Genomic DNA, 72,089 nt, shown 5'->3' with positions numbered 1-72,089 from the left:
TTCCCTCCAGCAACCCTCAGTTTGTTCCTTAGAGTTAAGAGTGTCTTATGGTTTGCTTCCTCTCTGTTTTTACCTTATTTTATTTTTCCTTCCCTTCCCCTATGTTCATTAGCTTTGTTTCTTAAATTCCACATATAAGTAAAATCATAAGCACTCATTTAGATTTTGTTTTTAATTTAATAATGAAAGATTTACTGAATTTAAGCCAAATTTCTTATTTCTTGGAGTGTGAAGGTTCCTAAAACATCTCTTTCCCGGTTGGGTAGGTTAGACTTTGGTTAGGGACACAGCTCCAGATTTCCCAGTGGCCCTCCCAGGTGGCGCTTCCTGCAGCAGCGCCCAGCCTCTGTCCCCTGGGCACAGGCCATGTGGGTGAGCAGAGGATGAGGATTTGGGAGCAGCTGTAGTCTCATTCGATTCCTGTAAAATTTAGGGAAAACTGGGATACAGATTTGCTTCTACCTAGTGTTTAGAGTTGGTATCAGGTAGCTCCCTTCTGCTTTGAAAGAGGAGGAAATCACATGGCCACATTACCTTCAGACACTTCCCCTCCCCCACTGGTCTTCCCTTGTTAGAATCCCTTACAACACCAAGACACACACACACCATGTGCCCTCTCTTAGTTAACCTCAGTTTGCACAGTTACTTGGTCTTCATGAAATATTTACATGGATTCTAGGATCACGCAGTTATCAATGCTTTTATTAGGAATTCTAGAGGAATTCTCAAGGGCTTTCTTGCAATTCCTCTTTCAATGATCTGAAGTTCATTATAAAGTTCGTTTAGGTCCCTTATTCCCATCCCACATGACGCTTGACACCCACTTGCAGAATAATTGCAAGTTTCAAAGTATATCCTGAAAACTAAAAAAAAAAAAAAAAAAAAAAAAAGATTAATTCTCTTAAAATTTATGTGAACAGAAAATTCTCAAGTCACACTAATCCTTTAAAACTATATAGAAATATTTCTGCTGTCTTTCAGCACTGAGCATGACTGTGGAGAAATTTGAACTCCTCCTGTTTTCAGCCTCGTTGTTTGCATGGTTGTGTCGGTTCAGTCATTTCATGGGGCTATTTCTGGATGCTGATCTTTCTGTGTCGCTTTCCTTTAAAGAAGCAAAATATACCCTTTCAATTTATGCACACAAGACACTTTATTTCAGGAGTTTTATTTTATTCTATCATTGACCTTTTTCTGTTAATAATTCACAAATGTTAATTATGTAAGTACTGTTTCTTCTGTGTCCTCTCTGTCATCTCTTTAATCAACTTGATATTTCATGTCCTTTCACGTCTCATTTGCTTGTCTCTTTGGTTGATTGTTTTCATTCTGTTATTTAATTGTTTCTAGTGTGGTTTTCCTCCATAGCCCATTTATTTTATTTTTTATTTCTCCATTTCTTTCCTAAGCTCTTCTTCTCTTTCTGTTGGTTTATATTATCGTCTTCAATTTCTTAAATCTTTTTAGGAGAGTAGGATAGGCAGGATAATGGTCCCTTAAAAATGTCACTATCCTCTGGATCCCCAGAACTCCTAAATATGCTACTTTGCATAGAAGAGGAGAATTGGAATTGAAGAAAAATAAATTTCGTTATGGAATTCATGTTGCTAATCAGCAGACCTTAAAATACAGAGCTTATCCTGGATTACTGGGAGGGCCCAATGTAATCAGAAGGGTCCTTAAACATGGAAGAGGGAGAGCCAGAGATGTGTCAGTGTGAGAAGGACTTGTCCTGATGTTGTTTTAGACCTGGACCATGAGCCAAAGCATGTGGACGGCCTCTAGATGTTGGAAAAGGCAAGGAAAAAGGTCCTTATGTGGTAGGCAGAATAGTGACCCCCAAAGTTGTCCATTTACTAGTCCCCAGGACCTGTGAGTGTGTGGTTTTATATGGCAGAGGGGACTTTGCCAGTGTGATTTAGAGTCTTGAGATGGGGGATATTGTGCTGAATTATCTAGGTGGACCTGTTGTAATTCCAAGGGAGGCAGGAGGGTCAGAGTCAGAGAGGGAGAGGTAAGGACAGAAACAGAGGTTGGGTGATGTGGTTCCTGGAAGAAGACCACAGGCTAAGGAATAGGGGTGGCCTATAGAAAGCATAAAAATGGGGAGCACATTCTCTCCTGGAACATTCCAAAGGAATACAGCCTTGCAATACCTTGCTTTTAGCCCAGTGAGACCCATTACAGACTTCTTTTTTTTTTTTTTTTCTTAGCGTTTTTTTTTTTTTTTTTTAAGATTTATTCATTTATTTGACAGACAGAGAACACAAGTAGGCAGAGAGGCAGGCAGAGAGAGAGACAGGAGAAAGCAGGCTCCCCACTGAGCAGAGAGCCCGATGTGGGGCTCGATCCCAGGACTCTGGGATCATGACCTGAGCCAAAGGCAGAGGCTTTAACCCACTGAACCACCCAGGTGCCCCCTCATTACAGACTTCTGACCTCCAGAGTGTCCATAGGACCTTTCTGTTGTTTTAAGTCACCAAACTTCCCATAATTTTATTATAGCAGTAATAGGAAACGAACAGAGACTGGGGGAGATTTTTACTAAAAAGGCTCTTCAGCTATTTCCTTATGAGCATTTCTTCACAATCTCCATCTGCCCTCCTTCTCCATCCCCATTTCTGTGTCTCAGCCCTTTGCTGGTTACTCTGTGGTGTTAGTCATGCTTTAGTATGGGCAGATCTTTGTTGAAGAATGGAGCTGGGGCTGACACTGGGGCAGGTGCACACTCGATTCAAGTTAGTGGTCTGGAATATACTCTGCCAGATGGGTTTTCTTTTCCTGGTTAAGTTGGATGTGGCTCTGAGCAGACCTTTTGTCTTAAATTTGCTGCCTTCTTTTTTTCTCTCTATGAGGCCAAGTCCACAGGTGGAGGTTTATGCAGCGGCTCTGTCTCCGCATCTGCAAGATCTTTCATGACTAGTCATCTCAGTGCCAAGCCAGTTCTCCCAGCAGGGTCTGACCCCCCACCAACGGATCAGCAGGTGTGCCCTGGCTTGCTGTGTGCCTTCCTGACGACGTGGGTTCTGGTACACTCAGTGGTTTGTGCTTTATGCTTGTGTCTGTCTCTCTGATTCATTGAAGACAGAATATAACTTCATAGCGCTTTCTCTCCCTTTTCATTGTTTTGGGGGCTTTCAAAGAAAGTGTGGGGAAGTAAACCATTCAGGAGAAGCTGCTGTCTCACCACACCATGGTTCTGTGGATGATGAGGGATTTTGCTTATAATTTGGGGCGACTCCTTGTCCTTTGAGTTAGAGAAACAGGTCACAGTTTCTCACGAGAGCTGAACATTGTTTAGTGTCTGGAATTTTGGAGCTCCTTTTCTAAGAAGAGGTTTTATTTGACTCCAGAACACTTCTGCACAAAAGCCTCACTGTTAGAGGAGAGAAGCTATCATATTAGAGGGTTAGCATCCTAGGCCCTCCCCTGCATAGCAGTCTGGAGAAAGGATGTAGACAGGTACTGTGCTGGACATCTGGCCCAGGCCTCCTCTGCCTCTGTGGCCTCATCCCACACCTGCTGTGTCTCAGTGGCCTTGGACTGACCAACGGCCTACATCTCGGAAATCTGCATGGTCTTTTGGACATTAATCGATAAAGACTTGAATGAATACTTCCTGCTTTAATCAGTAATGAATATTAAAGTGAGGCTGTACTCCCTAAGCAGCAAGAGTGGTTGTCACTGACTGTCATGGGCTTTATTGACTTTATTTCGTTAAAATTTCACAGCCACTCTGGGATGCAAGTGTCCCTGTTCAGGTGAGCCAAGTAGGAGAGCACACAATTTGCTAGCCACACGTCTCGGGAAGCACAAACTGTCTTTACAAACTCCCCGATTAGTTCTTCACACCCGGGAGGTGGGCCCTTGCTTTGCTGGGTTGACTGAAGCTTGTGAACATTTTGTATTCTCTTACAAACTCTTTGTGCATACAAATCTATTGACCTAAGTGTATTCTGGAACAGCTTACCTGCAGTAATCTAAGATAGAGTTGCTTGTTGTACACATTCCATTTTAATTGTTAAGCTAAATTTTGCAGAGTTTTACAGAGTTTCTCCATCTTGGTAAGGTCATGTACACTTAAAATCGGGCAGTCCGAAATCCTAAGGAATGTGAGTCGGTGAGGATTTTGCCCCAGCCAGGCCCACTACAGGCTGTCCTATGTGCAGCTCCTGCAGCCCCTCGTTCCTGTGGTACCTGCTAGGCATGTGGTGTAGAGCAAGGAGAGCACACACACTCCCTATCTTCACTTGCTTAGCGGGGACGTCCACCATGCACGAAATGACAGTAGGGTGAATCTCTAGATATTTTTCTTCTTTGTCTGCCACTAGTTTATAGAGTACACAGAGGTTGTCAGTCATGAGGATGAGTAACCCGTGGACCATGGCTTCAGAGAAGCCAGCAGGGCTGAGCCCCACATCCCTATAGAGACAAGAAGTCAGCAGCACCCAAGAATCCGTTGAAATGATCAACACCATCACTGTGCTATTGCAACTGTGGAGAAAGAGAAAAATATATTTGGCGTTTGGGAAGGACGACATCCCGGGCTCAGCTATGCAATCAGAATGTGTGAGATCTTAAAGAATGTAGCCCTCCGGAAGCTTCCTTGGATACCTGGGAGGATAAGAGAATGAGCTGTCCCATCTAGCGACTTCTGTGAGCCCACCCCCCACCCCCCACCCCCGTGGATGATTCACGGCTGGCATCAATTCTAGGACATTATTAGCTACAAGCTCTTCAAAGATGGCCTGTTACTACTTCCCTTCTTTCTTTTCTTTCCCAGTTACTCATTTATGGGTCTTTTTTGTTCCATTCTTGTTTTTTAAGCCTTCTCTCACATTATCTTTCTTCTGGCTTTCTACACTTCATTCTGAATAGTCTTCATGAATCTGCCCTTCACGTGATGCATGTCAATTCACTAGAAAACCTCGCCAGTTGGTTTTTTTGTTTCTGTATTACTCATTTCCGTGAATTCCCTTAATTTCCCACATCCTTGGTCTTTTTTAAAGTGTCATACTGGTTACTGATGGTTTTGATCATTTTGAAAAATGCCTGACTCCATCACTTAAAATAGTATGTTACAGTTTGTGAGTAATAGCGTGTTACCTGAACATCGTGGTGGCCAAGGGGGTGTCTGGTCCTACTGTTTGCTGGGTCTGCTGGTCCCTGCTTTGGGGAGCTGCTGCTTATTGTGTTTTCTCACTTGTTCACAGCCTCATCTTTGGCTTGGGTTTGGGGTGGGTACACCTGCCAGGGAGGTTATATTTGATTATTTACAGTGCCCAGGGCTGCTGTGAACCTAGGGCCATCTCGCATGTTAACTCCTTGGGTGGATGGTTTTGGCATTGTCTGAGCTGAGGCTCCTCTGAGCCCCTCCCCTTTGTTTGTAGTCATGCAGCCTGTGGTGAGAGCTGTGGAAATGCTTTCTATGAGACAGGGATGTTGTCAGTGTGGAGGTCAGGACAGAGCTAGCCACACGCCACAGACACTGTGTGTGTGTTGAATGGATGGTTGTCCTGAAGTTGGGAACAGCTTGGAAAGTAAACCCACCAAAGGACAGGCCTAGGAATGTCCAGGGAGCACTTTTCTTGACTGAGTGCTCAGTCATGGCTGAAACAATATTGGTTGCATTGGGGAACTCTGTCAGCTGCTCAAAGGCCAAGTATTGGCTGACTCTTTGCAACGGACTATGTTATATTTTCTGGAAGTTTACTTGTTTCCTTCTTTTTATCATAACAACAAGATTGAAAATGCAAAGCTTGGGTATAGAAGAGCACATAGTGCTTCAGGAGATGAGGGCTGGGTCAGTGCAGAGAAAGGAGAAGGGCAATCCATACCTTGATGCTGGGATATTCTTGAACCTGTTGTGCAGAAGATATGCAACTGAGGTTTCTTTTGCAAGCTTGATTGTAGAAAACTTAAAAAAAAAATGCACAGAACATTTGGGAGTATTCCCTACCATTAGGAAACTTATATGAAGTTCAAGGTTAGACACTGCCCCCAGGCAGATTGTCTACCCCAGCTGCCCTCATTGCAGCTACACCACAGTATATGGCTGCCTTGCTCTGATCTTGGCTGCCAGTTTCCCTGCCCCTTCCTAGGTACCTGTAGAGCCTGCCTTTCAGGCACCCCACTTCTCCCATGACACTTTTTATGGTTTTCCTTCTGAAGGCATTTCCCAGCTTGCCCCCATCCCTGAACCTTTAAACTATGCCCTCACATCACAGAGTGTGTGTCTTTCTGGGAACTTTACACTTAGGGTCCTGGCTCCCAAAGAGCAGGTTGCAGATCTTCATGTGTTTATAAATCTCACTCATGGGGTGCCTCCCTTATTGTGGATGGTGCTTTTCATGGTCATGGCGTAGGAAAAACTCTGAGATTTCCAAAAGCAAGTAATTATTTGTTTTGCACTCCCTTGCAGCATTAGTGCCCCCAAAAGTCTTGCAGTATCTTATCCCCCCCCACAAAAACAAATCAAAAAACCCAAAAAAACATGCACATAGTAGATTAGGGGTCTGAAGTCACTCTGTTACTTCTTTGGAGTGTAGAATTCTTACCAAGTCACTATGACCTGGAGTCTTTACAACTAGCCTCCTTCTCCTGGTAGTTGAGGGGGGACACTAATAGTTGTACATAGCACTAGAAAGCACTCGTCTTGCCCTTTGTCCTTACTGTACCCCTTTGTTCATTTCTGTCTGCACTCCCATCAGGCAGGTGTTTGCCTGGTCCTGCTCTGGCTGCTGTTCTTCTGCATGTTGGGAATGAGGTGGGATAGTGGGAGCACAGACCACCCATTACCTCTTTTGACCCATGGAAGGTTGACATGGTCATGAGTTTATGTGACATGTTTCCAAGTGTCCCCTGTTATGTCTTGAGCTTTAGTCTGAGCACACCCTGACATTTAGCACTCTTTCCATGCTGCCTGATCCACCCAAAAGATGACAGAGGCGCCAGACCCACTGGGCATCCAGCTTCCTCGATGGAGCTTGCGGGAGGGTGAAGGGGAGTCTCCACTGTCCCCTCTGCACAACGAACCGGCAGGGCAACTCTCAGCATCTTACTGACTCTCTTCTTGCGTTTCATCTTGGCGAAAATGAGCTGCCCTTGGCTTCCTGTCACCTCATTCATTCAACAGACACTTTGTCTCGACATATTCTCCCTCATCAAAGTAGAAAATACTCTTTGGAAAATACCCATTGGAAAAGAGGTAACCATGTGTGCCAAGGAGGTTTCATCCAGTTTTGTTTCCCTTTTCACCTGGAGTGATTTCTTGAGGCTTTTCCACAGTATTAAATATTCCTCTTAAGCTGAGGTTTCTGTGGCCACATGGCCCTGCCTCAGCTGAATGTGCTGTGGGTGGTGGAGGGACTATTGATCGAGGGTTCCCTGAGGACGGGGCTCCGTGGCCGCGCAGTGGACGTGCTCCAGGTCAAGTGGCTGCATTGCTCCGGCGTGGCATATCATGTGTGGGGCAGCGTGGGCACGCCGTGGACATGTTCCAGGTCAAGAGGGTGCATAGCTCCAGCGCGGCATGTCGAGGGTGGGGCTCCATGACCGCTCTGTGGACGTGTTCCAGGTCAAGTGGACGCATCGCTCCAGTGCAGCATATCAAGGGCGGGGCTCTGTGGCTGTGCTATGGACGTGTTCCAAGTTAAGCGGGCACATCACTCCAGTGCGGCATGTTGTGGGTGGGGCTCCATGGACACGCCGTGGACGTGTTCCAAGTCAAGTGGGTGCATCGCTCCATCACAGCATGTCGAGGGCAGGGCTCCGTGGCCGTGGATATGTTCCAGGTCAAGTGGCTGCATTGCTCCAGCGCGGCATGTCATGGTTGGGGCTCTGTGGCCACACCATGGACATGCTCCAGGTCAAGGGGATGCATCGCTCCACTACAGTGTTTCGAGGGTAGGGCTCTGTGGCCGCGCCGTGGATGTGTTCCAGGTCAAGCAGGCACATCGTTCCAGCGTGGCAGTTCAGATCGCCATGACCGGGAGAGCCGTACTCCCTCCCGTTTCTGCTCCTGAGTGCCATTGCCAGAGCTCTCCCTTTATTCCTGTTCTCTTGGTTTTCAGTCGGCCCCCTCAGCAGTTGCACCCCGGTCTCTGCCATACCCACTCCTTCCATCTTTCCAGACTTCATCAGCGGCAGTGTGCTCAGACTTTGTGATACCGCAACCTCTCTCCAAACCTCCAGCAAAGAAAGCTAAACGATGATCTGCACCCCAGAGAGAACAGTGACTGCTTTTGGCCTCATAGGAATTGCTCAGCTGACCAGGAAGGAGTTGTGTGGATCAGATTCCTGAGATCAGGACTTCTAGGGGGTCCGAGCCAGTCTGAGGCAGAGAGGGGAGCAGCTAGAAGCAGGAGGAAACAACCTTCCGAACAGCTGAATACCTGAGATCTTGCGCTCTGGGGGCCACGGTGCTGAGAACTGCCTCAGATGTAGCCCTAGGGCCCGGGACCCACTTGTGCTCTGGAGCCCCCAGGACAGTATCTCCTCTTCCTCCTCCTCCTCCCCATCCTGCTCCCACTCCTCTTCCTCTTCCTCCGCGGGGTCGGCGGACCCTCTGTTGCTGCACTCAGAGTTCTTTGCCTCTCTAGACCTGTGTGGGTCTTTCCTCATCTCTCTGTAGGGCCAGGTTAGAATGTGTGGTCCTGGAAGATCTTGGGGGAGGTGTAGGAGGTGCGGGAAGGGCAGGGGTATCTCCAGAGGCACAAGATGGGTCCTGGTAGGGAGAACACTGGGCAGTCAAAGATGCCCCAGGGTGGCCACATCGTGGGCCTTCTACATGCTCACTGAGGTCTCAGGACCTGTAAAGAGGGGCCCATGCTGAGAGGGGGTCTCCTGCCCTGTCCCTAGGGGGCATGTTATGCAGAGCTACAGTGTAACCAGCTTCATGGGGGCAGAGGGGCAAGAAGACCTCCCCTGCCAGCACTGCCACGTGGTTACCAAGGGCAGGTGTGTCTGTTCAGCTCTTGGAAAGGCTGGTATGGAGCAAAGGCAGGAGAACCAGAGGCTCAGCAGCCTCTTTCATTTCACCTCTCCTTGAGATGGACAGACTTAGGACATGGGACAAGGTGTGTATAGACATCAGGAAAATGGGTGTATACAGTTAAGGCCCAGTGAAGGAATGGCCGGTGCCATGCGAGATGGGGAAGGCTGACACGTCCAAGAATTCTGCTTTTTAAAATTACCATTATTTTATTTTATTTATTTAAAAAAATTTTTTTTAGCGGGGGAGAGGGGAAGAGGAGCTGAAGGAGAGGGAGAGAGAGGGAAATTTAAGCAGGCTCCATGCCCAGTGAAGAGCCTGATGTGGGGGCTCGATCTCATAACCCTGAGATCATGACCTCAGGGTAAATTAAGAGTCAGGTGCTTAACCAACTGAGCCCCAAGGTGCCTCCAAATTACTATTATTTTAAAATAAGCAGTAAGATGTGAGTAGGAAGGCATTTGGATGGCAAGAAACCAATTTATTTATACGAAAGTTGTAGAAGGCATTTCAAATGATGAGTGTTTAAGGGTCATCATCATCCTTCCTTGATTTTCAAATTCCTCATCAAAGTGAATATGTCCTTGGAACTTTGGGTCAACTTTGGAATGAAAAAACTTTAATTTGCGTGCTCTAGTGTGTGTCTCCAATCCCCCTTGTTCATGGCCTTTCTGTCCTGGGCCGGCGGAGGCGAGGGGGAGGGATGGGGTGGGAAGGCAGTCCTCCCAGAGGCTGTGTGCGTTAGCTGGGAGGTACCCTGCCATCAAAGACCAGGTGCAGAGCTTAGAGCCCATCCCACAGAGGATGGAGGGGCGTTCCTAGGCCCCATACCCCATGTGACAGGCAAGCTCTGCCAGTCCTTAAACTATTTGGTTTGAGTTATAGAACAGGGGGGAAGAAAAAAAAAAAAATATATATATATATATAAATATGCACCAAAAATTTAGGCTTTGAGCATGTCACCCAGCTCAGCAAAGGCTCATTTGAGATGCTGTCACCAGAGATGTTTGCAGGAAACATGGGCATGGCCTGCCATGACCCTGTTAGGTGAAAATGGTACAGACTTTAACTTTTTTTTTTTTAAAGATTTTATTTATTTATTTGACAGAGAGAGATCACAGTAGACAGAGAGGCAGGCAGAGAGAGAGGGAGAGAGGGAAGCAGGCTCCCTGCTGAGCAGAGAGCCCGACGCGGGACTCGATCCCAGGACCCCGAGATCATGACCTGAGCCGAAGGCAGCGGCTTAACCCACTGAGCCACCCAGGCGCCCCCAGACTTTAATTTTTCAGTTGTAAGTTTTTAAAGGAAGAACTGGAGACATAGGGCAGGTAGAAAAAAAAATCACTGTCAAAACATGTTTTAAGGAGACCATATCAGTGAAGGCTTGATTGGAATTTTTATTGTTGAGAAAAACGTTTAAAACATTTTTTGTCACATGTAAGATGAAAGCTCCCAAGAGAAGACCCCCAAGAGTTGTGTCAAAGGTTTGTTTCCAAGTAATTTTAGAGGGTGCTGTCCCTCTCAGCCATCAGGATGGTGGTCCTGGTTGGGGGGCTGAGCAGTCTTCCGGCCACGAGGCCTGGTTGGCTTTCCTCCTGTTCCTCTGTAGAGTGGTGACTAAGGTCTGCATGGCATTGGTGTGAGGGTGCACATGTGGACCCAGGGCTCAGCGGTGTCTCACCCACACCTTCTGCCCTTGCCTTTGGGGAACCTGAGGCATTAATTACCATGCATGTCACATGAGCATTTAGGATCTTTGGGGACAAGTAGCAAATGTAAAACCATCTTCTGGAATGCAGTGAATTTGGGATTTTCTTCTGGTCTGCTCTTGCTTAAGTCATGAGAGACATGCTTTAAATAGGGAAGCAGCGATGTCACTTACAGGCACTTTCTTAGCACTAAGTAGGTCAGGGTTTTGTCACGGTTTTGACGAGATCACAGGTGAGTCACCGTAAACTTGGAGAGAGTCACGAATCTTGTCAGAAGTCAGAGTGCATTTGCAATCTAGTTAAATAGCATGCCTTAATTTCTGACCTGCAGGATGTCCTCTTACCTGCCCCCCCACACATGCACCCCATATAGTCTCTGCTGAAACCAGTTGTCAGAGGGCTGGGTACCTGCTGGGCCCACAAAGGACTCCCCCTCAGCACTGGCTGAGGAAATTCTTTCCTCTTGCCTACTTGACTGTAGGAAAAACCAAGTCCTGGGATCGTTATGAGAACCGTTTTCTCTCCCTGGCTTATATCTTTTTATAGAAGCATGACCTCACCCAGAAAGGTGCACATCATAAATGTACAGCTTGGTAAATGTTTACAAACTAAATGTACCCTGTTTGTACCCAGATCAAGAGGCAGAACACGCCAGCACCCCAGGAGCCCACCTGGGGTAAGTGCTGTCATCACTTCTCACACCGTAAATTGGGGTGACTTGTTTGTGCTTTCTGCAAGTGAGATCCACAGTGTGCATGCTTCTCTGGCTCCTCCCACCCCGGCATGTGTTGGCAGAGTTTGTCTGAGTCCTGGTGTGTCACCGGAGTTCATTCAGTCTCAGTGTGTAAATACACACTATTCACCATGGATGGGTGTGGGGGGTGAGTTTCCAGTTTGGCTTCTTCTAAGCACATGTCTTGCTGAACATTTGGATGCCTTCCTGTGGGGCACGTACCTAGGAAGGCAATCGCTGGGTCACAGGGATTCCTAGCTTCAGCATACAAGAGAACTTTAGCTTTCCAGAAATACCCCACTCTTTCCAGCCAGGTAGAAGCACGAGTGAGGTTTTTCAGGTAGAGTAAATAAAGTTAACAGCAAACGGGGATTGATACTGAGTCAAGCAAGAGTCTAAAGGTACTTTAGTAAGCAGTGATTCTTAGAAATCTGGGAGAAGACAATCAGTGTTTGTAGAGGCCAGTTCTGCATTTAAATGAGGAGTTTTTATTCCCACATGGGCTTGTGCAACTCAGTGAACTTTCTCACTGTGCTCAGATGATGTCACCTGCCCACAGAGCACGTCCCAGTTCTGATAAACCTACTCTGGGTGGGGGGTTAGGAATGGGTCCTGTAGATGGGCAGAGGCAGAGCAGACTGCCGAGCTGTCACTGTGGGTTTGTCACATAGGCTCCGGAGGCTAAATCTTGTATTAAGAGACATTTCAGAACAGCCCTCCGAGCTGAGGGAACCTTCCACTCCCATGAGTCACATCTCCACGGCACTTCACGATTGAAGCCCGGCTTCCGACAGCATCACTTCCCATATCCTTGGAAGCAGGGAGGAGTAGGGACAGTGTTCCCCTCCTGTCAGAGATGATGAAACTGAAGTTCAAGTTCAGTACTTTGCCCTGGGGGCAGGGGGTGTCTCAGCATGACTCAGAAAAGGGGTCTTCTGGCCACAGACCTCATGATAAGCTGCCACACCACAGCCCCCTCCTCTCTTTACCAAGCAGGCAAATAAAGGTGGTGGTCTATTTTACAGTGACTATTAATACATTTACCTGAGCGACCACCCCTTTGGGCTTGGTGGAGCTTTGCCTTTCCAGACCCCGTCTTGCACAGATGATGGCGAATATTCTTTGGCAATAGGACGTGACTCTCCAGCAGACTGTCCTGTCAGCATGAAACCACACAGACCTGTTAACCTTGAGTATCCCTTTGATTTGCTCATTTGTACAGATTATAAAATGTTATTTGGGGAAATTTGGATAATGGGATGTAGGTGATCAGGTCATGTGGAATCTAAGGATTATATAGATCTTAATGGTTCCTGTTCATGTGTGGTATTTTCTGAAACCTGAGAATTAACTTTAAAAATGGGTTTTCCAAAATTGTTGATTTTTTTAAAAGGGAAAAAAAAATAGAGCAAATAAATAAATAAATAAATAACCAAAACCATCTGGTTAACTTCAAGGTATGTCTATCATTAAAGGAAGCTTGATAATGTCCAAACGTTCAATGTTACCTTTGATCGTTCTAATTGAAAACAGACTGCTATTGTCTGGAAAGTAAGCTTTGAGCTCTCTTTGAATAACATCCTGGAAGATTATTTCAGAATCTACTGCTTGTGTCTTGAAAGTGTTAATGGGGAGACTCTTAATCTCACAAAACAAACTGAGGGTTGCTGGAAGAGGGGTAGGGAGAGGGTGGTGGGGTTATGGACATCAGGGAGGGTATGTGCTATGGTGAGTGCTGTGAAGTGTGTAAGCCTGACGATTCACAGACCTGTACCCCTGTGGCAAATAATACATTACATGTTAATATAAATAATAAAAAAAGAAAATGTTAATGGGGAATACCAGCCAAAAGAGGTAATATTTCTATTAACAGAAAAGATTTTACTCTGTGCAAATAATTTAGTTCACATCTGACCAAATTAAAGAGCTAAAAACAAAACAGCAGCAAAAACAACAAAAACGCCCAAAGTTCATTTTTTAAGTAAATAAGGCAACTTCTTAACCATGTCATTTATGTTTTGCGTCTCTACATGTGGCCCCCTCACAGCATCTCCCCAGAAAGTGATTATGCTGTTTAAGGTTGTTTAAGAATCCCAGCCTTGATGTGAGGGTTTATATCCCAAATCTGCCCCGTGTGGCTCTTGTCACGGGATGGATGCTGTTGTTTGTGCCAAAGAGTCCTACAGTGGAGACACCCCCATGGAGCTTGTCTGTGTCCCCTCACACGTGTCAGTTCCTCAGTCCGGTGACGAGACCTTGCATGTTAGTGGTCTGGCTACAGAAGCCCAAGGTAGAGCTTCTTTCTTGCACTATTGGTCCAACCAAACGCCCTTAATTTCACATTGATGTGCTCTTAACGTTATGAAATGCGGTCATGGCAATGGAAGTTCCCCTCAGGCATTGCATCTGTGAGGAGGTGTCCACCATGCACTGTGCCCCCCCAGGCTTGCCCTTACCCGTGTTCCTGCACCCCTGCTGAGTGGATACCAGTGCAGACTTCAGGCAGGAGGTGTGTCTTTGGAAGGTTCTTGTGGCTCCAGTGTATTAGAGCCTCTCAAGAGGATCTATTCCCTTTAGAGTTCAGATTAAAGGTACCTTTCATCCTGCTGGTCCCCCAAGTTCTCTTTTTCATTTGGTCCAAGAACCTCCAATCTGCTTACAGTCCTACCTGCAAGCAAATGGAAAGAGGAGGAGGAACATGAACAAGAGGTCCTGTTCCCCAAAGCGGCCACCTTCTGGTGGCTTTGTTACTGTGTGGTGGTGACATCAGGTTGCTGAGGCCAGCCCTCACCTGCTGTGGGAAGCAACGCTGTCGCTGAGACCTACGGCTGCTGCTGGCCCAGAAGGAAGAAGTGGAGGGAGGATGCCCCCTGCCTCAGTGTTGACCTTAAAAGTGTCCTCTGAGCCATGGTTGCTCTTGTGGGGGTGCCATGGACCTGGGGGCTGGGAGAGCAGAACACCAGCATCATAGAACCCCCACCCTAGTCCAGCTCTCTGGTTGATTCACCCCAATCCATCACATCTGTTGTGATGTTTGGGGATTTCAAACAGTAAGTACTGGATCATGGTCAGAGGTGCATTTGGCAAAGGTTCCTCTGGCACTTAACTGACCCTAGAGGTCAGTTAAGAGTAGTGGGGGCTCCAGATCACTGAGAAGGAGGGGGGTCCTCCAGATCACTGAGGAGTGAGGTTCCTCCAGATCACCAAGGAGGAGTGGGGGGTCCTCTGATCACTGTGGAAGGGGGAGGTTCTCCAAATCACTGTGAAGGAGGGGGTTCCTCCAGATCACTGAGGAGGAATAGGGGGCCAAGAGATTAGGTGGGTTGAATGAGACGTAAGGATTCTGTACATCATGGTCTCTGGCCTCACCCCCTGGGGGTTATTCCTGAGCTGGAGATGATGACCCAGCTTTTACTTTCTGCTAAAGGGTTTTCTGCTGAGCAAATATTTTTGGTTTTGTTTTAATTTTCATGAAGGACAATTTATTATTTTTAACTTTCGTGTCATGTCTAAGAACTTTTCACCTAGGCCTAGGTACTGAAGATTTCCTATGATTTCTTCTAAAATTTTATAATTTTCCATTTAACATAGAACTTATGATCCACTTGAGTTCATTTTTTTTTTTTTTTTTTGTATCAGGTCTGATGTTTAGGTTACATTTCAATTTCTTTTTTCCTGTGGATGTTCAGTTGCTCCAGCACTACTGATCAAAAAGGCTATTTTTTCCTCCATTGAATCGTTTTTCACCTTTGTCAGTTTCTTTGCCTTTCTGTAAATATCTTAGAATAAGCTTGTCTATATCCACAAAAACACCTTGCTGAGATTCCAGAAGGAATTTGGAGAAAATCGACATCTTTATTACTCTGTTGTGTCTTTTAACTCATGAACATTGTACATTTCTCCATTTGCTTAGATTTCTTTGATTTCTTTGGTAATTTCCAGTCTATAAATTCCATATATGTTTTGCTTATTTTATACCTAAGTATTTTATTTTGAGTGTTTTCGAATTATAATGCATTTTAATTTCTGTTTCCATGCGTGCATTGCTAGTATGTGGGAATGGGGTTGATTTTTCTATGTTGATCTTATAGCCTGTGACTTTGCTGAATTCATTTAGTTCTAGGAGATTTCCTGTATATTCCTTAAGATTTTCTAGGTAGACTATTACATCATCTATAAATAGCTTTATTTCTTCTTTTTCGGTCTCTGTCCCTTTTATTTATTTTCCTGGCTTTACTGGACTTGCTAGATCTTCTAATACTCTGTCAAATAGCAATGTGAGAGTTAGACATCCTTTCTTGTTTCTAATTTTAGGGAGAAAGCGTTCAGTATTTGGCCATTAGTTGTGATAGTAGCTATAGTTTTTTCAAGGATGCCCAATCTGTTTGAGAAAGTTACCTCATATCCCTAGTTTGCTGAGTGATTTTTTTTATCATGAATATATGTTGGATTTTGTTAGATGTTTTCCTGAGGCAATTGATATGATCATGTGGCTCTAATTTTTAGGCTATGGATTATATTGCTTGATTTTTTAAAGATCAAACTAGCCTGTATCCCTGGCATGAAACCCTCATGATCATCACATATAATTCTTTCTATGTATCACTAGATTCAGTGTATTAATACTTTATTGAGGTTTGTTCTGCCTCTCTTTGTTCATGAGAGATATTGGCACTTCTTTGCAGTGTCTTTGACTGGTTTTGGTATCATGGTAGTATGCCACATAAAATGAGGTGGGATAATATTATTCTTAGTAAGCATTTCTATGAAAGGAATCATGAATTAAATGTTGTACTGTAAAAACTTTTTTAGATATTCTCAATCTAAAATAATATGTTTATGAGAAGTGTTAACAGGAGGGGGAAAAAAGTACTTCAGAACCAAGAAATAATTAAGTTATGCAAACATCCTTTTCCAAGTTCTAAAATTGCCCATCCCAGAGAGATTGTGAACACCTATAGTTCTGCATTAAAGAGAGGATCTAAACATTTTATCACCTTTGGAGTTTGACTGAAACATGTGTCTTGAGTAAGAGGGAAATTATGTAACAGTGGTGAATTTCAGGGAGAGGTTGGGGACCAAAGGTTTTTTTTTTTTTTTTTTTTTTTTTGGCTTTGCAGTGTTGTGGTCATGATAAACTCACATATGTAATATTTAAATCTGGGTCCCAAAACATAGCGCAGTTTGGAAAACAAAGAGGTAAATATAATCTTAAAAACTGATGAAAACAGGGGTCCCTGGGTGGCTCCGCCAGCTAAGCATCTGCCTTTGGCTCAGGTCATGATCTCAGGATCCTGAGCCCATGTGGGGCTCCCGGTTCAGCGGGGGGTCTGCCTTTCCCTCTCCCTCCTGCTCCTGCTCTCTTTATCTATCTCTAGCTCTCTCTCTGTCAAATAAATAAATAAAATCTTTTTAAAAAATGGATGAAAACAGAGTAGCTGTACTTGTGGTTGATGGCCAGTCCTGGGCTGCCTCTTGCTCACTATTTGCAGTGACAACTCAGTGACAGGTCTGCCTTGTTCCATGCTGTTTTAGCATTCTGTACAGTGACCAGCAGAGAGGGTTTTAGGAAGGTCAGCAAATTTGTGCTTCCTCTATGGTTGCCAGATGTAGCAAATAGAAATAGAGGATGCCCAGTTAAATCCGAATTTCAGATAAATAATGGATAACGTTCTAGTTTTAGGTTGTCCCAAATAGTGCACGGGGCATACTTATATAAAACATTCATTGTTGATCTGAAATTCAAATTTAAGCATACATTCTCTATTTTATCTAGCAGTCCTCACATTTTTCCATATTTTTTCCCGTACTTTGAACCATGCTCATTTTCATTCAAGATAAAAGCAAAAGAAGTTAGAGAAAATGTCAAAATTCCGTAGCAGTTGTTTTATTGAATATAGGACAGCTGTCTTTTCCTGGCTGGTGCACATGATGACAGACCTTGTATAATGTTTGTTTATTTTTCCTCTTAGGGGGCCTGTAACAGGGTGTTCAGCCCCTCGGCAGGGATTATGCCCCTCCCAGTGCCGATTTGCGCCCCACACCCTCAGTGCCCACTCACACTTTCTATTTGCAGTGATCTCACTTCATTGGTCTTGCCAGCATCTAATTATTCAAAAAGCTTCTTACTCATCCACACAGTCGCACCTCGGTCCTATTTGCAATTATCCTTTTAGAATGCTGCCTAAATTAGTGCCCATACACTACAGATACATAATATCTTTTACATACTTCTGGGTCAGATATATAAGTAGAAACAGAGTTTATCCATTGCATGCTTTACTTAAATGATCCATCCTTGGTTCTGATGTTATTTGTAGTGTCTAGATTAGATGATTTGCCTAAAGTAGACCTAATAGAATTTCTCTGTCAACACAGATTTCAGATGTCAGTAAGAGGAGGTCTGCTTGGGAGAGAGCTTATGGAGCTCATCCTGCTGTCTCTCTCGATAGCAATGCTAGTCTCTAGAGCTCCCTGTACTGTTCCCTTTCACATTCATTCTGTTCCAGGCAGCTGACAAAACCACACTATGAACTTGAGCTACTTTGCTAGGAACAGTGTTTTTATATCTGTTAGAATTTGTTTCATGCCAGAGGAAGGAGATGCCCCCTGACTCTAGTTTGTATTTCTGGCTAGTTTTAGGGTCCTGGAGGCCATTAGAACTACAACTGTGGTAACAAACAAACAAACACACACAGAACAATGCTGAAGAGTATTACTCCCATAAAGGCCAGATACCCTTTAATTTCAAGTCAGAAAAAAACAGTAAGATAAAATCAGAGAAGGCAAACCAGGAGAGTCTTGACTCTGAGAAACAAACTGAGGGTCGCTGGAGGGGAGGTGGGTGGGGGATGGGGTAACTGGGTGATGGGCATGAAGGAGGGCACATGATTTCATGAGCACTGGGTATGATATGTAACTGGTGAGTCACTAAAGTCTACCCCCGAAATAAATAATACACTATATGTTAACTAAATTGAATTTAAGTAAAAATTTTTTAAAAAATTAGAGGCAGTTGACAAGCAACTAAAATGAAGGCCCTCCATGGCCTTCCTGTTTCATTTGTAAATCCAAAGAATGTGGGGCTCTGGCTGGGGATAAGTCAGGGTACACCCCCCAAAAGCAAAGTGGCCATGTCCAGGGTCATTTTCTTCATGCCTTACGAAAACTGAACTAGCTATCATCAAGTTTGTGATTGATTCTCAGATTTCTACAATTTCCAACTAAATTCACTTAGGATACAAGTTAAAATTGTTCTTTGTGATGGGCTATTTTATTCACTCAAAATACAGGAATAAGAAATTTGATAATTGCTAATATCTCCGGGATTTTGAGGATGTTTAAGTGTGGCCCAGTTCTAAAAGTTTCAAAGAATTCTAAGTATAACACTTCTATACTGAATTATATATGTTTTATTGGTTAATTTACATAAATATATATTTGTTAAGAATAAGTCTTTTAGGGGGCAGAATGGATATTTTCCTACAATTTTGATGTGATATAAAGGGGAAAATGTTTGCTATAATTCTATTCAATTTTTGAGAATGTTTCTATAACCATTAAACCTGAATAAAGATATTTCCAAGTGGAAATTGCTTCTTTTTTTTTTCAATTTAAATTCAATTAGCCAACATATGGTACATCATTAGTTTCAGATGTAAAGTTCAGTTCATCAGTTCCATATAACACCCAGTGCTCATTACATCATGGATTCTCCTTAATGCCCATCACCAAGTACCCCATCCCCTTATCTACTTCCTCTCCAGCAACCCTCAGTTTGTTTCCTATAGTTAGTCTCTTATGGTTTTTCTCCCTTTTTGCTGACTTCCCATTCATTCCCCCCCTCCTTCCCTTATGATCGACTGTGCTGTTGCCCATATTCCACATGTGAGTGAAACCACAAGATATTTGTCTTTCTCTAACTTACTTCGTTCAACATAATACCTCCAGTTCCATCCAGGTTGATGCAAATGGTAAATATTCATATTTTCTGATGACTAATATCCATTGTATATATGAACCACATCTTCTTTATCCATTCATCTGTTGATGGACATTTAGGCTCTTTCAACAGTTTGGCTATTATGGATATTGCTGCTATGAACATTGGGGTGCAGGTGGCCCTTTGGATCACTACATTTGTATCTTTGAGGTAAATACCTAGTAGTGCAATTACTGGGTCATAAGGTAGCTTTATTTTTAACTTCTTGAAGAACATCCATACTGTTTTCCAGAGTGCCTGTACCAGTTAACATCCCACCAGTAGTTTAAGAGGGTTCCCCCTTCTCCATAACCTCATCAACATTTTACAGAGCTAGAACAAACAATCCTAAAATTTGCATGGAACCAGAAAAGACCCCAGATCACCAAGGGAATGCTGAAAAAGAAAAAGCTGGGACATCACAATGCCTGAACTCAAACTCTATTACAAAGCCGTGATCATCAAGACAGCATGGTACTGGCACAAAAACAGGCACATAGATCAATGGAACGGAATAGAGAACTCAGAAACGGACCCTAAACTCAAAGTCAACTAACCTTCGACAAAGAAGGAAAGAGTATCCAATGAAAAAAGGACAGTGTCTTCAATACAGGTGCTGGGAAAATTGGACAGTCACTTGCAGAAGAATGAAACTGGACCATTTCTTTATACCATACACAAAGATAAACTCGAAATGTATGAAAGGCCTCAATGTGAGAAAGGAATCCATCAAAATCCTAGTGGAAAACAGAGACAGCAAACTCTCAACCTCAGTTGCAGCAAATTCTTGCTAGACCCGTCTCTAAAGCTGAGGGAAACAAAAGCAAAAATGAACTTTTGGGACTTCATCAAGATAAAAACTTCAGAAGAACATAGGAAAGTCAGCAAAGTTAAAAGGCAGCCTACGGAGTGGGAGAAGATATTTGTAAATGACATGACAGATAAAGGGCTGATAACCAAGATCTATAAAGAACTTCTCAAACTCAACACCCAAAAAAACAAAGAATCCAGTCAACAAATAGGCAGAAGCCATGAACAGACATTTCTTCAAAGAAGACCTACAAATGCCCGACACATGAGAAAATGTTCAACATCACTAGCCATCAGATAAATATAAATCAAAACCACAATGAAATACCACCCACCTCACACCAGTCAGAAGGGAAATTCCTTCTTTTGTAAATATTTTGTTTCTTAACTTTATTGCTTAAACCTAATGAAATCTCTTTGGTTTCTAACAACTAGGAATAATCCACATACTTGCATCAAATATATACAGTATTGGCCAAACTTTGTGTGCAGATATACAAGGGCACTTACCAAATTTGGGCATTTTGAGGAGATAGGGACCTCTTTTAATTACCTGCAACTTCCTTGCCTCAGTTCCTAACTGTGAAGCTCAGTGCTCTGCTGGGAAATCAAGCCCTCTATTTTTCTTCTGGGAAAGAAGCATAGAATTGCTTCTTCCTTTAAAAAGTATTAGGAAATAGGAATATCATCTCACATATATTAGGATAGCTACTATCAAGAAGGAAGGCAAGAAAGCAAGAGAAAGGAAGAAAGGGAGCCCCTGGGTGGCTTAGACAGTTAAGGGTCCGACTCTTGATTTTGGCTCAGGCCGTGATCTCAGGGTTGTGAGAGTAAGCCATGGAATATGCTTAAGATTTTCTCTCTCTCTCTCTCTCCCTCCCTCCCTCCCTCTGTCCTTCCCCCACTCACTCTTACTCTCAAAAAAACGTTAGTGGGGGAGGAGGGAGGAGGAGAGAGGGGATGAAAGAAGGAAGTAAGTATTGGCCAGGATATGACCTTGTGTACTGCTGGTAGGAATATAAAATGGTGCAACTCCCATATATGGAATATAATTTGGTAGTTCCTTAAAAAATTAGGAAAAGGATTTACCGTATGATATAGGAAGCTTCCTTCTGAGTATATACTCCAAAGAAGTAAAGACAGGGAGTCCAAAAGATATTTGTACATCCATATTCATAGCATTATTCACAGTAGCCAAAAAGGCTACTGTGAGCCCAAGTGTCCATTGACAGATGAACAAATAAATACAATGCAGTATAGGCATTAAATGGAATATTAGCCTTAAAAAGGAAAGAAATTATGACCTATGTTACAGCATGGATCTTAGGACATCATGCTGAGTGAAATAAGCTGGTCACCACAGGACAAATATGATCTGATTCCGCTCAGTAGGTACCTCGAGTAGTCAAATAGAGATAGAAAGTAGAATGGTGGTTGTCAGGGGCTAGGGAAGGGGTAGTGGGGAGCTAGTGTTTGATAAGTGCAGTTTCAGTTTGGGAGGATGGAAGAGTTCTGGAGATGAGCGGTGGTGATGGTTGCAAGACAATATGAATGTACTTAATGCCCCTAGTCCGTTAAAAATGGCTTAAGTGGTAAAGTTTATGTTACACGTGTATTCCAACAGACTTTTTAAAAAGTATTAAGGATGCGTGCCTGTCAGGGTCCCTGGGTGGCTCAGTTGGTTAAGTGTCTGCCTTTGGCTTAGGTCAAGATCCCAGGGTCCAGGGAGCCCAGATTCAGGCTCCCTGCTCAGCGGGGAGCCTGCTTCTTTCTCTCCCTCTGCTGCTCCCCCTGCTTGCTTGTGCCTGTTCTCACTCTTTCTCCAAAAAAAAAAAAAAAAAAGGATGCATGCCTGTCTGGAGATCCAGGGACCACTCATTCCTTCCTGGGGATTACATATACTTAAGCCCTTTCGCTTCTACTTCAGGTCACTGTTCCCTGAGCTGCCACAGATTGGTCCTGCCTGCCCATCCCTTAAAGCTGTGGTGGTCAAGGATGCACCAGTGGCAGGAGCAGGACCAGTGAACACCTCTAGTTCAGGGGGCGGGGAGGGAGGGTGGTTCTCAGCATACCAGCCCAGCTGTTTCTTTCTTTCTTTCTTTCTTTTTTTAATTAAAAATGAAATGCACAAAATTTAAGTATACTTTTAGATGAGTCTTGACAGATGCATGCATCTTTGTAATCCATATCCTTATCAGTATATGCGGCATTAACATTACACCAGCAAGTTCTCTCCTGCCCTGCCTCCAGTGCCCTCCAGGCAAAGCCCCTTTTTTGATTTCTCCATTAGAGATTGATTTTGCCTGTTCTGGAACTTCCTGTGAAAGGGATCAGGCAGTAGGTGTTCATCTCCACGCAGCTTCATGTTTCTGGGATTCATCCATGTTGTTGCTTTATCTGTGACTTGTTCCTTTTCATAGCTGTGTACGTTCCATTGTTTCACCGTGCCAGGGGCCGTTTGGCTACTTTCTTGTTGCTGAACTGCTGGGCTGTTTCCAGTTTGGGGCTGGTATGAATAAGGCTGCTGTGAACATTGGGATACAAGGCTTTTTGTGGACGGACGCCCCCGATTCTCTTAGGTTAATACCTAGGAGTGGAAATAGGGATCCTAGGGCAGGTTTCTAGAACACCACCAGACCATTTTATACTCCTGCCAGGATGTAAGGTGCGAGGTACCTGGTTGCTCTCCATCGTTGCCAGCATTTCGCACTGTCGACCTTATTTCCTTAACAACATTCCAGGAAGGGCATAGTGGTAGATCACTGTGGTTTTCATGTGCATTTTCCTAGGTAACTGGTGATAATTGAAGTGTGCAGCTCTTCTACTCATTTTTTACTAGTGCGTCTTTACACTACGAAGTGTAGTGTCTTTACACTACTAATTGTGAGTTTTGATAGGCCAAATTTCAACACTTCTATGAAATTAACTTAGCATTATTGTTATTGCTTTCTGTGTCCTAAAAAGCATTTTGCCTACTCTAGGCTGTGAAGATATTCTCCTGTATTTCTTTTTGAAGTCTTTAGTTTAGCTTTTACAGGGAGGTTTATGGTTCACCTTGATTAATTGTAACGGACGGGCTGAGGTAGGGGTTGAGGTTGATTCTTTTCTGTCTGGAGCTCCAATTTTTTCTAGCACCATTTGTTGAAAAGACCATCCTATCCATTCTGAATTATAATGGTACCTCTGTCAAAAATCAAATGGTCAGGGGCTCTTCAGTGCCTCAGTTGGTTAAGCGTCTGCCCTCGGCTCAGGTCATGAACCCAGGGTTCTGGGATCGAGCCCCACATTGGGCTCCCTGCTCAGTGGGGAGCCTGCTTCTTCCTCTCCCTCTGCCCCTCCCTGCTTATGCTTGCTTTCTCTTTCTCTGTGAAATAAATAAATAAATGCCAATATCATATGACTTTGGTTACTATAACTTTATAGTTAACAGCCTGTACTTGTACCCATCACATTCTTGTGGCTCTGCTCCAGAGTGATACAGTAGATAATGTTAACATTGTTTGTTCACATTTGCTTTCCTTATGTGTAAACAGCAAAGATATCCCTGAGTGAAGGTGAGGACTACGTGAATGACCTGTCGTGACATCTGGCACGGTGCCACACACAGGGCACCTTCAGTAAGCGTGTATCTCCCTCTTTGATTCTCTGAGTGGCTCACACCTTTGTGTACCCTCATCGCACCTCTGACATATGGTTGAGAGGCCCGTAGAGGAGCAACAGGGTGAAATTATTTTAATTCCAATCTTTGATTCTGTGACAGAGGGAAAAAGTAAGCTACAATCTACTTAGTTTCAGTGTTGACATTGGTGGTTTTGTTTTAAAGCCTTCTCCAATCTTTCAAAGTTTATTCTCAGAATCTCAGTTTTCTCTTATATAAAATGAAGAGAAGACCCCTCCCCAAGCTCATTGTCAGACACATTTGTTAAGACATGTGAAAGCGCTTTGTAGGATACAAAACATTCTAACAGCATAAACAGACATCCTCCCCATTCTTCCTCCACTGGGACTGAAACATTGAGAGATCAGGGGATGGTTTTCCCCCCATCTTTTGGGTGTGACTCAGATATGAAGACTCACATCATTAATTTGTCACCTATTCCATTTTTTTCATTGTCATTAAAGTAATTGTTTCTATCAGGATTTTCTCAAGGACCAGAGATAACTGAGCATATTTGAGTCTTGAGTATTTGTTGTCACACTTTATGAACATCACATTTAAAATCATTTACCAGAAGTGTTTATAGACTCCAAGAGCAAGCTATTGCCTTTTTGGATGTTTTGTTTAAGACCCAAAGGAAGGCAGGTCTGAACAAGAAATGGCAACTGTGGAATGCGAACACTCAGCCTCGAGTAAGCAGCAGATGGTAGTGATGTGACCGACCATCCCCTCTTGAGCCATCCAGGACTCTTGGGTCATGTCTGGAAAAATCCCTTAATCCCTTGACCAGAAGTAGAGTGAGAGCCCCAGGCAGGGGTGGGGTGGGTGGGGTGGGTGGGGGGAAGATGAAGAGAGGGTCAAGAAGTGGTTCCCCAGAGGTAGAGATTGCTGGGGTCACTTGGCCCCCAGGAGTGGCTTTAGGGACTGTTGAGGAGAGTTTTAGGATAAGTGTGTCTGGAGCTCAGTCAGCGAGCTCAGGTGTTAAGGAATAGCCCTTCTCATTTACTGTCTTAGATTCTGATTTTGTACTTCCATGTTGCAAGGCTGACAAACCCCGTGCCATCATGATTTGGGCTGTCTTCTGCCTCCCTGGCTTGTGCTAGAAGATCTCTGGAACTAAAAGAGGGTGATCTGCAAGGGGGCATAGCCACCCTCAGGCAGTGGACACTGGTCCACACAGATGAACTTTGAGGTGTCCATTCTCCTGCTTGCCCAATGCTTATAGATATGTGTACCTGGCAAAGGAGAGGAACGTGTGCCATGTTTATGGTGACAACCTGACTTCTAGTGTCCTGTCATTCCATGTGGTTTCCATCCCTGCAGTGCACGGAACCAAGAGTGAAGCCTTCCTCCATCTACTCAGGGTGTAATTTCCAGAACAAAGCTAGCATGGATGAAGGATAGAGTGTTTGAAGCCTCCCTGTGTGAAACTCTTCCCTTACTGTATTGATAGTTCCAGACTAAGCCTGAGCCAGAATTTTCTGGAGCTGCAGGAAGTACAAACATATCAGCCTGTCCTGGAGGAGAGAGGGGGTGATTTCATGCCTCTAGACTGACTTATAGGCTCTCCTGCTGCCATCTCCCAGTTTGCTGTCTTGCTGGTCGTGTCCTGCTCTCCACCGTTAGTCTCCTTGGTTTTCTTCAAGTTACTTGTTGGCACAGAGATTCTTCATTTAACTGAAGATAACTCAGATACTTGCGGAGCCTGTACTGTAAGCAGGGACACAAGTGCAGAAGTGAGTGAACACTTTCTCCTGCCCCAGTGAAGACAGTTTAATTCCACTAGACATCCAGAGGCTTGGCAGGGAAGAAGGGACCGTGCCCTACACTATCTGGCTCCTGGCTTAGGGACCCACCCGAGGTGAGTAAGAGAGAGAGGTGTGGAAGGCAGCAATGGCAGATCTCCACCCAGAGGGCACCTGGCAATAAATGCTTTGGTTTTATCCAGCCCTACCCTGGCAGTCTGAAAACTCAAGGAGACAGGTTCCCAGGACAGGAGAAGGTGCAGATGGGTGAGAAAATATGCCAGACAAATTTGAATCAAGGCCTTACAGTTTCTCAGCTGCACCCCCCCCCCAGTTTACTCTGCACTGTACCTCTCAATGAAGAGCAGATTTCATTCTGAGATGACGAAGGACTACAAAAGAACTAGCTAAAGGGGGTCAAGAGCACATTTATCTTGATGAGCACTGAGAAATATCTGGAACTGTTAAATCATTATAATGCACCCCTGAAGCTGATATAACACTGTGTGCTAATCATACTTGAAGAAAAAAGTAATAAGTAAATAAATAAATAAATAAATAAATAAGAGCTAGCATACAGAGAAACCTGAAAGATAAAGAAAGTGAAAGAAAAATATAGCAAAATCCTGAAGAAAAATGAAGATGGCTCAGAGACAGCTCCGGAGTTTAGAAAAGTAAGTTCTCAGACTCTCGAAGAAAATGCTGATGTGATCTCTGAGACATAATTTGAGCATAGACGATTCAGAGGAGTGAGTGAGACAGAGGAAATTGAGGCCAAAGCTGGCTGAATGCACAGCCAAAGTAAGCAGGCAAGAAAAAAGTAGAAATGATATGGACACAAAGACTAATTCAGAAACCACAAAACAGGAAGCCTCATTGAAAAAAACAATCAGCAAAGACAGCCTCAGGAAACTACACAAAAGGAACCCAGTATCACCATAATTTGATTTCCTAACATAGAGTTTTAGAAAAGAGGAGGAAAATCTAAGTATATGGTAAGAGAAAACTGTGTAAATATTCAGGCCAGACTCGACTCTGTCATTCACAAGGACTCAGGCGTTGAGGTACACCTTAAAAACAATGACCGAAACTGGACTCCTATATTATACAGCATATACAAAATCCAACTCAAAGTAGGTTTTAAACTTGAATGTTAAGACCTAAAAACCATAAAACTCCTAGAAGAAAATGTAAGGTATAAACTCCTTGACATTGGTCTTTGCAGTGGCTTTTTGGATTTGAGACCAAAAGCAAAAACAGTAAAAGAAATATAAGCAAGTAGGACTATATCCAACTAAAAGCTTCTGCACAGCAAAGGATACCATTAAGAAAATGTACAAGCAGGGCATCTGGATGGCTCCATCGTTTAAGTGTTTGATTTTGACTCAGTTCATGCATGATCTCAGGGTCCTGGTGGGGTTCCCTGGTCAGTGGGGAGTCTGCTTCTCCCTCTGCCCCTCTCCTGCTCTGCACTCTCACAAGCTCGCGCTCATTCTCTCAAATAAATAAATAAAATCTTTAAAAAAAAGGGGGGAATGCAAAGGCAATCTATGGAATGGGAGAAAAGATTTGCAAATCATATATCTGATGAGGGGTTAATATCCAAAATATATAATGCACACAAATCAATAGCAAAAAACAAAGAACAAATTAAAAATGGGCAGAGGAACCAAAAAGACATTTTTCTGAAGAAGACAGACAAATAGCAGCTACATGTAAAGGAGTTCAACATCACTAATCCTCAGAGAAATGCAAATCAAAACCACAATGAGATACCACATCACACCCATTAGAATGGCTACTATCAAAAAGACCAGAGATAAGTGTTGGCAAAGATGTGGAGAAACCCTTGTGTACTCTAGGTAGGAATGTAAATTGGTGCAGCCACTATGGAAAACAGTATGGAGGTTCCTCAAAAAATTAAAAATAGAACTAGGATTCGGCAATCCCACTTCTGGGTTTATATGCAAAGGAAATGAAAACGGAATCTTGAAGAGCTATCTGTACTCCCATATTCATCACAGCATTATTCACAGTAGCCTCGATATGGAAACAACCTAAATATTTGTCAACAGATGAATAATTAAAGAATATGTGATACATATGTCTGCCTTTGGCTCAGGTCATGATCTTAGGGTCCTGGGATCAAGCCCCGCATCGGGCTCCCTGCTCAGTGGGGAGACTGCTTCTTCCTCTCCCACTGCTGCTCCCCCTGTTTGGGTTCTCTCACTCTCTCTTTGTCAAATAATAAATAAAATATTAAAAAAAAAGAGAGAGAGAGAGAGCGAGAGAGAGAGTAGAGAAGTGGTGGCCAGGGGCTGGGAGAGTGGGGGAAATAAGGAATACTGAAAAAATGAGAAAAGAAAAACAAAGGAATGACTGAGAGTGAGTCCTAGTGACTTTCTTGATTTCCGTGGTGCTCGGCACTTGGCACTGAGGCAGAAAAGGTAGGGGACATAGCGGGACGGAACTCAGGTTCTTCCTCTGCCAAGCTACACTTTCTGAAAGGATACTGAGGGATTCTGAGTAGGACAAAGGATGTCCCAATAATTTCTTATTTAGCCAAATTGCTGTAAGTATAAAGACAGAGACAATGGACAGATATTCTCAAGCACGCCAGAGATCAGAGCGCTTAGCTGCTGTGAGCCCTTTTGATTAAGGGCTCTGAATAAAACTATTGAATGTCGAAATCCAGCCAAAATAGAAGTGAATAAAAGTACGGAGTTTGGTATAAGATGAGTGGTGAACCTGAATTCTGTTTAAATATTAAAAAAGAAAGATTGGGCATCCATGTGAATTATTGGCAGCACATAATATCAATGATGTAAACCTTACAAATGGTGAGATACCTTAGGAAAATCATTGGGTGGGAGAAGGGAGGAGCCATGCAAGTGTATCATGTCTTCTTTCTTTTTTTTAAAATTTTATTTATTTTATTTTTTATTAACGTGTAATGTATTATTTGCTTCAGGGGTACAGGTCTGTGAATCATCAATCTCACACAATTCACAGCACTCACCATAGCACATACCCTCCCCAAAGAACATCACCCAGACACCCGATCCTTCCCACCCCGCCCCCAGCAGCCTTCAGTTTGTTTCCTGAGATTAAGAGTCTCTTATGGTTTGTCTCCTGTCCTTCTCAGCCGAAGAATCAATAGTCACTGAGTTGAAAATGTTTTAAAAAATGAGGGCTCTTCACTTAGAGTTTCATTGTATTTTTGTTACCCTTAGAACAGCGTTTTAGAAAGCCATCTTTCACAGTGAAGAAACATTTCTCTGAACTTCATGAATTCTTTGTTATGCTGTCACATCCCCCCCTCCTTTTCTGAATTTTATTTATTTATCTATTTATTTTTTGGGTCGTTACTATTTACCAGATGCTGCGTGTGCATCGGGGATTCGATATAACTGGTGAGCTAGCATTCATGAACAGGTGATGAATGTTACTATGGAAATGAAGCCGGTGAAATGATGGTGAATCAGAGGTGAGATGTGGCTAAGGCAGGCCCCTCTGCGAGATGTTTAGGTAAGATCCAGATGCTGAGCCGGAGGCAGCCCAGCCAGGGAGCACAGGGCGCTGTCCTGAGCAGGAAGAGGCCTGTTCCAGAAAGAGAACAAAAGCTTTGTTTTGGTGCCCTGTTTTGCTGGTGCTCCAGCAGATGGTTGGACTACTGCATAATCCTGTCCCTACCATACTCTTCACGCCTTGGACTGTGTCTTCGGTTTTGCCTATCCAGCTTTTAATCTTTTAAGATTGTCGGGAAGATGCTCAATGAATATGTAAAGCTAGATGAATGAAAGAATGAATGAATGAATGAATGAATTCTTTGAGAATGTCGGATTAATGACATATCACAGTTTGTGGCATTAGCTTTTTTATGTTACAGTTTAATATGTTTTTATTTTATTTTTTTTAAAGATTTTTTTTTATTTATTTGACAGAGAGAGATCACAAGTAGGCAGAGAGGCAGGCAGAGAGAGAGAGAGGGAAGCAGGCTCCCCGCGGAGCAGAGAGCCCGATGCGGGACTCGATCCCAGGACCCTGAGATCATGACCTGAGCCGAAGGCAGCGGCTTAACCCACTGAGCCACCCAGGCGCCCCCAGTTTAATATGTTTTTAAAAGGTTTTATTTATTTGACAGAGAGCAAGCAAGTGTGAGTGGGGGAGGGGCAGAGGGAGAAGCAGACTCCCCACGGAGCAGGGAGCTCAACTTGGGGCTTGGTCCCAGGACCCCGGGATCATGACCCGAGCCAAAGGCAGATACCCAACTGACTGAGCCACCCAGGTGCCCCTAAAGTTTAATATTTTTAGAGTAGGTTGCCTTTTGGAAACATTTTACAGCATGTAATGTAGGCTTCTAACAACGGCCCACGAAACCAGACAGTTCGATATTCTCTCATCCTCTGGTGAACCCACGTGCATTTGTCTTCTAAGACACTTAGGTTCTAAGACACATGTGCAGTCAGAGAAATTAAATTCATGGCCAAGATCCTCATCTGTATTTATTTGAGAAAACAGTAAGTTGAGATATTTTCTGTCAGGCTCAGGAGGACCTTCTGGAAGCAACACCTTTGCTAACTTCCTGCTCACCTCTTCCTTGCCCTATGGATATTGAAACCTCAGTCATCAATGGGATGACTCTTAAAAGCAGGGTAATGAGTCATTTTAGTTCCTTTTTAAAAAAGTTTTTTTCTGGGGCACCTGGGTGGCTCAGTGGGTTAAGCCTCTGCCTTCGGCTCAGGTCATGATCCCAGGGTCCTGGGATCGAGCCCCACATCGGGCTCTCTGCTCAGCAGGGAGCCTGCTTCTCCCTTCCTATCTGCCTGCCTCTCTGCCTACTTGTGATTTCTCTCTCTGTCAAATAAAAAATTAAATAATTAAAAAAAAAAAAAAAAGTTTTTTTCTTTTTTTTTATTTTATTTTTTTAAAAGATTTTATTTATTTATTTGACAGACAGAGATCACAAGTAGGTAGAGGAGCAGGCAGAGAGAGAGGAGGAAGCAGGCTCCCCGCTGAGCAGAGAGCCTGATGCGGGGCTCGATCCCAGGACCCTGGGATCATGACCTGAGCCGAAGGCAGAGACTTTAACCCACTGAGCCACCCAGGTGCCCCCAATTTTTTCTTCTTAGACTTAAGTACTTTTTTTTTAAGATTTTATTTATTTGATAGAGAATGAGAGAGAGAGCACGAGAGGGGAGAGGGTCAGAGGGAGAAGCAGACTCCCCGCTGAGCAGGGAGCCCGATGCAGGACTTGATCCTGAGACTCCAGGATCATGACCTGAACCGAAGTCAGTCACTTAACCAATGTTAAGTGCCACCCAGGCACCCATTTTAGTTCCTTTAAAATAAATGTATCTTCTCTGCTTGGTGAGAATTTGCATTTTGACAAACAAATATACAGATTCATTATTTTGTTTAAGTTGGCCGTGATTTACTGGTTGTATGTGGAATGCTCTGAGTCTAAACCCTGTAACAGAGGGGGGCAAAAATGGTCTCCACCCCAGACGCCCAGTTTAGTAAGATTAGCGGGAGGTCACAGCATAACAAAGAATTCATGAAGTTCAGAGAAATGTTTCTTAGAGGTGGTGGGGAGAAGCCCCAGACATAGTATTCTATGTATAAATTATTTTTGTCTTTGAAACACAGGCTGGAACGTCCTTTGAACCAATGTTTTTCAACATGAAATCTATATCCCACTGATCGAGAATTTTGCCCCATTTCCCTCTCTTTAGTTTATATATGAAACAATAGGTATTTCAGAGTTTCCATACAGAAAATCTGTAAAATTGCATTTTGTCTTGACTAGCTATGGTTTATGGAGATTTTGGTGGCTTCCATTGCGGCATGAGTCTTGCCAACTACCTTGACATCTATCTGCAACTGTGCATTTTCTGGACACGTGTGTGACTGCATTGTCCCCAGGATTTGTCCCCTCAGTCCTGATGGCCTGTTTTCCTTTCTGAGCCATTGGATTGACCTGGCCAGCGGGGCATGAGCGCTGCTCCTAAAAAGGCCACTGGCCTCCTGGATTTAGGATGAAGTCTCTCCTGACCCTTTGGTTCTCGATCCTTATTGTGTAATAACGTTCAGACAACTGACACAGTGTGCTGTTTAAACAAAGTTTTCTGTGAATCTTTTGCAAGTGAAGAGAAGCTTGTCCGCTTGTTTGTGATGCTCATTCACTGCCCACAGAGAGGCTGGGAAGCCAGGCTGGGGCATAAGCCAGCGTTTGAATCCCAGTCTCTAGATGGCACCTGTTTTGTGACCTGACCCTCTCAGAGCCTCTTTTTCCTCTCCTCTAAACGGGATACACTAGTCTGATTTGTTGTTTCCCTTGTTGTTGTTGCTTCTTTGTCCTTTGGTCAGAAAAGACCTGAAAGTGGATAGCACTGGAAAGCAGGTCCTTGGAGTCCTGAGGAATCCTCGTCAGATTCACCTGGGTCTCAGGACGTGCTGGCTCAAGAAGTCCGTGCCGTTGGGAGCCCAAGCCTGTGTCTCCCTGACACAGCTCCTTTTCCTGTTGTGTGACTGTCATTCTCTCTCTACGCTAGGCTGGCTTCCTCCCAAGTTGCTGGCTGGCTTCCTCCCAAGTCTCCACATTCACACAGGGAGCACATGGCCCCCCGCAGCTCCCTCACTTCAGAGAGCTACGACCTGTGACTCCCACACCAGGAGCAACTAAAGTAAAAAATAAATTAATAAATAAACTGGACCACGTGAAATTTGAAACCTTTGTACCACAAACAATACCTTCCAAGAGGCAGGATGGGAGAAAATATTTGCAAAATCATATCTGATGAAGGACTCCTATCCAGAATATATAAAGAATGTTTACAACTCAATTATAAAAAGATAAATAGGGTTACCTGAGTGGCTCAGTCGGTTAACCAACCGACTCTTGATTTCAGATCAGCTCATAATTTTAGGGTTGTGAGGTCAGGCCCCCCATCAGGCTCCACACTGAGCATGGACCCTCTCTCTCTGTCCCTCCTGCTCATATGCTCTCTCTCTCTTTCTCTCGCTTAAAAAAAAAAAAAAAAAAGACAAATAAGAGCCTGATTAAAAAAAAATAGACGAAAAAATTCAGATAAACATTTCTCCAGAGAAGATGTACAAATGAGCAACAAGGACAAGAAAAGATGCCGAACATCCCTCATCAGGGAAGTGCCAATCAAAACCACAGGGAGATACCGATTCATACCCACCAGGATGTCTAGAACCAAAAATACAAGCCAGCAAGCAAGCAAACAAACAAACAAAAAAAAAACCAAGAGAAACAGGTGTTGGTGAGGAGGTGGAGACATTGGAACCGTTGCACATTGCTGGTAGGAGTATATAATGGCACAGCCTCTTTGGAAACCAGTTTGGCTGTTCCTCAAAAAGTTAAATGTAGCACTTCCATATGACCTGGCAGTACCACTCCTGGGTATATACTGAAGAGAAGTCAAAACCTGTGTCCCTACAGAAACTTCTACATGATTATTCATTAGCACTTTTTATAATAACCGGAAAGTAGAACCAACCCAAATATCCACTGATGGATGGATAAATAAGATATAGCATATCGTGGGATACTGTATATTGTGGTGTATGGCCAAATAGTATGCAGCAATGAAAAAAATTGAAAAACTGGTACGTGCTACAGCAGGAATGACCCTTGAAGACATTATGCTAAGTGAGAGAAGCCAGTCACAAAAGACCACATATTTTGATTCCATTTTTATGAAATGCCCAGAACAAATAAATTTAGAGAGGCAGAAAGTAGATTAGTGGTTGTCTAGAGCTGAGGAACTCAGAGAGGATGGCAAGCGGTTGCCAGTAGGTACAGAGTTTCTTTTGAGGGAGTGAAAATATTCCAGAATAAGATTGAGGTGATGGTTGCACATCTCCGAATATACTAAAACTCATTGCATTGTGACATTAAATAGGTAAACTGTACAGTCAGTGAATTGTATCTGAATGCTCAGTAAACGTTTTTAAGAACTTAAAAAATAAAAAAAGAATCTGTATTAAATCTTGATTCCAAATTCCTGGGAAAGGACCCTGATCCAGTTTTGGGGGAGCCCATCCCTCTCTGGTCCCAGAGCTGGATCCTGGTGTAAGAACATGGTTACCATGAGGTTCACATACCATTACCTGGCAAAGCAGGGCAGCAGAGCGCGGAGTAGAGAGAAGAGTGGTGTCCGCACATGAAGATCACACTAGTGTCTGCCTCGGGGAGTGATATTAGGAGGCAAACGAATAACTACATGTGAGTCATCTAACACAGAGCCCGGCACACCATACGTGCTGATGGTAATGGCCTCATCGGGGTCACGGTGCTCCTGGAAGAATGGCAAGATTTAGTGCATATGTCAAAGCTCAAAAAATAACTGAGTAATTAACTTAACCTCAAGGAACCTGCAGATAAAACCAAGAATGAGAAGGATCTTTAATTGACAGGCAATCAGGTCGATTGCCTGCTTGCCTGAGAATTGTTCCAGGTTTCTGTCTGTATTGTATTGTCATTAACATTCCGTTCTTGCTGCCTCCAATATTATATATTCAGGGGTGGCCACCAGAAGCAAATAACCAGAATGAGGGTGCAGCGAGACGGGAGTGAGCTTTCCATAGTGAACCTTTGTGTCTGACACTCAGAGTAGGTTCCATCATCTGCCATGTGAATGGTACCTACTTCACGGCATTGAGGTAAGGAGGAAGGAACAGATATTTAAAACGTGGGTATCTGACAGACAATCACAAAGCCATAAATACTGTGATTGTCATCTTAATAATCACAGTGTGTATAATACACATATTATATATATACTTATATATACTGTATAAGTAATATAGCTTTATATGAAAAAGAAATTTTTGAATTATGGGGGCACCTGGGTGGCTCTGTCGGTTGAGCATCTGACTCAATTTTGGCTCAGGTCATGGTCTTGGGGTCACGAGATGGAGCCCTGCATCGTGGCTTCCTGCTCAGTGGGGAGTCTGCTTCTCTCTCTCTCCCTCTCCTTCTCGCCCCTCCCCCCACTAGAGTGCTGGCATGCACGCTACCTTTTTAAAATAAATAAATAAAATCTTTAAAAATTCTTTTTGAATTATGCCCGTAAAAGACTTCACAAATAAACAACAACAAAAAAATAAATTGAAATCCCCAAATTCCAGTCTCCCAAACAACTACTATTGGTATCTATTTGGAATGATTTTATTTATTTATTGCTGTACAAAGGTATGGATCAGGCTAGTCATATTTTCCTTTTCCCTGAACATTTGCTAAATATCCTTGTGAGCTAATAGATATGGATTTGTATCATTTTGAGGTTTGGGGTTTTTTTTTTTTTAACTTTTTGTTTTCAGATAATTTAGACTTATAGAAGTTTGTAAAAATAGTACTTACATCTTCCTAAGACTCAGCTTATTGGCAGCTTCCTTCGGCCTATCGGGCTTCCACAGGCTTGTTACCCTTAGTTTTTAGGTTTTGTTTTTTCCTCTAAGCCGTTATTCCAGCTAAAAAATATTGCTAGATTTTGAATCTGCCCATGATTTATAACAGTAGAGTGAGAGCCCTCACCTTATTAGATCCTTGCTTCTAAAATTTAGTTCTGTAGCTGAAATCCTTGGTTTAATCTCTTATTTTGAAAATTATAATTTGTTTCACCTTCCCAGTTGGTGGACCCCTGAATTTATGGCTTCTGTTTCTTCTCATTACTGTTTACAAATCAGCCAGTTCTCTTCCGAGCTCACCTCTTTCTTATATCACCCAACCTAGCTAACAGTGACCGCCCCCCCAACACACGAATGACATTCTGCCTTGTACCCCTTATTAAATGCAGGATCTGCCCTCCAGGTGTTCATTGGAAATCGTTTTAATGACTCATTCAGCATTTTCCCAACCTCAGATAAAAGTGTCCTTACCACTGTCTGCCCAACCCCTGAGGCTGTATCTACATAAATTAATATGTGTTACAAAAGCAGCCCATGAGTAGATACCCGTTTCTGTATCAGTCATCATAAACTCTTTTTATGCTTTAATAGTCCACAACTTCAAAATCTCAGTGGCTTACAAAAGTTTGTTTCTTATTCCCATTCTGTGTCTGTCCTCAGTTGGCGGGGGCCCCTGGGCTGCAGACTGATGGAACCGTCCCTCCACAAAACATTGCAGGTGGCTGAAGAATACAACCAGAAAGCAGCACCTCTGCCTGCCCTCTTCATCAGCCTGAGCAAGGCCATTGGCCTTATGCCCAGGGGCGGGGAAGCCATGGTCACCAGTCACTCAGAAGGAGGGAAGCCAGACGTGCTTGGTTAGCCTCATCAGGGACAACCACAACATCCTCTTGTTTACAGTGTTAGCTTTCCATCTGCCTTCCGCTCAGGTCATGATCCCAAGGTCCTGGGATTGAGCCCCGCATCGGGCTCCTTGCTTAGCAGGAAGCCTGCTTCTCCCTCTCCCACTCCCCCTGCTTGGGTTCCCTTTCTCACTGTGTCTCTTTCTGTCAAATAAATAAAAATTTAAAAAAATTTTTTAAAATAAAATAAAATGGTAGCCTTTGGGGCACCTGGGTTGCTCAGTCAGTTAAGTGTCTGCCTTTAGGCTCAGGTCATGGTCCTGGGGTCCTGGGGTGGAGCCCCATGATGGGTTTTTGCTCAGCGGGGAGTCTACTCACCATCTGCCCCTCCCTCAACTCATGTTAGCTCTTGCTCTCTCTCTCAAATAAATAAAATCTTTAAAAATAAATAAATAGATAAAATGTTAGCTTTCATTTTTCTCCTTATAAACAGAAATGCAGCAAACATCGTCTTTTCTTCATACTTGTTTTCTCCTGTCTTTATTTTCTAAGGATAAACTTATAGCCTAGACTTACTGTGTTAAAATGTTTGGTGTCAAGGCTGCTGTGACCCCACATGGTGTCTCTACATACAGATTAGCAGGCAGGCACTGGCTTGCCAGGTGGATGACTGCTTGCTGTGAATTAGGCAGTACCCTTTGCAACCCAGGCCGGGGGTGTGGCTTGGCAGGTGGGCGGTGGTTCTACTTGCCCCTCAACGAGAGGGTAGGGCAGTGCTCTGTCTTGTTAGTTATGGGCAGGACTTACCAAAAATCCCAGAAAATGCAGGTTGCCATCCAGAGCAAGTGCAGGCTTTCAGAAACTACTCATGTGTCCTGACTCGTGGGGCCCACAGAAGAACAAAAACCCTGGGGTTTTCATAGTTCAGCAAAGGAAAGACATTCATTGTATAGAATCCATTCTACTCAGTAAATTATATTGAGTTTCTGGATAGAGCACGACACAACAGAAAAAATGTGACTAAAATGCGCCTTATCTCCCGGTGTTCGATTTCTCATTTGCGAAATGGGAACTGCCTTCCTTAGAATTCAGTTCTTTTATTAATCCTGACAACAGAAAAGTTCTCCAGACTTCTAACAAAATCTCACTGGTGAGCTGTGGGTGATGGGGAAATGAGTTAGAACGGTCTGAATACAAAGAGGAGGAAAGGTAATGACTTAAATGGGATAATAAAACTCTGGACAACAACCTGAGTGACCTTGAGATAGACCGGGCTTGGAAAAACCACCCTCCTGGGGACCCGGGGAGACCCTGCTCCCGGACAGAAGCAAGGATGTTCCCAGCCGCAGTCCAGAAACATTCTCAGGAGCTGCATCACTTCCTTATTTTATTCTGAGTTGAGTTCTGAGAAGTTGATTCTGCGGTTCTGTTGTCAGCCTGAGCTGAGCTAGTTGAGGGCAGTGTTTGGGGGATTTTCGTTTGTTTGTTAGTCTGTCTTTTTAAATGCGTTTCAGGTTCAGGTCCCCTCTGAAGCATCCCTCCTCAGACCGGCTGGGTGGGCGGACCCTGTTCGCCATCGCCCACCATGACTCCCCGAGGGCGGGGCCCTCATTTCCACGCATGTGGCTCCTCCCCCGATCTCTCTTAGCACCTGCCTTAGTAGATGTGCACTGTTTTGATTTTTCATATCTCATTTATAGGCTTCATTGTTTAAAAAAAAAGCACTTAAGTCAGTTATAAAACTAAGATATAAATCAAGTTCTGCTGGTTATTTGCTTGCCAAAGGATTTAGTCTAGGATTCTTTCAAGTAACTAGCATCTCAGTGTACATTTAACACATGATTCTAAGTCTTAAAATAATTTTCTTTAATATAATAGGATTGGTTAAGTAAAACAGAAAAAACACACGCAAAAAAAATGGCATCGTGGTTGAGATGGCTTTTTTTTTCCTTCTCTTTTCTGGCCTTACAAGGAAAGAATAAAAGATCTTCTTTGTGTAGTCCAAAAAAGGCATGTCTGCGTCTGGACCCACCACCCAAGGCTTAACGTTACCTTACATTAATTCAGTGAGTAGACTTTCCGGATGCATGTCACTCGTAATCTTCTGATCTGAGGGAGGACAGTAGCCGAGTGCACAAAGCAGTGTCTTTGCCTCAGCAAGGAGAAGCTTTTCGCCTGGAGGCCGGTGGAGGCCACGCAGGATATGTGTCACCCCTGGTCAGTCACCATTGCCAGGAGGAGGAGTAGGGCTAGCAGCATCAGGTGCCACCTGCCCTGTGGGCTAGAAATGGGGGAGCTCCACTTCTCCCCGAAGAAGCCCTGGTCCTTTGGGCAGGGAGAAGGAGCCTGCCCAAGCTGCCGGTTCATTATTCTTTTTTTTTTTTTATTTTTTATTTTTTTTAAATTTTATTTTATTTGACAGAGAGAGAGAGAGATCACAAGTAGGCAGAGAGGCAGGCAGAGAGAGAGGAGGAAGCAGGCTCCCTGCTGAGCAGAGAGCCCGATGCGGGGCTCGATCCCAGGACCCTGGGACCATGACCTGAGCCGAAGGCAGAGGCTTTAACCCACTGAGCCACCCAGGCGCCCCCCGGTTCATTATTCTTACAGATTGCACATCACGATACCGCTGATGAAAGCTGCCTATAGGAGTCGGGGGAGGGAGTGCTGTCCCTTTTCCCAGTGGGAGAGGACCTCAGCCCCTCTCCCTATTTCTTCATGTCCTGGTGTTCTGTTTCCTGAGTGAATCCAACTAGGTTCCTTCCAGTACAGACTGAGTTCTGAGAATCTTCTCAAAATTAGCTCCCATAGAATGCACCATCCCCTCAGGGGCCATGGGGGAAGACCAGTGGCAGAGGGGCCAGAAGCCCTAGATCCTCAGTCTCCTTAGGTACACATTAGCCAAGTGACCTTTAGCTAGCTCCTTGCTGGATAGATGGTTTTGTTCATCTGTAAGAGAGGGTGATTGTCCATCACCCTGATGCCCTTGAGGGATGGCTGTGAGGATTAGATGGAGCACAGATGTGAGGGGTCACACAGATTTGGGGCCGAGGAGCTGAAGGGAGTCCTGGCTCCTGTAGCAAGGTGCTCCCTACTCAGGCATGTTGCTTCTACCTGCTAGAATCTGATGCCTGTGAAGAACTGCTCCCCACTGCCACAGCGTCACAGATGTCCTGGCAGAGGGCATTTGGAGGGACATGTCCACGTTGATGGATTTGGACAATGGCACACATAGGCATGTCCTACTGGGGGCCCTTGGCGGGGCCAACAGGAGGGCTCAGAGTTCTCGTGCATGCCTCGGATAAGGGACTGGGAACAAATGCTGAGAAAAGCCAGCTGCCTCCTTTGCAGCCCGTCCACAGTCAGGGTCGGTGGCTTAGAGGATGTGGGAGTTCATTCCAGCCTTGACAAGGCACCCCCTGCTGTTGGATAACAGAGAGACACTTGGCCAGTATGCGCATGGATTCATACCTGGGCAGACGTGAACCGCTCAGTAAGCTTGGTTAGAACTTCAGCATACCTTTAAAATACCATTTTCTTAAAAGTTAGGGTCCTTCTTTACATCTCCCTATTGCTGGAGTTTGGATGTGTCAGACGATGGTTGCAGCAGGCTTGTCTCCCAGGGTTGTTGTTGGCTGTCTTTCCAGCTCTTTGTCTTTGTCAAGTAATAAGCATCTCACTGCACCAGCAGGGCTGCCCAGGGGCCTATGCTGCCCCATGAGTTGTCAGCTGGAGTGACAGGTGTCACTTCTGGGTTGGGATACTTGCTGGCATGTAATCTTTCAGAGCTCTCCTTCTGTCTGCATGGTCATGGGTAATGTTTTGGGTTGTCTGCCCCACCAGCCGGCAGCTCAGAGTAGGGGATTCTGGGGCACAGCCCCAGCTGGCCTGCAGTGACTCTGTAGCAGGAGCAAGAAATGTGCCACCAGGGTATTAGCTGGGATTGATACTCTCACTGTTTTTTGTTTTTTTTTTTTCTTTACAAGCTGTTATCAGACTGATTCTGTGTCTTAAAATCAAGGCAATATGATCATTCCTCTGGTGGCTTTCTGGATTTGCCAGTAAGGAATCTTTTCAGTCATTCTCGAAAGAACAGGAATGCAGCCTCTTGACTGCAGAGGCAAGAATTGGATGTGGATATCCCAGGATGTCTATGTTCACAGAAGCATTTTGGAAGCTAGAAAGCTCTGTGAAATGGTGAAACTGGAGATTTCCCCCATTTTTGTTTCATGATGCTAAAATATGTTCCATTGAAAAATAAGTAAGATTCCTTGATCTAATAAGTTTGGGAAATGTTTGGTTTTAAAGATATACACTGTCCATTAGCATACCAAAGGCTCTGAGAAGGTCTGCAGTAAGGAAATTGTTTACTCAAATGGAGACCTGCACATCCCTGGCCTGCACCATCACCTGCACAATGGGACCCTCTCGGCATGGGACCTGGGAATCTGCATGGAGAACACACCACATGTGATGCCGTTGCTCCCCAGTATTTGAGAAGCGTTGCACCAGATGCATTCTTCCCACTTTCTCTTGGTTTGGGGTCAGGTTCTAAAAGTGGTCCTTTAGGTTCCAGCCTTGAGGCCCAGGGGGTAGGGTCTCAAGTTTGCCCTAGGGATGTGTCAAGGCCTCATACCCATGTGTGTATTGAGTTTTGTGGCCTATGGAAGTGACAGCTAAACTCTTACATTTTAGAGGAGGCTACTACTTGCAGGTTAAAGCCCAGAGTGCTGAGGACCAAGTGGCGAGGTCACTAAGGTGGTTGCTGTGGGGCTCAGGGCCCCGTGCCTTGCGGAGGGAGCTGAGCCTCATCTTCCATGACAATGCTGTGGCTCAGACTGTTGAAACCTGCCCCACAGTTGATGGATCCAGCCTTCACACGTGTGGCTGATCGCCCACACAGTGCCACAGTAAAGGGTGATACGGTTGGAGACAGCCGGGCGTGGGAGCAGGGGAGGGGGCTCCGTGGCCGCTGGTCCGGCTGTTCTTCCTCTTGGATGCCTTTCATCTCAGCCATCCGAGTGGTGCGGGAGTTCTTGATGCCTTTGATGAGGCAGTTCTTCTGGAATTTGTTCAGGCACGAAGGAGAGAAATCTGGCTCTTTTAATCAGCCCATGAAATGGCTTCAGGGCTTGCATTTCCTTGGGGGCTGTTATTCATGTCACTAAAGTCTCCCCCAAGGCTGTTTTCGTCTCTCTTTTAGGAAGGGCACCCGCAAAGGAGGGAGAGTACAGATCTTCCTCAACTTACGATCGGGTTACGTTAATAAACACATTGTGAGTTGGAAAGAGCCTCAGCTGAGATGCATCTGCTACACGTAACCAGTGGAACACACAGCTCAGTGTAGCTCACCTGGGTGGGCTCCAGACACGTACGTTAACCCGCAGTTGGGCAAAATCATCTAACACAAAGCCCATTTTATAATAAAGTGTTGAATATCTCACAGAATTTATCGATCACTGTACTGAGAGTGAAGAACAGAATGGTTCTAGGGGGATAGAATGGTTGTAAGGCTGTCGGTTGTTTATCCCAGTGATGGCACAGCTGTCCGGGAGCTTCGGCCGCTGCCACTGCCCAGCATCACGATGGAGGATTGTACTACATTTTCACTAGCCCAGAAAAAGATCAGAATACAGTACTTGTACCATCATAAAGTCAAAAAGATCATAAGTTGAGCCATCATAAGTTGAAATTGTCTGTGATTTAAATTCTGCCCCTTTTATATTCAGATTACTTCACAATGGCTGACGGCTGGAATGGCCTTTTGGAAGGGATTGCCTTCCGCCAGCTGATGCTGTAACCACTTGATTTCTGCAGATCAGAGTCCTGGGCAAGGGGCCTCCACGGGGAGTCCTGAAGGCATAGACAGATGGGCTTTCTCAGGGACAAGGTCCATGGGAACATTCTGGTTTGATGGAGCAGAGTCTGGTAACTCGGGGAAGCTTAAGGCTGTACTGAGTCTGGGGTCCCACCCTCAGGGCACCTTTGTTACTGGTCCCCAGGTCAGTGGGTTGTACAGCCCTGGGGTTGTGAGCATGGATAAAGGACCAGCTCAGAAGGACCCGGGCCAGTGCCCCCTTTGTCCCTGGAAGACTTGGAGCTTAAGTTAGTGGGACCTAGCTTCCTCATCCTTGCTCTGCTCCTCCTCTCAGGTCTCTTCTGGGCCGTGTTGTCCAGATACTGGTGACAGTGAAGCTGACCCTTTAGCACCCCACCTGTCCTGCTGCCCAGCCCCAGCCTACTCCCCTTTCCAGGCCTTTCTGCACCCCACATGGTAGCTTCCGGACCCACAGGACTGGGCCCTCTTCTTTCTAACACCATGAGCTTTGGGAACATCTGTGGCTGATTGCTCCCCTGTGCCCACCTTCCTTTATATGTCAAAACTGTGTTCTGGTTTCCTGTCTCTCTCAAAGGAACAGAAAACACACTCCTTCACATGCACATAAACCACAGCATATACTCTTACATGTTCACACACTCACACACCTGAACACATCACACAGGGGAAAGTACACAGGTCTGCACATGCACCCACACAGTGTGCACGCACAGGCACGTTCACACATGTACACATGTGCCACAGAGCTGCACATGTGTGCAGGCACATAGATGCACACACCAACACACACATGTGGGCACACGACCTGTTCACTAAGGTCTCACTCTCCTGTTGCAGTTCCTGGTCTCCCTTGAGCCCCGGACCCCAGAGAGTTGTCAGCTTGTCCTTTTCCTCTGCACTCCACCCAGTCCCTCACCGAGGCTCATCCTGGTAGCATACCCTGAGCTCAGCCTCAAAGCGTATCCTGAGCCGCCTAACCTCCTGACTCTCTGCGTCCACTCCACACAGCTACCAGAGTGATTTTTAATACCATGAGCCAAATCCTTTTACCCTTCTGCTTATAACTGCCCCCGACCAAGGCTTCTCACCCCAGAAGTGTGAGAATCTCCCGGGATCTACATCCTGCCTACAAGCCCACACTCAGTCCTACTTCAGGTGTCTCCAAGTCCCTGGGCAGCAACCCTCCTTCTCGCACCTCCCAGAGTGGCTGGAGCATCCACAGGGTCTAGGCCCATGTGGACATCCCAGAAGGCCCTTAACTCCCTGTCATAGTGGCCCCAGCACTCTTCTGGTACCTTCTTTCCTATGAGCATGCTCTGCAAGGGACTCGTTGAGGGGGTCTCTTTCCTGTTCACATCTGTCTCCAGCCCACGGAGGGGAAGCTCTTCACCGGGGACCTCCTCGTGCAGCCCTGAGAGTGACTGGCTTCCCCCACCCCCAGCTTTGCCTCCTGGGCAGACCACCTTACGGCTCTGAGCCCAGTTTCCTCCTCTCGAGGAAAGAGCTTGACCCCCGGGTGTGCATGTGCCCCCTTTAATGAAATGTATTGTCGTGATCATGGAACAGTAGTCTGCCAGGACTTGGCAAAGTGGTGCAGTGAAGGAGAAGATTGACCCAAGATCCTGCCCGTGTGCCGGACTGCCTTGCTGTGCTCTCCACCCATGTGGGAGGTTGCAGGAGGCGCAAGTCGCCCATAAGTATTGATGGTTCGGAGCTGCATCTGGAGAGGGTGTGAGACCTGGTGCAAACCCACTAGCCCTTCTTGTTACTCCCAGACTGAAGGGTGGTTGGGCACAGGTGGGTATAGGACTATACATGCTCCAAGCTTCCTGGGACATATTACGGGATGTTCGGGGGTACCTGCGCTGCCAGAGGCTGGGCAAGGGTCCGCATTTGCCTTTGCAGATTCAGACCCACCTTCCCCCTGCTCCACTGTCCCCATGGGCTTCCTTAGTGGGCTCTGCGGTCTCTGGCTTTCCGCTGGGTTGGACAGGAGTGAAGTCCAGCAGGAGCTTGGTGGGGTGTTCCTGCCTTCTCCCCTTCTTTCCTGAGGTCACCACTCTGCTCCAACCTATTTTGGCCCATATGGTCCATGTAGCTCTCTCCTGCCTCTCTCTGTCTGTGGGGTCTTATACTCTCCCATGTGGGTCTCAGTGGTCCTTTGCCCCCACCTTTAGGGAGAGACCTTTATTAACCCCTTCTTGAATCGCCCTTACCCCTATGCTCTGCTGTCTCTTTCCTGTCTGGAATCTTTCCCATCTTGGCCTGAGCTTTCCTCTGAGCATCACAGCACACAGCCCAAAGTGCAGCCCTTGACTGAGTCCTTCCCACCTGCTTTTCTGAACAGACCATGCGTGTGTTTGCCTCAGACCTATATGTGGGTTTCTCTAGCGCTTAGCATGAGAAAGCCCGAGGACAGCTTATTGGAGAAACGCAGCGTGGATGGCAGGCTGGGTCCAGGAATGCGTGGGTAAAGTAAAGGGAGGACTGTTTCATTATCCTGAGCTGGGATACACACAGTCGTAAAAGGAATTCCCACAGAAGTCCTCTAAATCATGAACTTCTCTAGCTCTACCTTTGCTGAGATTGGGGGGAAAATCCATTTCTGGTTCTTCTTCAGAATACTTTCTCCAGCAAGTGAGGTCCATGTGCATTTTCCCCTCAGACACGTGGAAGGGGAGCTGGCAGGGTCCCATGATAAATTTCCTTGGTCTGTGTTGATGGGTGAGAAGGAAGGGGGTGATGAGCCCAATCAGTGGTCGCTATCGGACTTCCCAGGTGCCCTCTAGGCCCTCTGAAATGCAGCATGCTGTGGCCTGGGACACAGGTGACAAGCCCAGACTAGATCTCCTCCAGACCCTGGAGGAGAGGCGGGGGCTCTACACAGCCATCAGCCATCAGTGGTTAGTCCCTAGCCTTGTCCACATGATTCCTCTCCTTCAAAAAGCCCTGGAGCTGGACCCTTCCCACCCCACTTCCCTCCAGACATCCGCCAGCATTGTTCCCAGCCCGCTCACAAGATGTTGCCTCCTGTGGATCACCTCTGTCCTGGTCCTCAGGCTGTCAAGGACCTTTTGTTCCCATAGTGGCTGTCACCCCCCTCTGAGGATATTAGTCACCTGCCATGTCTCCCTCCAGCTCATGGAAGAGAGGACTACTCTTCTCACCCCATAGTCCTCATGCTGGGACACAACGGGCCAGCCCCCTGTTGCTGATGAGGACTGATTGTCTCTGTTGCTCAGGAGATTGGTCCTGGACATCCTGCGGCCCAGGTGGGACATGCTCCTCATTTGGGCTATGGTTCTGTCCTTCTCACCGTTGAAGTCCCAGCCACCTGTCTGAAGTGGCCCTCATGTCCTTGCCCTATGTTCTTCACAGCACCTCCCAGAGTCATCTGCTCATCTGTCAGTCTGCACCCGAAGCATGTGTTTATTGCTACTGCTGTCATTGGCGTTTCTTTCCTTTTGTTTGGTTTTTGGCCTATCTTCCTCCTACTGGAAAGCTGGCCCCAGGCAGGTGCCATGTACCCAAATACCCATTGCCCCAGTATATGATTAGATCTCAGCTGCTTTTGTGGGTGGAATGAATGACTGAGTGAATGAATGAATGCATGGCCGCGTCTCTGTATGCAGCCCTGAAAGGCTGGTAGGGAAGAAGCACATTGCTTTCATCCAGGGGACATCATGTTCTGGCTGGGTCACACTGCCTGCAGGTGGGCCCCTGGCCCGTTGTAGCACCACGCACGTGGCTGGCTCTTGCTGTGTCCCAGTGTCCTCACTGTGGAGTGAGGACAGTGAGGCCATTGTTGTGAGGGTAGATGGCCACCATGTGCAGCCTTTTAGATCAGAGCCTGGAGCCTAGTGCTAGTGGAGAGAATCTTATTTCCACTGCTTCTGCCTGTCTCCTCCTGCCACACACACAGACTGGATGCATGCCCCACATATCACACATCATAGACCCCACACACCATGCACACAGATACCGCACACATGCACACCACACACACACCACACATGCACACACCACACACACCATAGATACGTATATGTACCACCCACACCATGTACACACCACATACATACACAGACCACACACAACACATACACATATGTGTCAGGTATGCACCACATAGCACACGTGTGTGTCGTGTGCATACACATATGTGCCACACATATGTCCCACACATAAATGAACCATATGCGTATCATGCACATGCACATATATATCGTAGTGCGCACATCACATATATAACACACACACATACCACACACACATACCACAGACATGCACAGACACATATCACCCGCATATACCATATACTACTAATGCCCTGCATATGTGCAATAACACTCCATACCACATACCATACACAACACATATCCCACATCTACAGACACACACACACAATATACACACACCATATATCACACACTACACACATACCACACACACTACATACCCCACATGCCACAGATGCACCATCATACCATATATCACACCACACAGACACACCCCACATACACGCCAAACCCCCCAAAACAGTGCATACTACACATAATACACACACATATACCATACTCAGACACACACACACACCCATCATAGACCCACACATACACCACACACTGCACACACTCCGTGCTACCACACATTCACAATACCCCACATACCACAAACACACCCCCCATACACACCATATATCACACCCCACACCCACATATCATGAACACATGTACCCCAAACAACACACTACACACACACCATACCATACATACATATGCACACCATATATCACACCACACACACACCATGCATACACTTACCACATACGCCACACACCACATACACACCACACACTACACACACCACACACACCATGTACTACATACAAACCACACACCCTTATACCGTATACCTCACACCATATATGACACATCACACATGCACTGCATGCACACATCCCCACATATACCACTTATTACATACAACACACACACACACACCACACAGAAACACATACACACCTATCCCACATAACACACATCACAGATACACACATACACCACACACACACACACACACACACATCATATACCCCACATGATGCATATACACATAGCACACACATAACACATGCAAACCATATACACACGCCCTGCAGACACAAATACACCACACAAACACAACACACCCCATCCTATTCCACACGTACACAACAAATCAATCAAAGGGTCCCATGATTCATTTCCCCAGACATCTCTTACTCCGTCTGCCTCTTTCCAATTCCTCTGTCCTGGTTGCAGCCATCACTGTCTCTCCCTGACTGAAAATATTATTATCTTTTCCTCCAAATGTAATTTAAATTGCTCTTAATGGTAGGGACTGAGACAGGATGTTGAATCCATGAGGTGCCCCCGCCCCTGCAGTGCTGATCTGGGTATAATGTGTTTTCAACTTGCTCTGCCCTCCCTTGTCAATAGGAAACCCTCAGACCCTGCTCTGGAGACAAGAGCAAGGCGCGCTCTGTCCAAGGGCACACAGTATGGGACCTCAGCGGCAGCGTTCAGCCTGGTAGATTTGGGGCTTTCTCCTCAGAGGGCCCTTGGCCTTGTCCTGTTGGGTATCCTTTAGAATTCAGACCTTCCTGGGCACGAATGTCTGGGCTGGCAGACACTGCAGAGCCAGGAGACTGGCATTTGTGAGCAGTTCCAGAAGGGACCAAGTTAGTCCTTGGAGCACCCAGGCTCCAAGGGTGGGTTCAGAGCCATCACAAGAATGACTCACTCACGGCGAATGTACAAGTCACTTCCACCAACTCTTGAGGTTGTGTTCGTCTTCTTGGGCTGCCATAACACAAGACTGGGTGGTTTAAACAGTGAACATTTATTTTTTTCATGGTTCTGGATGCTAGAAGTCCAAGGTCGAGTGCTGGGGAGACCTCTCCACTTGGCTTGCAAGCTGCCATCTTGTTGGGTTTTCCCATGGCGTCTCCTGTGTGTTGCAGGGAGGGAAAGAGAGCAAGTAATCTCTGTATCTCTTTCTCTGCATAAAAACACTAATCCTGTCAGATTACCTCCCAAGGGCCCCATCTCTAAATATATCACAGTGAGAGTTAGGGCTTCAACATATGAATTAGTGGGACATGCTGTTCAGTTCATAACAGTGGTGGAGTTTCAGCTAGGCTTTGCTGTCCCCCTACTGTCCTGCATGTACTGTCTGTGTAAGTGGACCCAGATCCTTGGAGCTCTGAATGTGGGCTCATGGCCAAGCCAGCATGTCACGTATAGAGGGGACTCTCCTTGTCTGCTGCAATGACCTCCCTTCTCCTGCTGCCTGTTGAACTGTGTTCTTTTAAACCGGTACGTCACAGTGATTCCATGGAAAGACTTGGAGAGGGTTTGGCTGGGATTCCATTGGACTTACCACTTTACCTTTTTTTTTTTTTTAAAGATTTTATTTATTTATTTGACAGACAGAGATCATAAGTAGGCAGAGGTGCAGGCAGAGTGGAGGAATCAGGCTCTCTGCTGAGCAGAGAGCCCGATGAGGGGCTCGATCCCAGGACCCTGGGATCATGACCCGAGCTGAAGGCAGAGGCTTTAACCCAGTGAGCCACCCAGGCGCCCCACCACTTTACCTTTCTAAGTCTGTGCTCTTACCTCAGAAATGGGGAAAACACACTCACCTAGTATCAAGATGTCAGTGGTCCAGTTAAAGAAATACTGTGGAAGTCTTTAGTAGATTAAAAAATGCTTATACACAAGAAAGGAGTTATTATAGATCCTATCACTGAATTACTGACATTCATAAATAAAATGTTTCAGCAAATGTTTCAGGAATCCGCTCAGGTCTGAGTAACAGAAAACCCACCAGCTAATGACTTGTTTCCCACAGCTAAGGAGGAGTCCCAGGGTTACTGTCTGGTTTCCAAGTTTGACTCATCTGCTTGACAGCTCCATAATTCTCTGGACTGCGTGGCCACAAGATGGCTGCTGAAGCCCTAAGCATTATGTCCTAGTTCAAGGGAGAAAAGGGGACCAGTGCTGGCAGCTATCTGATTCCCTTTTATCAGGATTGCAAAGATCTTCTGGAAGTCTGCCAGTTAGTTTACTGCTTAGGTTTTATTGGCCAGAACTGGGTCACGTTGCTACCACTAGCTCAAAGGGAAACAGGGAATGCAGGAAGCACTTTTGTCACCATTGGCTTATGCTAACCAAGATCCATCACCTGAGGCCAGGCATACTCACTACCACCACCACCACCACCCAAATCAGGTTTCCATGGTAAGGCAGAAGGAGGAGAATGGGTGTTGTGTAGACAGCAAGGAAAATGTGTGGCTCTCATAGGCTCATTCTTCGCTTCCTAAGAGTTGGGATTCAGAATTGCCCATGGTAGCACCTGAGATGGGAATAGAAAACAGGGTTTAGGCTAGTTCGAGGTTAGATATGAGTCTCATTTGGCAGTGTGCAGGTGTTGGAAAGGGTCCTGGGCATCCTCTCCATCAACTGTACCTGGTGTTCTGCCCTCCACTGTATGCCTGCTTTCTTTCCTGTTGGTATCTGTCTTGCTCTCCTCCATGTACCTCTTGGTCCTTTGACTTCCTTTGGCTTTGCTTTTCATTCAGTCTCCACTTTGGTCAATTGTGCAAAAAGTTTAAAAATGTGATATTGGTTCTACTTCAAAGCCTTTCATCCAAAAACAAAAGACAGTGTTAAATGTAAATGGAAGAAGCCCAGGCTTCAACCAACCCAGTGGAGGCTAGGGAAACCAGAGCCAGGCTCCCTTGGGCGCCTGCTCCGCTGAGGGAGGTCAGTACAGCTGCCCAGCAGTTGTGAGGCCCAGGAAGGGAATGTGTGTCTTTTGTTTGTTCTCACACTGATGTGAGTACCCTTGTGGGCAGAGCCTGGCAAGGCCTTGGATCATGCGGTCCCAGCAGCAAAAATCATGAAAGAACCCGATACCACAATTTCGGTATCTCTTAAAAGGAAAGTGTTATACTTTGACTTCTGAAAACATAAAGGAAGGTCCTAGATAAATGTGGGTGGTGGTCTTGAGGCTGATTTAAGCAAAAAGACGGTAGGGTCAAGAAGGATAGCACAACAAAGCTCAATTTGGACCTCTGGGCCAGACACCTTCTTCTGGTTCCAAATAGTCTGTTCCCTGAGTTTTTCCCAGCTCATGTTCCTGAAAGTGCTCATCTGAATGAGGTGTATGCTGGGAAGATCCGACAGGTGTTACTGTTAATACTTGGCTGTATTTCAAGAAATGTGTGCATTCTCTTGGGGCTTTTCTAACAGAGAGGCAAAGTCTTATTCAATAAGAAGATGCTTTCTTTGCTTTGAAAGTTTATCCTGGTATCTTGCTGATGGTTTGGTCATTCTTGAATTATGTTTTAACTGAAAATTTGTGAAGAGTATTAGAGTTTTGTCTTGGTTTTTTTTTTATTGGCATGAAATTTTTACCCCATCATATACAGGCATTTCTTTTGGGGTTCCTAAAACCAATTCCAGTGTGGGACGTTTTCTTCACACATGACACCATACAATTCTTAGGCACCGGTAGGGTGTCTGATAATTCAACTTCGTTCTGACACTGTCTACCCAGAGATAACATCAGATTCTGTTGTTTAAGGGTTCAGTCCTAGAGGGTTGCTCCCATCCCTAACTTAAGATGCTTGTGGCAAGCCTTGGGCTGCTATTGCCTGTCCTTCTGACCCGCTGGCTGCAGATTAGAGGTGTTGCCTGCTTGAGTTCCTTTAATTTGCTAGAGTGGCTCACAGGACTCAGGGAAACACTTACATTCATCAGCTTATTAAAGGATATGATCAGTTTGCAATGACATGGATGGAACTAGAGGGTATTATGTGAAATAAGTGAAATAAGTCAGGCAGAGAAAGACAATCATGAGATCTCACTTATATGTGGAATTTAAGAAACAAAACCAGAACATAGGGGAAGGGAGGGGAAAATAAGACAAAATAGCGAGGGAGACAAACCTTATGACTCTTAATCATAGGAAACAAACTTGAGAGTTGCTGGAGGGGAGGAAGGTGGAAGGATGGGGTAACTAGGTGATGGACATTAAGAAGGGATGTGGTATAATGAGCACTGGGTGTTATGTAAGATTGTTGAATCACTGAACTCTACCTCTGAAACTAATAATACACTATATGTTAATTAATTTAATTTAAATAAGAAAGAAAGGGATACAAAGATAGAAATAGAAAGAAAGAAAGAAAGAAAGAAAATAAATAAATGATCAAAGATAGGAATCAACATCCAGATAAAGAAGTACACGGGATGAGGTATGGGGGAAGGGCAGGGAGCTTCCTCTCTGGGTGGGCCACTCTCTCTACACCCAATCCTTCTGGGTTTTTGTGAGGACTTCATCGCATAGTCATGGTTGACTAAGTCTTTTAGTCAGTCAATTATGGAACAAAATACTGTGTTTGCATTTTCTTTCTTTTGGCCCTGTCTTAGTCTGTGCTGGTTTCTATAACAAAATACCACAGTGGGCTGCTTCTAGGGGGCTGAGAAATTGTTTTCTCTCAGTTCTGGAGGCTGGGAATCTGAGAGCACAGCACCAGCATGGCTGTCTTCTGGTGAGAGCATTCTCCTGGATTACAGACCTTGTGTCCTCCCACAGTGGAACACAGAGGGAGCTCTGTGGGATCTCAGTTGTAAAAACACTAATCCCATTCAGGAGAGCTCTACCTTTATGATTTAAACACCTCCCAAAGACCCCACGGCCTAATACTCATCATCCTTGGAGGGTAGGATTTCAAACATGAATTTGGGCAGGACACCAACATTCAGACCATAGCAGACTCCTTTCTTATGTAAAAGTACTACATTTTGAGGGGTCAACCAACAAATGAAATGACACCTATTATTAATTTTTAAAAACTTAAATTATAAAAGTGGCAACTATAGGTAGGGAAATTGTCTCAGTACCGTTAAATGCCGAAACAGCACCTAAGTAGAAGAAGCACCCTGAGCTGGACGGTTTCCCCCTAAATTTTTGGGAAGCATTCAGGTGAAATGATGTAGATCATGAGATAGACCACCTCCTATGAGATCCCAGGCAGTTTCCCAGTGTTTCTTGGTTGGGTTTTTGCTCTGTGATCTCAGCTCCATTTTACTTTTTTTTTTTTTTTTTTTTTTTTTGAGAATGCAAGCATCTCATCAAATATGGCACGTTCATTACTAGGAGGCTGACTCCGATGGGCTCTGCTCACGTTTAAACCTTCTTGGGGGAACAGGTGTTCCTGAGCACAGCTGTAGTGCCAGGGGAGGTCTCCCAACTTCTCCAAGTCCACAGTGAGGATTTCCAAACTCTTCCTCAAGGATCCGGTCAACACTGGAGCAGTGGCTTTTCCACAGCAGCACCCCAATCATTTTAAACCCAGGTAGGAGATTGGGAATATTTCTTCAGTTTGCGTTGCATCTCTTGGACCAAATCAGAATGAAATCTGGAGATACTCAGAAAAAGCATTATGTAAGAGCTTAATAATAGGAACTTAGAATTAAAAACAGAAATGAAACATATCCACAAGCCATAATGAGTTGTAGCAACTCATAGTAACTCACACAGACTTTGTCACACATCTTTTCACAGTCACATGTTGTGTGCATGTGAGTGCATGTATATGTGCATGTATGTAAGTATGTGTGCACACACTTGTTTCCTTACTGGGCCGTGTGACTCTGAACAACAGCTACTGTGGGCAAATTACTTAGCCTCTCTGAGACTCAGCTGCAAATGGGAATGATGGTATTGACCCTTCCGAGCCTGGAGGGGATTAAATGAGGTGATGGTATAGAAAGTCTAGTACATTGCCTGTCACATAGGAACTGGCAAGTAAAGGACAATTGAATTGAATAGAAGTGAAATGAGCCACAGTATTACTGAGTCTACAAGTGAGAGAGGGAAATGTGGGGTTGGATGTCACAAGTGGCCAAAGGCCACCCCCCTTCATTCTTGGAAAGTAAGTGAGCCCACATCCCCATGATGCTGGGTGACAGTATCTGTGTGCTCCCTGGACCCTTGCCATCTTGATCTCTCAGGATTGTAGACCATATGCACAGCCGGCTCCCTAGCGGTGGGACGAGGACGGCAGCAATATCTTTCAGAAGAAACTCACACCTCCTTGTTTAACCTTTATACTGGACTATAAGTTGCTTTGTGGTCACTTTTAATTATTACCTATTTTGATAAGTTCTCTCATTTTGATAAAAGGAACTGCTTTCTCTCCATGATCTTAAGACAGGAGGCATAGGATCTGGTGTTGATGGGGTGGTAGGTGGGTTACTAACCTTTAGCTGCAGGCTGGCAGGGATCACTGGGGGGCTCTGGGAGGGCTCATCCCCTTACTAGGCCCTCCAGGAGGGTCTGAAGGGAAGGCTTGAGTGTCAGGAAAAATCTGAATAGGTCTTTTTAGTCATAGGGGCCTTGAATGCCTAGTGTGGTATATTTAACAGACTAAATGGATCTTTGAGTCATTCTCCAGTGCATTTAAGAGATTGGCTTGGATAGTCCCTTCTTAAATGTGTTGCTGAGAGGATTGAGAGACTTCCTGACTCACAGGAAAAATCTCTTGTTGATGCACATGTGGTTTTTTGAACTTCTGAAAGGCACATCACTGAGAGCCCTGGTGGGAAAGTTCCTGCCCAGAGATGCACTGATTCTTACAAGATGAGCCACGTGCTGTTGGGATTGAATGAGACTCAGGAAAGGGTTTAACACAAGCAAAAATCTTACCCAGACTCTTAGTAGCAGAAAATAATCCTAGTTCTCTGGACAGAATGAACCTCAAAGGGTTTAGGGTTTGGAAGCCAACAGTAGTCTTGCATAAAGCAGTTTACAGGTTTATGGTCACGATCACAATAGATTAGTCGGAATGCCACTGAGCTTGTAGAAAATTTCCAAGTTCGTAAAATGCTTTGGTATATTGTCACATAGAAACTTTTTTGGAATGTGTTTTATGTAATAGGATGTTTTGGCAGTTCGGGAAGGTCAGAGAGTCTGGGAGACATTCACCTCCCTCTGGTCCCCTGCCAAGCTTGGTAACTGATGGTGTATTTTAATTGGTTTGTATTCATTAATTAAATGTAGACATTTGTTGTTCATTTTGTTGGGTTTTGGAGGAAGGAGATCTCAAGAGACCCCGAGCTGTCTCTTAGCTGTCAGCCTCCTAGAGGAAGCCCACAGGGGCTGTTCTTCCCGGGGACTGTGGGTTGAGACCACACCCCCTCTTCCCGTTCCAAAGCCCGTTGCTCTCTGTACGCATGTGTGTTCTTAAGTAGAGATGGTGAGTGTGATGAATTAGTTCTTGGATTTTGCCCGATATAACTGTTAGTTCCTGCCTGTGCCTCTGACTTCAGATGACACAGCCCCATCTTTGGAAGTGATGCTTCCACATTCTCTGGCCATGTGCCTGTATGGACAGAAGCAGCCATCACTGCCATCCCTGCCCATTGCAAACAGAGAAGGGAGAAATGGGGGAACACGTATCCTGTGCTGAGCACCAGCCTCCCAGACACCAGGCTAGTCCCTATTGTCTTGCCCTTCTCCTCACAGAGGCCTTTGAATGTCATTCTCAGCATTCGGGGAGGGCGGCGGGCCCCAGGGGAGAGGCAGAAAGAGTCCAGGCCTGTCCTGTGCCACGCCTGTATTGGCAAGCACCTGCCAGTGCAGGTTCATTGCTAAGCTGCCCGTGCTCTCTAGGTTACGAGAAAGCCTACACTTGAGTGATCCTTTTCAGTTCATTAAAAACCAGGCTTAATAATCCGGCTAATAATCCGGCACACACAGTCTCAGGGCTGGTAGAGCCTCTGCTGGGCAATCCTCCCACTTTCAAACTGATCCGGGACCCCACTTTTCCTCAGGAGCTATGAGGTGTGCAGTCGTCATGGACCTTCTAACAGGTGGTCTTGGGAAGCATTTCTTTCTTCGGCTCGGTTTAGGGGTAGGAGAAGGTCAAGAGCCGTTCATGGGTGGTTTCCGATTCTTTGGTCTGAATGCCTGTGGGCCAAGGAGGAGCCACGCATAAAGCTGCCTTCTGATCCCTATCTTCTTCCCAGGCCCCTCAATATGGGGCGCTGGGCAATGATGTATTCCTAGTGTCTAATAATCCCTTCACAGCTTCTTTTGTGCATTTTGTGAGCACTTCTAGATTTCAACAAAATTATCTAGTCTGTGTTTGAACCAAAGTGGTCTCTACAACTGTGAGATTGACCTTTTCTCAGGTAGGCTGGGTTGAAATGGCTCACATGCATCCCTTGTGGTGTGTGTGTCTGCAGGTGACATTCAGCCCTGGAGTGGGGGTGGGGGGTTGTTCGTGGAGCCCCACTACGACTGCTCCTCTTTAGGGGGAGTCTGTCAGCCCCCTCCACCCCCGCCCCATTCCAGGACACACAAGGTCTCCTTGATGACTGACCTCTGTTTCTGAAATCAAGCCCAGCTCACCACACAGACACAGAATTGTCTCAAAGTAGAGGGAGGACGGGCGGGAACAGGGGGATGGCGGTGACGCAGAAATGACTCCTGGCCTTGCAGCCTCCTGATGTCCTTTCTTGGGCATCTGGAAAGGAGAGGGTGGACAGTCCCCAGGACAGAGGTGGGCAAGGCAGGAGAAGGAGCCAGCCCTGAGCTTCAGGAAGGGAGAGGTTTCTGGGGAGACTCACTCAGAGGGTCAGGTGAGGCCTCAGTATTTCCCATATACCACAAAAGTGGGAGCCCCATGAGAGCTGGGCTTAAGGTCCTATCCCAGGGCTGTCTCCGGCACACTATGGGAGGAATGCGGGGGCAAGGACACCTCACCACCCACTCTGCATTTTCAACATCCTGAAATGGTGTTTGTGCAACTTCATCTGAAGAAAGGGTCTGCTCCTAAAAGGGTTTGGAGTAAATGTAGGCCAAGACCGCCTACTGTACCATGATTTAATTAGATCAAATGAATTCATTTCACTTCCAGCAAGACTGAATAACATTTGTCTCTTACCCCTGCTACACTCTACTCCACTGTAGTTTAGAAAAGCTTCTATCGTCCTGCATCCAAGGGCTTAACCTCATCACCCACTGTCACTGCCTCAACTGCAACAGTGGGGAAGCTTCTGGTTCCTTAGGCAGATGTGTTGAGTTGGGTTATGCCCCTGTGGGTAGGGAGTTCATCTTGAAGGGTCTACTCGTGGGGGTCGTTCCCACAGGTTTATGCCTGGTCCTGGCCTCACCAGGGCAGGCATGCTCTGGACATCAGCTGCATGAGAACCTTGCTCTCAATATCCTCACTGAGGAGGACACTTCTATGACTCTGCAATTATAGAAACTGCCTGAGAAATGGGGCACAGACCTCAGATAGCCAGTCCTTCAATTTCAGTTAAAACTCTGTGACTTCAGCGGAGGGGCTTAGTAACATCTATGGAAAAGAAATCCAGTCATTGTTCCTTGTGAAACTCCAGCCAGCGGAGGGACAAGATGGCTTTAAAAGGGATGATAGGTAGATAGATAGATAGATATTTAAAAAAATAAAAAGGGTGCAGACGTCCACCAGTGTCCTCCAGAAGACAAGCACAGTGGTGTCCTCTCACCTTCCTGGAAGCCTGCTTACCGAGCACAGAAAGGAGGTGTGTCAGTGGCATACTTTGACAGGGAGTCTGAGCCAACAGTGCTGTCAGGACAATAAGAAATAAACTTAAGATACACAATTTTATTTTATTTTATTTAGATTTTCTATTTATTTGAGAGAGAGCGCAAGTGGGCAGAGAGGGGAGAGGGAGAGGGAGAAGCAGACTCTCCGCTGCGCAGGCAGCCCAATGTGGGGCTCGATCCCGGACCCTGAGATCGTGACCTGAGCCAAAAACAGACGCTTAACTGACTGAGCCACCCAGACACCCCTAGATATACAATTTTAAAGAAATGTTTTGTGAAAGGGGAAGAAACAAAAGAAAAACGACATTTTTACCCAGTTCTCTTAAGGATTTTGAAGTGATGTTGCAGGAAGATGTGGAAAGATGTTTTTATTCCTCTGCTCTGAGCAACAGGCAGGGCAGAATGAGGGCAAGATATTTTGGGCCTGCAAATTTGAAATTGCCAGCCTCCAGTCTAGAGTGGGTTGCTAAGTGACCCAGCGACTTGGTCCACTCTGAGCTTCTGTCTCTTTCTCTAGAACATGATTATTGATTGTATGAATTAGTGGTTTTCAGCTGTGTTATTTTCACTTGCCCTGAAATGCCCTGCTCAAGTGAAGTTTTACCCACAAAAGTAAACAGACAGGCCTATCCACTGATCCTTCCTCCTTCCCTCAGCTGAAAGGGCATCAGGAGGCCTAGGAAAGAGCCTCATGACGGTGATTTCTGGGGATGCCTCTCACTCTGGAAAGTTGTGGGATCTATCCCCTCCCAGCAGTGTTTACCCTGATTCCTGTTTGGGGTTCAATTCAGGCCTGAAGGGTTTTGACCTGAAATGGTCCCTATGGTAAGTATTTTTATATCAAAGAGGTGGCGACTGCCTTTCAAAGAACCAATAAAAAAGGAAAGAATGGTGACTTCCTGTCTTATTTCCTATATAATAAGTCAGTCCATTAAAAAACGTATGAGATGTGAATATACCTGAGCCTACTTAGCCCCCGCATTTCAGATGTGCTGCAGCAGGACTGCATTTTAGTGACATCAAGATTATCCCATAAATAGTTACTTCTAATATGAATATCAGGATTATTACGTTTAATATGCGGTTGGGTATTGTTCTGTTTTATTTTGTGACTTCAGGTAAAAGCCAGAAAGAGTAGACGAGAAGCACACTGTTGGTACATGACGTTCTGTGACCTGAACGTCGTGTTGCTTGAGCATAATATATGGACGCACACTTGCTGTGCAACTGATTTTTTAGGTATTTGTATGTACTTGGTTTTATGTTTATTATCATATAACATAGAGGTGTATATTTGTGTTATCTTATTCTATTTCATGTTTGTATAAAGAACCATTAGCCATATAACATAGGTTCAGTATTTTTTTAAGTGTGTTTTCTTTTTTTTTTTTAATTTTTTATTTATTTTCAGCGTAACAGTATTCATTGTTTTTTCACCACACCCAGTGCTCCATGCAATCCGTGCCCTCCCTAATACCCACCACCTGGTATTTAAAGCCATACTGATTTCTTTGGGCTTTTAATCATGGATTGAATAGTGAACCTCATGTCCTTGTATGCACACTCACACACGCGTGAGCACACACATACACACACACACACACACACGGGGCCCGTTTTATCCTCAGGCAATTTTAGCACCCACAAAGTAGATGATATTTCCTCTAATTTGCTTGATTGAAAAAAAAGAAAAAGAAAAAAAAGGCTTCAGGAGCCCCTGGCTGGCTCAGTCAGTGGAGTGTGCAACTCTTCATTTCAGGGTTGTGTGTTCAGGCTCCACATTGGATGTAGAGATTACTTAAAAATAAATCTTAAAAAACAAAATAAAACTTGAAAAATGTTGCTGTTTCTCCAAAAATGCAATTTTTTGTACCTTGAGAAAATATCTCATGTATCCGTGGAGACGTGCCCCTGCTGGCCTGGAGGGTGGCAGCCCAGAGGGCCAGCCACGGGACCTCCAAGTGCCAAGCACCCAAAGGGCAAGGATGGGAGGAGTTCTGTTTCCTGAGGCAGCCCTGAGCTCGGGGCAGGGACGGCCGCGTCCGGGCCACTCCTGTGTGTTCCTGCCCATCCTGTGGGCCTGGGGAGAGGAGAGCCCCGTGGGGCTGAGAGCCTGGGGGTCTGTCCTTGCACCTGGCCTCCTGTCACCTGGAGCACGAGGCTGCCTCAGCCCTACCTGCGGGCCCTGCCAAAGCTCTGTCCCGCTTGTGTTCAGTGCTGAATGCTCCAGTGATTATTCACTAGGAGAACTAATTGCAGGGTGGAATTTCTGGCCGTATCTGCTTTCCAGAACAATTTGTGGAAACCTGATTCTGTTCTTTTTAAATAATGGGGCTGCTGGGTAATGCTGTACATTAAGCTGTGTGTGTGTGTGTGTGTGTGTGTGTCCTTTCATTGGTTGTTGTTGCCTGGTTTTTTTCATTCCTCCAGCTCAGCATTGAGAGGCTCCGAGAGCGTTCCTCAGGACTCATGGAGGAGTCCACAGCCAGGGTGCCCGCAAGGGCCTGTGTACATGGGCAGGGGCTCTAGGCAACCCACAGCAAGAGTGGATTTGTTATGGACGCTGGGACTCCCTTCAGCAGAGAGCTGGGACACCCACTGGTCAAGGAGTCTTAGGATGAATCAAAGAACCTCCTGGGCCTCATTTTTCTTGTCTTGTGAAGCAGGTGTAGGATTACATTCCCAGTTTCTCTCTCTGAAAGACAGGAAGAACTTGAGGTTAGGATGTCATGAGGCACCCGTGAATGGAGAAAAACTCAGCCCTGGACCAGGTTCCAATGCAGTGGGAGTGTGGGCCCTCATGGAGGGCCATGGAGAGCTCAGCCTGTCCCTGTCCCCAGGGGCCAGCCATTGGGTGAGCCAGCTAGCAGTGTCCCTAATGACTCCGTCACTATGACCTTGAACACACTTCCTGATGGCCCAGCAGAGCCCCGGCAATGCCCAACCTTGGAGAAGGTAATAGGCTCGAGGCCCAGCATCCCTGGTCTACCCCTGTCAGTGGTTTGTTATAAAGTGTTAAATGCTATATGAGTGCAAACCATGTTGTTATACCGTGTTTGACCGACCCTGCAGGTCCTGTGGAACAGCAAATCCTTCCCTGAGACATTCAGCATTCACAATAGGCAGGTTCCCTTGGGTCTCATACCTGAAGCCCCCATTTGATAACCCAGCCCTCCTGGCGAGACTGTTGTGTTCACATTCAGGGTGAGATCTCAGTGCACACTGGGTGCCTTGTGTCGTTAGCAATCATCCAGCCACAGATGGGACATGTGCTCCTACTATCAAGGACAGATTTCTGAGTAACCACCTCCTGCCAGCCTACTCTCTGTCTGCAGTTTCTGTTATAATAAACACCCTCCTTGCTTTCGTGTCTAAGGTGTGGTTCCTGTGACTAGAATATAACACGAGTACCCTGGTTGACCTGAAGGAAACTTTGGGTTGTGTGTAAAGAGATCCTTGACTCAGTGGCTCTCCACCCTTCACCTTGGGCTTCCAGTCTCCCTGGATTATGAGGCCTTGGCTGAAGGGAAGCCCCACCTCCTGTGTTCAGCAGCAGCAGAGCACCGGGAGAAACTGGCGTGAGCCAGAAGTGTTTGGATTGCAGCCCAAGCCCGCCACTCAGGGGCCAAGGGAAGGAGCATCTTGCTTCTCTCTCTGACTGTACTTTCTCTTCTGCAAATTGGGAATGAAGCATAGCTCTAGGGCTGCTATCAGGTCAAAAGGGACATTTTTTGCAAATCGCCAATGTTGGCTGTGGATGATCACTCAGCGGGTAGTTGCTGATATGGGCTCTGGTTGTTACGATCACACATCCCTGCCCATGAGCTCTGACCCCCTGAAGGCCCTAAACTGAGCACGTCTGTCCATTGCCAGGGATGCTACGCTGGCCCAATCACACTGCCTTTCCTACCTCACAGGACTTGATCCATAATTTTGTTCCTACTCCGGGTCCCACCACGGCTAGAGAGATCTTCATTCACACATCAGATTGTGCTTCTCCTCTGCTCAGTTCTTTTGGCAGCTCCCCATCATGCTGAATGAAGCCCGTGCCCTGAGGCCTCCTGGCCTTCTGTCTCTGTCCAGGTGCCTCTCCACCCCCTCCTCTTTACTGGTCCATACCAGCCACTCTGGACGTCCCTCTATTCAAGGAACCACCCCAAACTCACTCCTGGCTTACAACTTTTGTATTTGATTTTCACTCTGCTCAAGAAGCTCTTTCTCCAGATCCTCACCATGAGGCCCTCAGCACCATGTCTCCTCCTTGACCTCCATGGCCACCTCGGCACCCAGGCCTTCTGCTGGGCCTGCTGATCCAGCGTTCCTAACTCCATCTACCTCTGCGGGACTGCTTTTTGTTCAGACCTTTCTCAGAATGATTTACGGAAGTGGCGATCTCTAGAGCTGAGACGGTAGCTCCTCCCAGACAAGGAGCAGGCTTACATTCTTCTCACTTTTAAAATACAGGGCTCTTCATCTGTGACAGGGTCCCGCTGGGTATAGCATCCCTTTGGGACGCCCATAGGCCTCACAGGCCCTGGGGACCAGGGAACGGAACACAGAGGCCAGTGCAGTTGTTTGATGTGCTGGGGGTAGCCAGTTGTCTTGCTGGGGTGAATTAAGTCTCATTGTCTGCTTTTGTAGCTTGTAGCAACTTTCCTTCTGGCCATCCACCATGAGGTTTTAGTTCTTGCCTGACAGATGGCTGCAATGAACAGCAGAAAAATCAAATCTCAGGCCTAATCCTCTCTATTTCTCTTCTTAACCCTGTCTGGCAGTCTCCACCAAACCCACCAGCACCAGAAGCTTCTCTAATACTGTGTGAGCATTTTCCTCCACTGCCCATTACCCCCAACCCAGGAACATGGGAGTCTGCTCTGACATGCCCTCGGCCACACCCTGGACACCTGGAACAGTAGCCCCAAACAGGGTGTCAGGTAGCACCCAGTAAGCACTTGCTGAATGAGATAATGAACTGTGTGCAGGACAGCAGGTGGCTAAAGGGACCACCTTTATCTCAGTGACGACCTCCACCTCAGAATTTCTGGGAAGGTCATGTTTGTTGTGGACTGGATTGTGCTCCCCCACCCAAACTCATCCACTGAAACCCTAGCCCCCAGTGTGAGAGAGGACCTTTACAGAGATAAGTAAGGCTAAATGAGGTCATAAGGGTGGGACCTGAAACTGATGTGACTGGCATCTTTATAAGAAGAGGGAGAGACATCAAGTATGTGTGTACATACCGAGAAACCACCAGGGGAGAACACAGGAAGAAGGGATCTGCAAGCCAAGGAGAGAGGTCTTGGAAAATCCAGGCCTGCCAATGTTATGATCTCAGACTTCCATCCTTCAGAGTCGTGAGAACATCCGTTTCTTTTGTTTAAGCCACCAGGTCTGTGCTGATTTGTTACAGCAGCCCTAGCAGACATGCTGGAAAGAAATACAGGCATGCCTTGCCTTCTCGCACCCCACAGATAACTGTGTTTTGTTTTGTTTTGTTTTGTTTACAAATTGAAGGTTTGTGGCAACCCTGCGTCCAGCAAGTCTGTCAGCACCATTTTTCTATTGGCATTAGCTCACTTCATGTCCCGTTTTGGGGAATACCCACAATTTTTCTAACTTTTTCATTGCTATTATATTGTGATGATCTGTAATCAATGATTATAACTCACTGAAGCCTCAGATGATCAGCCTTTTTAGCCACAAAGTATTTTTAATTAAGACATGTCCATTACCTTTGTAGATGTAATACTCTTGCACACTTGATAGGCTCCAGTATAGTGCAAACATAACTTTTATGCATACTGGGAAACCAAAAAATTCATTTGGCTCACTTCATTGTGCTTCGTCTTATTGTGGTGACCTGTTACCGAACCTGTCATGTCTCCATGACCATTTCACGCACGTGGGCTATTCCTTAGAACACTGGAAGTAGGAGCAGATCTCTGATTTTGCTTATTTTAACTTTTGTAAACCTGAATCCAAGTTTGGGAGAGAACGTGGGTCCTGAGGCAGGTAGTTCATTTCCAAGTATAATTGTGATTTATGGATATAACCTAAGGGGTAGGGCTTTTCATGCATCATGGGAGGGCTGGGGGCTCGGCGGCAGTGGAGAACAGGACAAGGCCCTGGTTTCATGAAGTCTGTCCTCTGAACTTGGAGACAGAGAGGCCATAGGGAGAGACACTGAGAGCAAAGCCAGGGAAGGCGAGAAGGGAGCTCAGTGGGGTTTCAGACAGCTGGACAAGGAAGACCACCCTGGGGGTAATGTGGAGTGGGAAACCAGGGTGATCAGACTAAAGTTCTCATGGGTGCCTCCCAAGACTGGCTTGAACTGAAATACCCCAGAAATGCCTTGAGCCTAGGGAGCATGGTCTGCTGTGACATAGGATAGAGGAGGAGTGCTCAGCTGGGAGTCAGAGGACCAAGGCTTTCTTTCCACCTGTGCCAGTGGATGGCCCAAGCCCACGTCCCCATTGTAAGGAGAGTGTGATCAGAGCAGCCAGACTCAGCTTGTCACTGGTAGAGCTGTTTCCTTTAGCCCTAACAACAGACAGCCACAAATGCGAACTTTGGAACTGGTTGAAGAATGAGGAGGAGAGCCTTTTGCTTTCAGAATCTAGCATAAATATAATTAAAAACATTAGTTATGGTCCTTGGAGAATGCAGTGAGATGATTCCAAGGTACATCCATGAATTGATCCTGGCTTCAGGAGTTTCTAGCCTTATAGATTGGGATTGTCCAAAATGGGACACTTTGGAGAGCGAAAGAAGTCCTGCTCATAATTTGCTCTCCTGGGAAGACTGAGCTGTGTGGTCAACCTGTTGATAAGGGAAACAACATATATTTAAATAATGATATGTTGGCGAGAAATTAAGAGTTGTTCATAAAAAGGTAATATATTGTGCAAATATGGGTGATGTTGTACCTCCCCACCATCCCCAGGAGGTTGTTTCACATTCATTGGGTGAGTCTGCATAAGTAACTCTCAGAAACATTCATGGTCCCCAAAGTTGTCATTGACCATCCTCCTCCTCCTCTGAGTCCCCACGGAGAACACCTGAGTGACAGTGCCTAGCGTGAAGGGCTCTGTGTTCAGGAATCGGAGGCAGGCCCAGACAGACTGTTGCGAAGCATGGATGAGGGGAAGAGTGGCGGGGGGGTGCTGTGGAGCTGTCTGTAGACTCCAACCCTGGAGTAAGGAGTGTGGTCCTGGATGGGGTGTCGGCCACGTTTGAAGATTCTGTGTCTCTAGTGCAGGAATAGTAGTAATAGGAATCAGAGCAATGCCTCACATCTCCCCCCACCATGTTATCATCCCCCGAATTTTGGCAAGTTGTGCCACCCCCCAGGTCTGGGCAGCGACTGTGACTGGTCACTGCAGCCCATGTTTTTGCATACTTGGTCACGGCCATTTGTGGTGTCACCACTTTGTGCATGTTGAGTTTGAAGTGCCAGTTAAGATGTCTTTGGAAGGGTTACACTTGATTGTGCTGAAGAGAGATGGTGCAGGAAGACAGGGGAACAACAGCAGCATGTAAATTTCATATTAATGGAACGATTACTTGTCTACGAGAAATGACCACAAGCCCACCTTCCTTTGCCCCCATCAGAACTGTGTTTGCACCAGAGTGATAGCTGAAAGAAACCGCTGTCTGAATACAAGTATGGAAGAAATCCAGAAGTGATACAGAAGTATGAGGTCATAGTTTACTTGGCGGCTTACTTCTGTTCTTATTGCTGTTTCACATAAATGGTGTGTCCAGCAATCACAGAGACTGCAGTGGGGAAGTTTATGTCGACGTGGCTAGGCCATAGGATCCAGGTTTGGGTCAAAGACATCTGAATGTTGCTGTAGAGGTATTTTTAAAAAATGTAATTAACATTTTAGGATTTATTTTGTTTGTTTGAGAGAGCGTGGGCACTTGAGTGGGGGGAGGGGCAGAAGGAGAGGATCACAGATCTCAGTCTCTGTGCTGAGTGTGGAGTCTGGTGTCAGGCTTTGTCTCATGTCCGTGAGATCATGACCTGAGCTGAAATCAAGAGTTGGACACTTAACCAACTGAACCGCCCAGGTGCCCCAAATGGGATTAACATTTTACTTTATTTTTTATTTATCTATTTTTAAAGATTTTTTTTTATTTGGCAGAGAGAGACACAGCAAGAGAGGGAACACAAACAGGGGGAGTGGGAGAGGGAGAAGCAGGCTTCTGGCCAAGCAGGGAGCATGATGCAGGGCTTGATGTGGGGCTCGATCCCAGGGCCCTAGGATCATGACCTAAGCTAAAGGAAGACACTTAATGACTGAGCCACCCAGGTGCCCCTGTGATTAACATTTTAAATCAGTAGACCCCTGAGTAAAGCAGATCACCTTTCTTAAAAGTGGGCCTCAACTGATCGGTTGAAGGCCTTCCGAGACAGACTTAGGTGACCCTAGTAAAAGGGAGTTCTGCCTTCAGAGTGCCCCTGGTGTGAGCCGTAGGATCAACTTTTCCCTAGGTCTCCAACATGCCAGCTTACCCTGCAAATCACAATTGTGCAGCCAGTCCTTCAGATCAGTCTCCATCTCCGTAGATAGGCAGGTGTGTAAGTGGTTAGAGACATACAGATACAGATACAGACAGATATACAGATACAGATACAGATATACAGATACAGATAGGCAGATGGAGGCAGATGCCGATGTAAAGACACACACACACCCTCTTCAGGTTCTGTGTTCCCGGAGAGCCCTGACTCGTGCAGACACTCGGAGTCAGTAAACGTGGTGGTGGTCTGGCTCTGGAGCTTCCTGCATCTTGGGCAAGTCCTCCACACCTCAGCGCAGCCTGCGATGAAACGAGAACAATGTTCCATCCTCACAGGGGTACCAGGAGGGTTCCAGGAGACGAAGCAGTCTGAGTGTTCTCCCCGGAGCCAGGCTCCAAGAAAGCTCGGTGGCCAGGTTCCAGGGAAAGCACTCAGCACGTAAGAACACATTCATTGTCCTCTGCGCCCCGGGAGGGTTACCCGTGAGCGCGCTCCTCGCTTCAGAGAGAGGAAACTGAAGCCCGGAGAAAGGTCAGGGTGTGCTCCAAGTCACCCAGCTGTGCTCCCAGCCCCAGCGATCTGTAAAGCGAGAGCCTCACACTCGCAGCCCACTCTGCTCACGCTCAGTGGGCCTTCCTGGCAGGACATAGGAAATTCACAGGAATTCCAGCCCACTGTTTTCACCTCCCAGAAACAGGCAAGAGCGCAATCAGCTCATAACCACTAGCTGCACATTTCATGTTTTCTCATCCTGCCACCTCAGTTCTCTCTCATTCCACACCTCTTTGGAGCAGTATAAATACAGCTCCCCCAGGTGGGCCCCTGATATTAGGAAACTAAAACTGATGAGTGTGTCCGCATGGGTTGATGAGACTGTTTCTGAGCAGAAGGAAAGTGCAAGCACCATGGTGGTTGAAACACCAGCCAACCTTCCTTAGGATGAGCGTCCAATAGGATGAAGACGTCAGTCATCCTGTGAGGAACCTTGGACTTGGGAGAGAAATTTTCCTACAGAAAAGTCTGTCTCTGTCACTTAATCTCAAATGAACTGCGTTAACTCTTCATCTCAGAATCAGAATGGGAGCGCAGATTTGAATTTGTCTACATTTCTTTCAGCCCAAATTTCTTTCTGCAGAATATAATCTCATTTCCCATCTTAAAGAATTCATTAAAAATAACTAAATTTTATTCCTGTTTAAAAGATTTATGGCAGCAGGTATTTTTAATCTTCAATTTTACGGATCTTTAATCAATATTAGAACAATAACTAAACTGTAGAGATGAAAGAAACTACCTGTTATTTCATTTAACCTAATTGCATTGACTTCATTTTTAAATTAAATCTTGAGTAAGTTAATTTATATATCTGGGTTGTGTATAAGGCTGAGGAGAAACAATAATGTTTTATGTGTTTGCACGTTAAGATGGGCCCTGTTCTCATGAGATAGTCACTCAGGAAGCTCCTACTTCCTACATGCCCTCAAGGGACAAGGCACTCCCTACACAGTGGGCTAGGGTGGTGGGAGGGGGAAGATCACAGAAGTGATTTCCTGATTTCCAACAGTAAAAAGTAAGTTCTATGAAGGCAGGACTTCCTCTCTTCTCTTCTCCTTTCTTTCCGTCTTTCTTTCTGTTGTCACTTTGCAAACTGGAGGGTTTTTTGGTTTGTTTAATTGAAGTATAGTTCCCATACAATGCTATGGTCGTTTCAGGTGTACAACATACCAGCTCAGCAACTCCACACATTACCCATTGCCCACCATAGTAAATGCACTCCCCACCCATCACCAGACAAAGCCACCACAGTATCACTGACTAGATTCCTTGTGCTGCACCTCGGCACCCTGTCCCCATGGCTCATTTACTCCACCTGTGGAAGTTTGTATCTCTTAATCCTCTGTGTCTGTTTCACCCCTCCCCACCTCCCCTCTGGCAATCATCCCTTTGTTCTCTGTATTTAAGTGTCTGTTTTATTTTCTGTTGGTTCTTTTGTTTTGATTTTTAGATTCTACGTAAACGTGATATCATATGGTGTTTGTCTTTCTGTGTCTGGCTTATTTCACTTAGCATGATACTCTCTAGCTCCATTTGTGTCATTGAAAATGGGAAGATCTCATTCTTTTTGGTGGTTGAGTAATATTACATTGTATATTACATACTGCATCTTTCTTTTTATGGACACTTAGCCTGCTTCCGTATCTTGGCTATTGTATATAATGCTACAGTAAACATAGGGGGTGCGTGTATCTTTTCAAATTCGTGTTTTCATCTTCTTCAGGTAAATATCTGGTGATGGAATTACTGGTTCATATGGTATTTCTATTTTCAATATTTTGAGGAGCCCCCATACTGTTTTCTACAGTGGCTGCCCTGATTTACATTCCCACCAACAGTGTAAGGGTGTTCCTTTTTCTCGATGACACTTGTTATTTTTGTCCTTTTGATTCTAGTCATTTTGACAAGTGTAAGGTGATACCTTACTATGGTTTTGATTTGTGTTTTCCTGATAATTAGTGATAATTAGTGACCTCCTTTCATGTTTCTGTTGGCCATCTGTATATCTTTGTAAAAATGTCTATTCCAGTCCTCTGCCCATTTTTATTTGGATTATTTGTGTTTTGGGTGTTCAGTTTGTGTAAGTTCTTTAAATATTTTGGATATTAGCCCCTTACCGGATATACCCTTTGCAAATAACTTCTCCCATTCAGTAAGTTCCCTTTTTGTTTTGTTGATAGTTTCCTTTGCTGCACAGAGCTTTTTTCTTTTGGTGTAGTCTCAATAGTTTATTTTTGCTTTTGTTTTCCACGCTTAAGCAGACATATCTAGGAAAATGTTGCTATGGTCAATGTCACAGAAATGACTGCCTATGTTTTTTTTTCCTAACAGTTTTATGGTTCCAGTTCTCATATTTAGGTCTTTAATCCATTTTGAGTTTATTTTTGTGTGTGGTGTAAGAAAGTGGCCTAGTTTTATTCTTTTACACATAGCTGTCCAGTTTTCCCAGAACCATTTATTGAAAAGACTGTCTTCTCCCCATTGTATGTTCTTGCCTCCTTTGTTGAAGGTTAATTGGCCATGTAAGTGTGGGTTTATTTGAGGGGCTCTCTCTCCTCTTCCATTGATCTCTGTGTCTGCTTTTATGCCAGTACCATACTGTTTTGATTACCACAACTCTGTAGTATATCCTGAAATCTGGGATTGTGACCCACCCAGCTTTGTTTCTTTCTCCAGATCGTTGTTGAAATTTAGGTCTTTTGTGGTTCCATGTAAATTTTAGGACTGTTTGTTCCAGTTCTGTGGAAAATGTTGTTGGTGTTTTAATTGGGATTCCATGTGGGTTCCTTTTTTTAAATTTAAATTCAGTTGGCTAACATATAGTACATTATTAATTCTTGATGTAGAGTTCGGTGATTCATTAGCTACATATAACACCCAGTGCTCATCACATCACGTGCCCTCCTTCATGCCCGTCACCCGGTTACTCCATCCCCCCCACCCACTTCCCTTTCTGCAGCCCTCAGTTTGTTTTCTGGAGTCAGGAGTCTCTCATGGTTTGTCTCCCTCTCTGATTTCTTCCCACTCAGTCTTCCCTCCCTCCCCCTATGATCCTCTGTGCTATTTCTTATATTCCATGTATGCATGAAACCATATGGTAATTGTCTTTCTCACTGCTCCATCATCAGCCTTTAGAATAATGCCAGCTAGCACTTAGTAGGAGCTTAATAAAGTTATGTTGAATGAATGAATCATTTGTTTATCAATTTATGGTTTTCTACAATCACCCAGTATGATACCAATGATGATTGGCACTCAACAAAAACAAGAAGTGACAATTTTATATCAGAATATGTGTCTATATTACTGAGATTGTCACATTGCCTTCTGCATGGTGAGCTAGAGTTATTAAATAATCTCTTTAAAGATAAAGCTGTCAGAGTAAATTTACTTTTCCAGATATTAAGGCATACCACAAATCTATAGTGATTAAAGATTGTGGTCTTGGTACAAGTGCAGGCAAATAACTCTGTATCACAGAATAGGGTGCCCAGAGTCAGACTTCCACATAACAGGAGCTTAGTGTATGTTTAGGTAGACCCACAAATCAATATGGAAAATTCCTATATAGAAGCTTCCCATATAGGGTAGAGAAAAATAAAACTGGATCCATACCAAACACTACAACCAAGACTTACAGACTTCACTGTGAAACACTATAAAGTTCATTGAAGAATTCTGATTTAGGTATAGGAAGGACTTCTTAAATAAAACGTCAAGAGTACAAATTATAAAGCGAAAATTAATTTGATTACACCAAAATTAATAATTTCTGATCAATGGAGACTACCTTGGATAGCATTAACAGGCAGATGACAGATTGGAAGAAAACACCAGCTATACGGAGTAACAATATGCAAGGAGGAGCTCTTCCAAATCAACAACCAAGAGGATCCCAGATGGGAAAATAGGCAAAGTATATAATCAGACATTTTACATAACAGGAAAATCACAAGGCTAAAAAGCAAATGAAAAGATGCTCCAAGTCATTTTTATTTTTTTTTAAAGATTTTATTTATTTATTTGACAGACAGAGATCACAAGTAGGCAGAGAGACAGGGGGAGAGAGAGGAAGGGAAGCAGGCTCCCTGCTGAGCAGAGAGCCCGACGTGGGGCTCGATCCCAGGACCCCGGGATCATGACCTGAGCCAAAGGCAGAGACTTTAACCCACTGAGCCACCCAGGTGCCCCCTCCAAGTCATTTTTAATCAGAGAAGCATGCATTGGAAAGCAATAGAATAATGGCCTTTTATAAATAACAGAGAAAATGTACTATCTCTTGCCCTAAGCCTTCCACTGATAACTCTGGCCACAAAAACAGGAAGACTTAAGAAAACGGTATCTCCTTACCCCTTCCAGAACTGCGGTTTAATAAAAACAAGGAATGAGAAGGAACAGTGTTTAGTTTTGGTTCATAAGATGCAGAGAAATACATGAGTGGGGGTGCTTTCTAGGAAGAAGGTGACAGTGGACCATAGAGGGATATTGGAAGACTCCGTGAGTAGAGAAGCTGCTGCGAGACCAGATTGGGCAGGAAGTGACCCTCTGGCCCAGTGGAAAGCCACAGAGGCTGGAGGGAAAGAAGAGGATGTCCCTGGTCTCCCCTCTTGTCCCCATATTCCAGCTGCTCCCACGTCTTCTTCACCTCTGCTCAGGCAATCCAGGCAGATGACAGCTACCAGTAGCTGTCCAGAAGGTAGGGATTGAAGAGACCAAAGACCCCTCCTCCCCCACACACACCCAGTGGATACCGACAAGGGAGACAAGGACAGGGCCTGCCCTATCCTACAGAAAGGGCATTCCTGGCCACTTCCTGGGGAGGTTCTGGGAAGAGTTAGGAAGCAAAGCAGTACAGGTCCCCTGAGCATCCTCACGGATAGTGGGGGTGGTAAGGTGAGCTGGTTTTGTGGTCACGTTCAGTGTCCACGTGCCATCCGCCACTTTGTGTTTGGGGTGAGGTGTGTGTGTTTTCTGTGGATGGTGATGAGGAAGACATCAGTCTTATAGGACTACATGGTAGAATTGCTTAGAATTCCCAGGCATGACGGACGAGCCAACCTGGCAGGAGCCTCTATCCCCGTGGCCCCTGGGGCTAACGCCTGGGGGTTGCACGGAAGAGCTCCCTGATGGTGCCCTGTCACCGCTGAGTCCCTGAGGTCCCATTGAGTATTCATCAAGCACTCTTGGGGGTCAGTCATGACCGTGGCTCTGAGGATGCAGAGGTGGGCAAGCAGAGGAGCCAGCTCTAAGAGCTTATGTTCTTGTAGGAAGACACACCATACATATGTTCCTTTTTTTTTTTAAGACTTTATTTATTTGACAGAGATCACAGGTAGGCAGAGAGGCAGGCAGAGAGAGAGAGAGGAGGAAGCAGGCTCCCTGCTGAGCAGAAAGCCTGATGCAGGGCTCGATCCCAGGACCCTGGGATCATGACCTGAGCCGAAGGCAGAGGCTTTAACCCACTGAGCCACCCAGGTGCCCCCATACATATGTTCTTAAAGAGAAAATGATCTGGCAGCGAAAACCACTGTGCAGAGAACTAAAACAGCGTGATGTGGTAGAGAGGGACTGAGAGCTACTTCAGCCTGAGTCGTGGGCAGAGGGTCTCAGAGAAGAAGCCTTTCAAGGTGGGACGCAAGTGAGGTGGAGAAGCCAGGCAGCTGGATGCTGTGGAGAAGCAGGCAGGGCCAGAGCGAGGGGAGCTTCTAGGAGCCGGGCCACGGGGTCTGGATTTTAGCCCAAGCATGATGGGAAGTTGTTGGGAGGGTTTAAACTGGGGGTGGTGACATTTGGTTTCTGCTTTTTAAGAACCCAACTCCTGCTGGGTGGGGCTTGGATTGTAGGTAGGTAGAGTAAATCCTGGGATATCAGTCAGGGGACAGTCAGCCAGGCAAGAGATGCTACAAAGTACATAAAGTAGCCACAGAGAGATAACAAGAGGAGGAGAGATTTGATACATGTGCTGGGTTTTCCCACTGATTGGATGTGGGGCCAAGAAAAAGAAGAAATAAGGCAGGCTTAGGGTGGGATGCTGGTATGGTTTATCAAGCAGAGAAGAAGGGAATAGGGACAAGTTTGGGAGGGGGCAGGAGAGGGAAATCAAGAGTTCTATCAGGGTGATGTTGGGCTCGAGGTGAGTGGGAATGTCAGGCAGGCAGTTGGATATAGAAGTCCAGAGTTCCAGTGACTGGCCCACACAGACGAATGCATTTCAGGAGAGGGTAAGTGGGGACAGAGACTAGAAGCAGTCCAGGCAGAGCCCTGCATCCTGGCACATTTGTCAGCGGGGCTGCAAAGAACCTGGTGAGGAAAGAAAAGGACCCGGAGAAGGTGGGTGGCAGGAAAGCCTTGGGAAGGCAGCACTTCAGAAGGAGTGAGCAGACGCTGTGTAGAATATTCTTGAAGACCAACGAACATAGAGCATACCTCCTGGCAGATTATAGAAACGTGTATCAGACCGGTGAGCCCAAAGCAGACGAGAGAGCCTTTTAGGTGCTGGGGCTGGTCTGGGATCTTTTATACCTCACTCCCTCTTCACATGTCTGTGGCATGAACACCCATTTAGTTAACTAAGCTTTTCCTATTCTACAAAATAGAATGTAGGCATCGCTTCG

This window comes from Martes martes (assembly GCF_963455335.1).
Source record: "Martes martes genome assembly, chromosome: 7".
NCBI classification, from domain to species: Eukaryota; Metazoa; Chordata; class Mammalia; order Carnivora; family Mustelidae; genus Martes; species Martes martes.
This window is presented reverse-complemented; position numbering follows the sequence as displayed.